The following is a 72,089-nucleotide window of genomic DNA, read 5'->3' as shown; positions in this document are numbered from 1 at the left end:
CTGAGTGTATCAATGTGGCTAGGAGAATATGACTCCAGGAAATAGGGAGAAATAATGACTGTCTCCAGGAAACTAAGTGATTAAGTGAATTTTCTAGAAGCTTCCATCATTGAACCGATGTGGAGAAAAGAACAAACAGTAACAAATCACAAACCTGGACATTGAAGGAGAGGTAGGATTTACTGGAAAAAAGAAAGTTGGTATTTACTGAGCTTTTCTCAATGTGAGGCACTGCGGTTTGCGTTTCAGATTCATTATCTAATTCAAATGTCAAAACCCTAAGAGATAGGCTTTATTGTTTTCTTTTAAAAAACAAAACAACTTTGGGAAATGAGCCGTATCTTTCCTAATTGTGAAAAGCGTCTCTACCTTTTATTATCAGCCAGTTTGTTGCATTTTAGAGGGCTGCTTAGGAGCAAGGTCTGGACTATGGAGAAGCACTTGGCCCCAGAACTGGGTGGCTGGAAGTCTCAGTGGTGGTGACATTACTGGTTTATGGAAGCTAAAGGGAACTAAGAAAGAAAATGCCAAACATAGATTCAACTGTCCCAGGATCAGTAAATGAGGAAAGCATCCACTAACTAGTTCACAGTGCCAGATGTTTTAGTAAGTTTCTTAAGTAATAGTGTGCTGGGAAAAACAAGGGCTACAATGAGATTTCATTCCTTAAACACCCCAAGCTTGCTTCCCAATCAAGATCTATGCCCCTTGTTTTTCCCTCTCTCCTGTGACGCTTTGCTGTTGTTTAGTCACTAAGTCGTGTGTGACTCATCCTCTGTCCATGGGGTTTCCCAGGCAAGAATACTAGAGTGGGTAGCCATTTCCTTCTCTATGGGATCTTCCAGACCCAGGGATTGATTCCACTCGAAGGTGGACTCCTTACCACTGAGCCAGTGATGCTATCCCCTAAATATGAACATGATGCACCTCTGAATTCCTTCATGTTTCAACTCAAATGTCACCCCTTTGTGAATCCTTTGTCGAAATCTGTTTTTCAGTTCTGAGAATCACTCTAGCACACTGCGTGCAGCACGAATGAAAGCTGATATACTGCCACCTGGTGTCCTGCTCAAACATTTTGTGAGGCTTCTCTGGCTTCCCTGCTCCCCTCCAATGATCTTGGATTAAATTGTGGGGAAGCCTACTCACAATAGCAGCTGCCAAGCCTGAACCAGTCAGTAAACTTCCCAGTGCAGAAATCAAGAGGGAGAGGATTCAGGAAAACTGGCTGTTTGTTTTTTTGTTTGTTTTTTTTTTTGCCTGCCACATGTGAAAGGGATTGATTCCAAATGACAAATACAACACATGAGATGATTATGGCTGCAGAGTTATAGGCTACCTTGGATAGAAAGTTTGGAATTGTTGCACAAGATAGATTTTTCTCTATTAAGTCAAATTGCATTTACTGCTCTGTCCTTTCTTGTAGTATAGGAATATCCAGAGAAGTGGGACAAGGGTCAATTATGAAAATGCTAATAAACAGTAGTAGCAAACACAGGTTGGTATACTTTTTCTATGTTATATTATGATACCCATTCTCTCAATAAAATACCTTATATTTAATGTAGTTAACATCAGTTAATGGGAACTTATTTCCCATTAACAGTAAGAAACATGATAGACCACTGATACTTATGATAATATATGAAATCTGCTGTGCAAACTGTTAAACAAACCTCAGAAAAATACTGAAGCTTTACCTTGTAGATAGACTCCTCTGGAATTTCATGCCATGGCTTCCTAGCCTCAAAGGTTTTGTGCATTTCCACAGCTGGTTGAGAGCCTGTGACAGAGAAGGTGCTGCACTAAGTGATTTGCATGTGTGTTCACATTTCTTACCGGAACCACTCAAAGTCGTGTCCACCCTACTTTAGGAAGACAGTGGAGCAAAGACAGTGGTCATAAGGCAGCTTAAGACCAAAGACTTAAGTTGTATTTCTAGATATAGCATTCATTGGTTGTGTGACATTGGGATTGTGACAGTAATTTTTATGCTTCCATTTCCTCATCTCTGCACTATGGTTATTGGTAGAATTTATCATGCAGGGTTCCTACAAAAAGTTAATGGAATAATGAATGTCAATGCTGAGCCCAGTGCCCAGCAGAAAGATACTGACTACTTAGAGAAATAAAATTGAACATGAGACAGTTTCAATACCTTGCCTGTTATTGCAGAGTAAGTGTCAGAGTGGAGCCCTCCCTCCATACCCTACTTAGAGGAGATGCTTTTCCTCATCCCAAGAGTAACTATCTTAATACAGTTTTGTGTGTCTTTAAAGTGCTTATCACTATTTAAAATTGTCTATTTTTTTTAAAGGAAGCTGTTTAATTTGTTTTCTTCCTACTGCACTCTAGGCCTTTTTTTTTTTTTTTTAATTCTCTTCAGTGTTGCATCCTGCATTCCTGAACAATGCATAGCACTCACAGGAGACTATTTATCTATCTGTCTATAAATAATTGAGCAGGACCTTATGGGGCAGACCACCACATCTGCCCCTGCAATGTCCTCTCTCTGCCTCTTGTGTGTAGAAAAATTTTAGCTCCTAGACTTTCCCCAAGTCCCAAAGTGTAAATTTAATCAGAGAATTGAGAAAATGCAGAAAGAAAACAATCAAGCAAGACAAAACTATAATAGTTTCAGTTCAGTTCAGTCGCACAGTCGTGTCCAACCCCTTGAGACCCTATGGACTGCAGCATGCCAGGCTTCCCCGTCCATCACCAACTCCCAGAGCTTGCTCAAACTCATGTCCATAGAGTTGGTAATGCCATGCAACCATCTCATCCTCTGTCATACCCTTCTCTTCCTGCCTTCAATCTTTCCCAGCATCAGAATCTTTTCCAATGAGTCAGTTCTTTGCATCAGGTGGCCAAAGTATTGGAGTTTCAGCTTCAGCATCAGTGCTTCCAGTGAATATTCAGGACTGATTTCCTTTAGGATTCACTGGTTTGATCTCCTTGTAGTGCAAGGGACTCTCATGAATCTTCTCCAATAGTTTGGCCATTAAACAAAGTTAAGGACCTTCAGATTCGCCCCCCCCCCCCCGCAAGGACTATATGCAACATTCTGAACCATGTTCTTCGAGCTGTTTTGTAGAATCTGAAACCCCTACCAAGTGAAAGAAGTTAACTGTATGTGCTCAGAAGCACTAGACCTCAGACTGTGTGTGTTAGTTGCTCAGTCATGTCCAACTCTTTGCGATCTCATGAACTGTAGCTGCCAGGGTCCTCTGTCCTTGGAATTCTCCAGGCAAGAATACTGGAGTGGGTTGCCATTTCCTTCTCCAGGGGATCTTCCTGAACCAGGAATCAAACCTGGGACTCTTGAATTGCAGGTGGATGCTTTACTGTCTCAGCTACTATGGAAGCACCAGACCTCAGACTGGTTGGAAACAAAAGGTTGATTTTGTTGACTCCTGATTAACTCACCAACAATGAATCAGAAGAATGTCTACAAGCTGATTATGAAACCCACAACTCCCTTCCCTCACCTTATCTTTAAAACAGTTTCCTCACAGCCATCTGGGAATTCTAGGATTTTGAGTCCTGGCTGCATGTACGACTTTCCTGGTGTCCTGTGATAAACACTGCATTTTGCTTCACTGCAACCCACATGAGCAAGTGGGCCCAGGAATGGTTCAGCAATATATATTGTTGTTTAGTCGTTAAATCATGTCTGACTTTTTTGTGACCCGGTGGACAGTAGCTTGCCAGGCTCTGCTATCCACAGGATTTCCTAGGCAAGAATACTGGAGTGGGTTGCCATTTCCTTCTCCATGGTATCTCCCTGACCCAGTAATCAAACTCGTGTCTCCTGCTTTGCAGGTGGATTCTTTACCAGTAAGCCACCTGGGAAGCTAATATATATGTATGTGTAGTGCAAAAGATAAAAGTATTTCTAGAGCTCATACTACTCAAACTCTAAAATAAAAGATGAAGTTGGACTCATTTTGATTTGTTTATCTAAAAATGTCAACAGTTTTACCTTACAAGCCACTCCAGGCAGATTTATTTAATTTATCTAGTGGTCAATTGGCTTGGCCTCTATTTCAGATAATTACAATAGCTTTAGATTTCAGGATTCGGCCATATTAGTTGCAGGAATGCTTCCTGCTGTTGGAGCCCTATACTTCCTGGTTTGGACACAGACCCTCCAACATGTGGGTAAATTTATCAAGGAATTAGTAGTCTCCTCAGAAATAAGCTCCATAGCAAATGAGTTTTCTGAATGGTGTGGTCATGTCCTCACAATCCTTCCTCAAGTGGGCTGATTGCTGTGATCTGGAGAAAAGAAAAAGGAAATCGATTTGTAGTGACTTCTGTGTGTCAGGGCTTCACAGGTGGCGCTAGTTGGTAAAGAACTCGCCTGCCAATGCAAGAGACATAAGAGATGTGGGTTCAATCCCTGGTTCTGGGTTTAGACACAGCTTTGATCCATGGAGGAGGGCATGGTAACCCACTCTGGTATTCTTGCCCGGAAAATCCCATTTACGGTAGAGCCTTCAGTCAATGGGTTGCAAAGAGTCAGACACAACTGAGCAACTAACACTACATTACACTACTGTTAGTCTCGCAGCCCCTCCCCAAACATACATTTATACTTCTAAATAGGAGACATTAATGAGACTTTTCAGATATTCCTTTATTAACCGTAACTGCATCTCTTTTCTTAGGAAGGTAAGTCAGGAGTTAGCTATTGAGACCTTCCAATCCTGTTTCTCTTTTCAGAACACGACTTAAGTTTCAGTATTCATGAGCTTCCCTGGTGGCTCAAACAATGAAGAATCTACCTGCAATGTGGGAGACCTGGCTTCGACCTCTGAGTTGGGAAGATCCCCTGGAGGAGGGCATGGCAAGCTTCTCCAGTATTCTTGCCTGCAGAATCCCCATGGACAGAGAAGCCTGGCGGGCTACAGTCCATGGGGTCAAGAGTCAGACACGACTGAGCGACTGAGCACACAGGTGGAAGGCACTGCTCTGATTTTTAGCACCTACCCCATACTATTTAGGTGAGAAGAGATGAGGTGGTTAGATAGCATCACTGAGTCAATGGACATGAATTTGAGCAAACTCCAGGGCGTAGTGGAGGACAGAGGACACTAGCGTGCCTGGGGTCACAAACAGTCGACTTAGCGACTGAACAACAACCATGCTGTTTCCTTTGCTTATTTCAGTTGTTCACTGGAAAGAAGGTTTTGCAGTCAATCTGCAGTACCAGATTCCAAGAAGTAGATTTAGATTCTGAACAGTCTTAATTAATTCTATCTTGTACTAATAAATTTTCCTGGATGCATTTTAGTTTTCCAGCTACATATTGAGCTCACAGATAACATTGCTTTTGTAATTTTCAAAGGTCCTAGGGAAATTGTGGGCCCCAAATCACTATTTAAATAAATATGTACATGTTGAGTTAAACTAACATTCTTCCTGGACTGTAACAGAACTGGAAATAGACCTGCCTTATGATCCAGCAATCCCACTGCTGGGCATACACACTTAGGAAACCAGAAGGGAAAGAGACACGAGTACCCCAATGTTCATCGCAGCACTGTTTATAATAGCCAGGACATGGAAGCAACCTAGATGTCCATCAGCAGATGAATGGATAAGAAAGCTGTGGTACATATACACAATGGAGTATTATTCAGCCATTAAAAAGAATACATTTGAAGCAGTTCTAATGAGGTGGATGAAACTGGAGCCTATTATACAGAGTGAAGTAAGCCAGAAAGAAAAACACCAATACAGTATACTAACGCATATATATGGAATTTAGAAAGATGGTAACAATAACCCTGTGTACGAGACAGCAAAAGAGACACTGATGTATAGAACAGTCTTATGGACTCTGTGGGAGAGGGAGAGAGTGGGAAGATTTGGGAGAATGGCATTGAAACATGTAAAATATCATGTATGAAATGAGTTGCCAGTCCAGGTTCGATGCACGATACTGGATGCTTGGGGCTGGTGCACTGGGACGACCCAGAGGGATGGAATGGGGAGGGAGGAGGGAGGGTTCAGGATGGGGAACACATGTATACCTGTGGCGGATTCATTTTTATATTTGGCAAAACTAATACAGTTATGTAAAGTTTAAAAATAAAATAAAATTAAAAAAAAAAAGACAGAACAAAATTCTTATTTATTTTTAAGCAACTCTATTGAGGTATAAGTGACATTCCCTAATATTCATCCATTTTGAACTTCCAGTTTAATAATTTTTAGTAAATTATCCTTCATCCCCAATTATTGTTGTTCTTTATTTCCACGCTTGGCCCCACAGCAACCACTGACCACATTTGTAACTTTATAAGTTCCTTTCATGAATATTTCACATACATGAAATCATTCAATATGTAATCTTGTGTCTGGCTATTATTCCTTAACATAATTAAAACATTATTTATTTTGTAGCATACATTAGTATTTCACTCATATTTATTGAGGAATAGCAATTCACTGGCAAATGAATTACATTTCGTTTATCCATTCACCAGATGTTGCACATTTTGGTGTTATTAGGAAGAATAACCACAAAGCAGGTTCCCAATATTTTTAGAATAAACCTTCACTAACCCTTCACATTATTGAGTATCACAAATGTAGGTGGTGTGGCAGATTCCAAACACTATAGACTACTTAGCCAGATAGATATGCGCTGTGATTCTTACTATGCCACCTACCATACGTGTGATCTCAGGTTAGTTACTTGATCTCTTTCATCTTTAGTTTCTTGTTTGTAAGTTGTAAATAATATCTCTATTGCATAACTTTTCTATTAGAATGCTGTGCATAAAAATAATTTAACACATAGCACTTGTGCACATTTATAAATTGGGATTTGAAATTTTATAAATTTTATCAAAATTTTATGTAAAAGATTCCTAACCAAAGTGTGTTTCCTTCCACATTTGCAATTCCAATCTCTCTCAAGTTGAATAACAGCAGCCCATCCTAAGGCAACCCAGTTCTGAAAGGTTTCAGCTCTCTTTGCATTATGAGTTCGTAAGAGATATCCTTAATGTTTGTGAAGTTGGTCTTGAGAAAGCAGTGTTTAATTCCTCCTTCAACCACAGGAAACTGATTCTAGGACAGAAATGGTGTATTTCTAGCACATATATATGTTATTCTCTCTGATTGGCTGGGCAACCAGATGCAGAATCCTATTACCTGAAGCAGAATGTTCCACAGATCTAGGCTGTACAGCTTTCCATGTTGAGGATACTTGATCAGGATAAATGGAGAGGAGACCTTTTCTAGCCTCATTGCTGATCCTGTGGCTTCATCTTGGTCATAAGTCCAGGGACTGCTGAAGATATTCTGAGCAGTCTGGGGTAGTGATGGGGAAGGTGGGGGATGCAGTCAGGCACCTCCAGGTTCTAATATCTGGGGATGTGAAGAAGATGAATACTCTGTAGATAAATTATTTTCTATGTCTGACCTGTCTTTCTTAATAGGAGTGAGCAGCCTCTTGACTGTGGAACAGTGTCCTCCTTTACTATGTTCAGGAAGGAGAGAGTCCCAATTTCACCTGCAGTTCCCCTTCTAGCTCTTTCTATGCTTTACACTAGTACAGATGTTCAGTTCAGTTCAGTTCAGTCGCTCAGTTGTGTCCAACTCTTTGTGACCCCATGAACCAAGCATGCCAGGCCTCCCTGTCTATCACCAACTCCTGGAGTCCACCCAAACCCATGTCCATTGAGTCGGTGATGCCATCCAATAATCTCATTCTCTGTTGTCCTCTTCTCCTCCTGCCCTCAATCTTTCCCAGCATCAGCTCTTCACATAAGGTGGCCAAAGTATCGGAGTTTCAGCTTCAACATCAGTCCTTCCAATGAATACCCAGGACTGATCTCCTTTAGGATGGACTGGTTGGATCTCCTTGCAGTCCAAGGGACTCTCAAGAGTCTTATCCAACACCACAGTTCAAGAGCATCTTCAGCACTCAGCTTTCTTCATAGTCCAACTCACACATCCATACATGACCACTGGAAAAACCTTGACTAGATGGACCTTTGTTGGCAAAGTAATGCCTCTGCTTTTTAATATGCTGTCTAGGTTGGTCATAAATTTCCTTCCAAGGAGTGAGCATCTTTTAATTTCATTGCTGCAGATGGGAACCTGCAAAAAGCCCTCAAGAACCTGTTTGTAATGAGTGTAAATGGGGATGAAAAAGAGCAAGGACAAGTGAGAGTCACTCTGAATACTAAGGAGGGCTACAGCTCCCTGTATATCAGAAGACTGAAGACTCAGCCACATACTTCTGTGCCTCCACACAGTGCCGCTAAGCCCCCTGCAGCCCATTCCCAAAGACTTGCCTGCTGCTACTCTGGGACCAGGGTTGAGGAAGAGCCATGTGTGGGTTGGAAAAGGGAAATTCAATGAACTACAGTGTTTTCAGTAATCAGGAGGAAGTGGAAACATAGATTAACAGGCATTCCAGTCACTGTAGTTCCCTCAACTAACTAGATTGTACTGCATTACCAACCTTGACTCCCACCAGTATATTGACCATATCATTGAGTCATATCTCTAGCCTCTTTTCTCATGATTTAAAGTGCACTGAATGATTACTCAAAGATATCAAACAAAATAATATGGTTCGACTAGGTCAACATTTAAACTCCACTGTTGCTACATCCTAAGGGCTAGACCTTCCATGGTGTTTCTTCACGTTCATGAAAAAGACATGAACATACATCTTCTTCTCAAACACCTGGCAAGGAAAACTGCATGTTTTATAACAGAACGGTCAATTATCCCTCATTAACTCATTGGAGAGATTTTGATTTTGGTTTAGTTCAACCTTCTCACTGAATGGGTATTTGTAATTCATTTCTTCTAATATGAGGCTATTTGTATTTTTAAAACCCACTTTTGATATCTGAAAGGAGCACTGATAGGGGAAGTTCACCACTGTCTCCTGAGAAACCTGTATGTGGGTCAAGAAGTAACAGTTGGAATGAGACATGGAACCACAGACTGGCTCAAAATTGGGAAAGGAGTATGTCAGGGCTGTATATTGTCACCCTGCTTATTTAACTCTATGCACAGTACCTCATGTAAAACCCTGGGCTGAGTGAATCACCAGCTGGAATCAAGACTGCTGGGAGAAATATCAATAAGCTCAGATATGCAGATGACACCACACTTATGGTAGAAAGCCAAGAGGAACTAAAGAAAGTTCCTCCTGATGAGGGTGAAAGAGGACAGTGAAAAAGCTGGATTAAAACTGAAAATTCAAAGAACTAAGATCATGACATCCGGTCCCATCACTTCATGGCAAATGTGGGGGAAAAGTGGAAGCAGTGGAAGATTTTATATTCTAGGTCCACAAAATCACTGCATGATGACTGCAGCCATGAAATTAATGGATGCTTGCTCCTTGGAAAAAAAGCTATTACAAACCCAAACAGCCCATTAAAAAGCAGGGACATCACTTTGCCGATAAAGATACGTATAGTCAAAGCTTTGGTTTTCCCAGTAGTGATGTACAGATGTGAGAGTTTAACCATAAATTCTGAGCTCTGAAAAACTGATGCTTTTGAGTTGTGATGCTGGAGAAGACTCTTGAGAGTCCTTGGACAGTAATGAGATCAAACCCGTCAATTCTAAAGGAAATCAACTGAATATTCTTCAGAAGACTGCTGCTGAAGCTCCAATAAATTTTGGCCATGTGAAGCAAAAAGCCAACTTATTGGAAAAGATCCTGATGCTGGGACAGATCGAGGGCAGGAGAAGATGGTGACAGAAGATGAGATAGTTGGATGGCTTCACTGACTCAATGAACATGAATTTGCACAAACTCTGGGATATAGTGAAGGACAGGGAAGCCTGGCATGCTGCAGTCCACGGGGCCTCAAAGAGTCTGACGCAACTTAGTGACTGAACAACAACTTAGTATGCAAACCCTTGAAAACACTCATCAAATTAGAATGGGAAGAGATTCAACCTTGGTAAGAACGGGGAGGAAATATGGCATAAAAGCCTCAAGATGGGATTTGTTCCAGTTGTCCTCCAGGGGGTGAGGTTGCATAAACTGGAAATGTCACCTCCAACAAAAGTTCCATTTCACTCCTATGAGCTTCTGTATCTCTCAGCTAGCTGAGCTGCACATTTGAACAGGCTCAATACCAAGAGCAGTCATTGTCAAGGAAGCATTTCATCCTGATAGTCACTATAATTTGCTTAAATAGGGATCTTTGAATCTCAGATTTCTCTGTAATAGGACTCTGGCACATTCCTTCCTGCTCCTCAGAGGAGATCTTCCATACTATGGCTCTCAGCTTTCTTTCTGCATAGTGTCATGTTCTTCACCACCTTCTCCTGTTGGGAATGCTCTTCACAGGGAATAACTAACATTATATTCCATGCGCCTGCCTCTATAGAACCAACACAATTCTGGTTGAAATCTGAATAGAGACACTGTCTCATTATAGGTAGGTCTGTCCTGGTTTCATTGATTTAGCATTAATGTTGCAGGAAGAACTGCAGGCCAGTCAGTGGCCCGCCTGACAGACACATCACTGGCTCTAAAGGGACTTCCTGAAGTGGATGTGCAACTATTCCTACCTCTAGTGGACTTCCTTATTTCCTCTTGTATGTCCAGACAATAGAATATGAAATAAAAAAAGGCTTTGTTTATCCAGTGGTCCCCTACAACAGGTATTCTAGATTAAACACATTTTTGTGGCAAAGTTCCAAGTGACCCACTCTGATTACCCCTCTCCTCTTTTACTTCTTTTTTTATTACTATTATTATTTTTTTTTAATTTTATTTTATTTTTAAACTTTACAATATTGTATTAGTTTTGCCAAATATCGAAATGAATCCGCCACAGGTATATCTGTGTTCCCCATCCTGAACCCTCCTTCCTCCTCCCTCCCCCTACCCTCCCTCTGGGTCATCCCAGTGCACCAGCCCCAAGCATCCAGTATCGTGCTTCAAACCTGGACTGGCAACTCGTTTCATGTGTCTCTTTTGCTGTCTCGTACACAGGGTTATTGTTACCATCTTTCTAAATTCCATATATATGCGTTAGTATACTGTATTGGTGTTTTTCTTTCTGGCTTACTTCACTCTGTATAATAGGTTCCAGTTTCATCCACCTCATTAGAACTGACTCAAATGTATTCTTTTTAATGGCTGAGTAATACTCCATTGTGTATATATACCACGGCTTTCTTATCCATTCATCTGCTGATGGACATCTAGGTTGCTTCCATGTCCTGGCTATTATAAACAGTGCTGCGATGAACATTGGGGTACACGTGTCTCTTTCCCTTCTGGTTTCCTCAGTGTGTATGCCCAGCAGTGGGATTGCTGGATCATAAGGCAGGTCTATTTCCAGTTTTTTAAGGAATCACCACACTGTTCTCTATAGTGGCTGTACTAGTTTGCATTCCCACCAACAGTGTAAGAGGGTTCCCTTTTCTCCACACCCTCTCCAGCATTTATTGCTTGTACACTTGGATCTCAGCCATTCTGACTGGTGTGAAATGGTACCTCATAGTGGTTTTGATTTGCATTTCTCTGATAATGAGTGATGTTGAGCATCTTTTTATGTTTGTTAGCCATCTGTATGTCTTCTTTGGAGAAATGTCTATTTAGTTCTTTGGCCCATTTTTTGATTGGGTCATTTATTTTTCTGGAGTTGAGCTATAGGAGTTGCTTGTATATTTTTGAGATTAGTTGCTTGTCAGTTGCTTCATTTGCTATTATTTTCTCCCATTCTGAAGGCTGCCTTTTCACCTTGCTAATAGTTTCCTTTGTTGTGCAGAAGCTTTTAAGTTTAATTAGGTCCCATTTGTTTATTTTTGCTTTTATTTCCAATATCCTGGGAGGTGGGTCATAGAGGATCCAGCTATGATGTATGTCGGAAAGTGTTTTGCCTATGTTCTCCTCTAGGAGTTTAATAGTTTCTGGTCTTATGTTTAGATCTTTAATCCATTTTGAGTTTTTTTTTGTGTGTGTGTATGGTGTTAGAAAGTGTTCTAGTTTCATTCTTTTACAAGTGGTTGACCAGATTTCCCAGCATCACTTGTTAAAGAGATTGTCTTTAATCCATTGTATATTCTTGCCTCCTTTGTCAAAGATAAGGTGTCCATAGGTGCGTGGATTTATCTCTGGGCTTTCTATTTTGTTCCATTGATCTCTATTTCTGTCTTTGTGCCAGTACCATACTGTCTTGATGACTGTGGCTTTGTAAGAGAGCCTGAAGTCAGGTAGGTTGATTATTCCAGTTCCATTCTTCTTTCTCAAGATAGCTTTGGCTATTCGAGTTTTTTTTTTTTTTTTTTGTATTTCCATATAAATTGTGAAATTATTTGTTCTAGCTCTGTGAAGAATACCGTTGGTAGCTTGATAGGGATTGCATTGAATCTATAAATTGCTTTGGGTAGTATACTCATTTTCACTATATTGATTCTTCCAATCCATGAACATGGTATATTTCTCCATCTATTAGTGTCCTCTTTGATTTCTTTCACCAGTGTTTTATAGTTTTCTATATATAGGTCTTTAGTTTCTTTAGGTAGATATATTCCTAAGTATTTTATTCTTTCCGTTGCAATGGTGAATGGAATTGTTTCCTTAATTTCTCTTTCTGTTTTCTTATTGTCAGTGTATAGGAATGCAAGGGATTTCTGTGTGTTGATTTTATATCCTGCAACTTTACTATAGTCATTGATTAGTTCTAGTAATTTTCTGGTGGAGTCTTTAGGGTTTTCTATGTAGAGGGTCATGTCATCTGCAAATAGTGAGAGTTTTACTTCTTCTTTTACAGTTTGGATTCCTTTTATTTCTGTTTCTGCTCTGATTGCTGTGGCCAAACTTCCAAAACTATGTTGAATAGTAAAGGTGAAAGTGGGCACCCTTGTCTTGTTCCTGACTTTGGAGGAAATGCTTTCAATTTTTCACCATTGAGGATAATGTTTGCTGTGGGTTTGTCATATATAGCTTTTATTATGTTGAGGTATGTTCCTTCTATTCCTGCTTTCTGGTGAGTTTTTATCATAAATGGATGTTGAATTTTGTCAAAGGCTTTCTCTGCATCTATTGAGATAATCATATGGTTTTTCTTTTTCAATTTGTTAATGTGGTGTATTACATTGATTGATTTGCAGATATTGAAGAATCCTTGCATCCCTGGGATAAAGCCCACTTGGTCATGGTGTATGATCTTTTTAATGTGTTGTTGGATTCTGATTGCTAGAATTTTGTTAAGGATTTTTGCATCTATGTTCATCAGTGATATTGGCCTGTAGTTTTCTTTTTTTGTGGGATCTTTGTCAGGTTTTGGTATTAGGGTGATGGTGGCCTCATAGAATGAGTTTTGAAGTTTACCTTCCTCTGCAATTTTCTGGAAGAGTTGGAGTAGGATAGGTGTTAGCTCTTCTCTAAATTTTTGGTAGAATTCAGGGCGGAAGCCGTCTGGACCTGGGCTTTTGTTTGCTGGAAGATTTTTGATTACACTTTCAATTTCCATGCTTGTGATGGGTCTGTTAAGATTTTCTATTTCTTCTTGGTCGAGTTTTGGAAAGTTGTACTTTTCTAAGAATTTGTCCATTTCTTCCACGTTGTCCACTTTATTGGCATATAATTGTTGATAGTAGTCTCTTATGATCCTTTGTATTTCTGTGTTGTCTGTTGTGATCTCTCCATTTTCATTTCTAATTTTATGGATTTGATTTTTCTCCCTTTGTTTCTTGATGAGTCTGGCTAATGATTTGTCAATTTTATTTATCCTTTCAAAGAACCAGCTTTTGGCTTTGTTGATTTTTGCTATGGTCTCTTTTGTTTCTTTTGCATTTATTTCTGCCCTAATTTTTAAGATTTCTTTCCTTCTACTAACCCTGGGGTTCTTCATTTCTTCCTTTTCTAGTTGCTTTAGGTGTTGGGTTAGGTTATTTATTTGAGTTTTTTCTTGTTTCTTGAGGTATGCCTGTATTGCTATGAACTTTCCCCTTAGGACTGCTTTTAAAGTGTCCCATAGGTTTTGGGTTGTTGTGTTTTCATTTTCATTAGTTTCTATGCAAGTTTTGATTTCTTTTTTGATTTCTTCTGTGATTTGTTGGTTATTCAGCAGCGTGTTGTTCAGCCTCCATATGTTGGAATTTTTAATATTTTTCTCCTGTAATTGAGATCTAATCTTACTGCATTGTGGTCAGAAAAGATGCTTGGAATGATTTCTATTTTTTTATATTTACCAAGGCTAGATTTATGGCCCAGGATATGATCTATCCTGGAGAAGGTTCCATGTGTGCTTGAGAAAAAGGTGAAATTCATTGTTTTGGGATGAAATGTCCTATAGATATTAATTAGGTCTAACTGGTCTATTGTATCGTTTAAAGTTTGTGTTTCCTTGTTAATTTTCTGTTTAGTTGATCTATCCATAGGTGTGAGTGGGGTATTAAAGTCTCCCACTATTATTGTGTTATTGTTAATTTCCCCTTTCATACTTGTTACCATCTGTCTTACATATTGCGGCGCTCCCGTGTTGGGTGCATATATATTTATAATTGTTATATCTTCTTCTTGGATTGATCCTTTGATCATTATGTAGTGACCATCTTTGTCTCTTTTCACAGCCTTTGTTTTAAAGTCTATTTTATCTGATATAAGTATTGCTACTCCTGCTTTATTTTCCCTATTTGCATGGAAAATCTTTTTCCAGCCCTTCACTTTCAGTCTGTATGTGTCCCCTGTTTTGAGGTGGGTCTCTTGTAGATAACATATGTAGGGGGTCTTGTTTTTGTATCCATTCAGCCAATCTTTGTCTTTTGGTTGGACATTCAACCCATTTACGTTTAAGGTAATTACTGATAAGTATGATCCCGTTGCCATTTTACTTTATGGTTTTGGGTTCGATTTTATACACCATTTTTGTGTTTCCTGTCTAGAGAATATCCTTTAGTATTTGTTGGAGAGCTGGTTTGGTGGTGCTGAATTCTCTCAGCTTTTGCTTGTCTGAAAAGCGTTTGATTTCTCCTTCATATTTGAATGAGATCCTTGCTGGGTACAATAATCTGGGCTGTAGGTTATTTTCTTTCATCACTTTAAGTATGTCTTGCCATTCCCCCCTGGCTTGAAGAGTTTCTATTGAAAGATCAGCTGTTATCCCTTTGGGAATTCCCTTGTGTGTTATTTGTTGTTTTTCCCTTGCTGCTTTTAATATTTGTTCTTTGTGTTTGATCTTTGTTAATTTGATTAATATGTGTCCTGGGGTGTTTCGCCTTGAGTTTATCCTGTTTGGGACTCTCTGGGTTTCTTGGACTTGGGTGATTATTTCCTTCCCCATTTTAGGGAAGTTTTCAACTATTATCTCCTCAAGTATTTTCTCATGGTCTTTCTTTTTGTCTTCTTCTTCTGGGACCCCTATGATTCGTATGTTGTAGCGTTTAATATTGTCCTGGAGGTCTCTGAGATTGTCCTCATTTCTTTTAATTCATTTTTCTTTTACCCTCTCTGATTCATTTATTTCTACCATTCTATCTTCTAATTCACTAATCCCCTCTTCTGCCTCTGTTATTCTACTATTTGTTGCCTCCACAGTGTTTTTAATTTCATTTATTGCATTATTCATTATATATTGACTCTCTTTTATTTCTTCTACGTCCTTGTTAAACCTTTCTTGCATCTTCTCAATGCTTGTCTCCAGGCTATTTATCTGTGATTCCATTTTGATTTCAAGATTTTGGATCATTTTCACTATCATTATTAGGAATTCTTTATCAGGTAGATTCCCTCTCTCTTCCTCTTTTGTTTGGCTTGGTGGGCATTTATCCTGTTCCTTTATCTGCTGGGTATTTCTCCGTCTCTTCATCTTGTTTAAATTGCTGAGTTTGGGTGTCCTTTCTGTATTCTGGCAGTTTGTGGAGCTCTCTTTATTGTGGCGTTTCCTTGCTCTGTGTGGGTTTGTATAGGTGGCTTGTCAAGGTTTCTTGGTTAGGGAAGCTTGTGTCGGTGTTCTGGTGGGTAGAGCTGTATTTCTTCTCTCTGGAGTGCAATGAAATGTCCAGTAATGAGTTATGGGATGTCTATGGTTTTGGGGTGACTTTGGGCGGCCTGTATCCTGGAGCTCAGGGCTGTGTTCCTTGTTGCTGGAGAATTTGCTTGGTATGTCTTGCCCTGAAACTTGTTGGCCCTTGTGTGGTGCTTCGTTTCAGTGCAGGTATGGAGGCATTTGATGAGCTCCTGTCAATTAATGTTCCTTGGAGTCAGGAGCTCCCTGGAGTCAGGGTTTGGACTTAAGCCTCCTGTTTCCAGTTATCAGTCTTATTTTTACAGTAGTTTCAAAGCTTCTCCTTCTATACAGCACCACTGACAAAACATCTACATTAAAGATGAAAAGTTTACCGTGAGGGTCACCCAGAGAGGTTCACAGCGTTACATGGAGAAGAGAAGAGGGAGGAGGGAGTTAGAGGTGACCCGAATGAGATGAGGTGGAATCAATAGAGAGAGTGGGCTAGCCAGTAATCTCTTCCTTATGTGCACTCCACAACTGACCGCTCAGAGTTGTTCATGGAGTTATACAGAGAAGAGAGGAAGGAGGAAGGTGACAGAGGTGGCCAGGAGGATAAAAGGGGGGACTGAAAAGGAGGGAGACAGATCCAGCCAGTAATCAGTTCCCTAAGTGTTCTCCACCATCTGGAACACACAGAAATTCACAGAGTTGGGTAGAGTAGAGAGGGCTTAGGGAGGAGACACAGGCGACCTGGTGGAGAAAAAGGAGAGTCCAAAGGGAGAGAGAGCAGTCAAGCCAGTAATCTCGCTCTTTAGTGAAAAATGGGTACTGAAGATTGGGTTCTTAAAGGTACAAAATTGGTAACAAATACATAAAAGCAAAAATTAAAAATCTAGAGTAGAGTTTGGAATTTCAAAAATACGATGTTAAAGAAAAGAAGAAGGAAAAGAAAGAGACAAAAAAACGAACAAATGAAAACAAACAAGGTTGTGAAATTATAAAGAAAATATAGGTACAAAATTGATAACTAATACCAAAAAGCAAAAGTTAAAAATCTAGAGTTTGGAATTTCAAAAATACAATGTTAAAAAAAGAAGAAGAAAAAGAAAGAGAGAGAAAAAACAAACAAACAAGAACAAAGTCACATAAATTATAAAGAAAATACAGGTACAAAATTGATAACAAATACCAAAAAGCATAAATTAAAAATCTAGAGTAGAGTTTGGAATTTCAGATATACAATGTTATTTAAAAGAAGAAGAGAAAGAAACAGAGAAAGAGAAAAAGAAAAAATAAAAAAGGGTCACAGAAATTATAAAAAAAAAAAAAACAAAACCAAAAAAACTATAGGTACAAAATTGATAACAAATACCAAAAAGCTAAAATTAAAAATCTAGAGTAGAGTTTGGAATTTGAAAAATATAATGTTAAAGAAAAGAAGAAAAAAAAAAAGGTCAATAAACTTATAAAAAATATATATATGAAATTTGCTTTAAAAAAAATAGGGTCTTCTTCTTTTTTTTTTTTTTTTGCAAAGTAATCAGTTATAAAAGTGAAAATTAAAGGAATAATAGAGGACTTAAAATTTTTTTTTTAAAAATTAAAAAAAAAAGAAAGAAAGAATGATTGTAAAAATAGTAAAAATATATCTAGGACTTTCTCCGGTTTTGTTGTGAGTATTGTGGGTTCAGTTCATTTTTGGCTAGTTCCTTGGTCCGACTTATATTTCTCAAGATCTATAGGCCCCTTCCTATGTAGTTGGTACTAACCACAGGGTTTTAATCTATTACCTGTAGCTTCCAAGGCGGATCCCTCTGTTATAGCTTCTTCTGTTTGCTGGTCTCTTCAGTGTCTGATTTCCGCCCTGACACAAAGGGGACAGTGGAGGACACTTTATTTTTTTTTTTAGGCTCACTTGTTCAGTTGCGCTGTGAGGAGGGAGGGAGGGATGCTGCAAACAAATAACACTGGCGTGCGCTGGCAGTGCCTCAGCCACACTGGGTCTGCTCCCCGTTCACGCACGGCGCGTGTAGCCTCCCTGCCCACGCTGCTCAGGCTCTAGGTTGCTCTGCCGGGAGCCATCTGTGGCTGGGCCTGGGCTGCCTGCACTTACCAGGTCCAAGCCGCTCAGGTTCAGACACTCGGGTAGTCCTCAGAGGCTCAGACTCTCGGTTGGGCCTGCATTTTGTGCCCTTCCCAGATCCGAGCAGCTCAGGTGATGAGGTGTTTGGCGCGCGCGATTGCTGCGACTTATCACCTCCCCGCTGCTTGTTTATCTAGGTGTGTAACCGGCACACCCTCTCAGGCTGATGTTGACCATCCAGACCCCCAAGAAGTTTTAGTTAGCAAAGAAGCCTGCTTACAGTTTTATAGATAATGTCTCTCTGGGGCTGCGATTGTCCCCTTCCGGCTCTGGCTGCCTGTCACCGGAGGGGGATGGTCTGCCGCTGGCTATCTCTGTTCAGTCCTTTGTTCCGTGTGTGGGCCTGGCGGTGTCTTAGGTTAGGGCTGGCTTTTCGTGTGGTAGATATCCCACAGTCTGGTTTGCTAGCCCAAATTATTTCGCTCAGATAGCGCTCGGGGTATTCAGGCCAGATCCTTGCGATGCAGCCCACGCTGTGCCTCCCTGCCCAGCCCCCACTTGCTAATGGCGGATGCAGGCATCTGCTCTGCTTCTCCGCTGGGGGAGTTACCGTAGGGCTAGCAATGTGCAGGTTTTAATTGATTATTTATTTTTCCTCCCTGTTATGTTGCCCTCTGTGCTTCCAAGGCTCGGCACAGATTCGGCAGTGAGAAGGTTTCCCGGTGTTTGGAAACTTCTCTCTTTTTAAGACTCCCTTCCCACGACGGAACTCCGTCCCTCCCTCTTTTGTCTCTTTTTTTTGTTTTTTTATATTTTTTTCCTACCTCCTTTCGAAGACTTGGGTTGCTTTTCTAGGTGCCTGATGTCCTCTGCCGGCATTCAGAAGTTATTTTGTGGAATTTACTTGGCATTTAAATGTTCTTTTGATGAATTTGTGGTGGAGAAAGTGTTCTCCCCGTCCTACTCCTCCACCATCTTAGCTCCTCCTCCTCTTCTACATCTTCTAATTGTATTTCTCTAATATCTACTGTGTGCCCAATAATAATAATAATAATAATGTTTCTACACTATTTCTCACAATTCCTTTAGTTAACATTTGCAACAGTCTCGAACTGTTCATCAGATCCCAGTGTCTGCACATCATTTCAGTTTTACTTCAGTGAAAATATACAAGTCCTCATTTTCTATCCCTTTTATCTCTAAATCCATATTAGGGAACCATTATTATTCATAAACTCTGAGAAAAACACAGACTTGATTTTCATATGTTTTAAAAAATTCTTAGTTCTTTTAAAATAACCTACTAGAGGTAAAAGGAGAAAGCAATGGCACCCCACTCCAGTACTCTTGCCTGGAAAATCCCATGGACAGAGGAGCCTGGTGGGCTGCAGTCCATGGGGTCGCTGAGAGTCGGATAAGACCGAGCGACTTCACTTTCACTTTTCACTTTCACGCATTGGAGAAGGAAATGGCAACCCACTCCAGTGTTCTTGCCTGGAGAATCCCAGGGACGGTGGAGCCTGATGGGAAGCCATCTATGGGGTCTCACAGAGTCGGACACGACTGAAGTGACTTAGCAGCAGAGGTAAAAAGCAGAATACAAATAACAATAATCAACAATTAAGATGTATTTAGTGTAAAACAAATAACTAGTGGGAAAGTGCGGTATAACAGATGGAGCCCATACTGGTGCTCTGTGAGAAACTAGAGGGTTGGGATGGGAAAGGGGAGGAAGTCTCAAGAGGGATGGTATATATATATATGTATATTTAACCATGACTGATTTGTGTTGTTGTATGGCAGAAGCTAACACAACAATGTAAACAATATCCTCTAATTAAAAAAATAACAAAGTAAATAAAATGATGTATTTAAACCTGAAATTTTATTTAAAATTTATTTTTAAATTGTATGTTTTAAAAAAAATAAAACGATTTGCAATTCTAATTTCAATGCCCATCTAGAGACTAAAAACAATATAACTCTTTACGTAGGTTCAGTCTAGAATAAATATATATATAATTTTAAAATAAAACTGCTTAATATTGCAAAGTGTTCCAGCCAAGACTGCTATGAATACTGTGCTGATTCATGACCACCCTTTAGAATCACAGGGGAGTACACAGGAGATGCAAAAGAAAAAAAAAAAAAAAAAGGATCCTGAGAACTCCTGAGAAATAATAATTCACCATGCAAGAATCTTCTGCATCCATGCCATCTGAGACTAAAATTATGCCAACCCACTCCAGTGTTCTTGCCTGGAGAATCCCAAGGATGGGGGAGCCTGGTGGGCTGCCATCTATGGGGTCGCATAGAGTCGGACATGACTGAAGCGACTTCGCAGCAGCAGCAGCAGCTTCCCTAAAATCCTCCACAAATTCCAAATCAGAGTCTGCCTTCTTTGCAATGTTCTTAGAAAATGCCCCTCAAGTCCAAAATAATGACCTTTATATTTCCCACTGTCCTCCACTCCTCGCCAGCCCATTCTGAATTGGTTGAGGTGGGAGGGTGGGGTGTCCTTTCACAAAGTGAGGGCCTGAGCAGGACTTGTTGGGTGAGCTGACTGGCTGCAGGAGGAGGAACATTTCCACCACAGCTTATGACACTGCCCCCCTTGGGTTTAGTGAAGTGTCTCACATTGAAAATGTCTCAGTAAGAAGAGGAAGCATCATGAAGAGGCTAGCAGGCACTGTGCTGGGGCTTTTGTTTGCCCAGGTTTGCTGTGAGTTGGGGCTGCCCCAGAGGGGCATCTGAAGGATTGAGCAGCTGCTGTATTGTTAAGGGAGGGAGAGGAGCTGACAAGTCCTGCAGACTTTCTATCCTTCTCATCATCTATGGGAGTTGTATATGTGAGGGGGGTCAGTTTCAAGGTTTTGTCAGATTTACAATGACCTTCTCCTGTGACTGTTTCTGTTTCTCATCAGGTGTGCAAGGGCTGGATGTGGAGCAGAGTCCCCCAGCCCTGAGTCTCCAGGAGGGAGCCAGCCACGTGCTGAGGTGTAATTTTTCTGCCTCTGTGAACAATGTACAGTGGTATCTTCAGAAACCCAGTGGCCGCCTTATCCACCTGTTTAACATTCCTTCAGGAACAAAGCAGAATGGAAGATTAAATGCCACAACAATCCCTAAAGAACGCCGCAGCTCACTGCACATTTCCTCTTCGCAGACCACAGACTCAGGCACTTACTTCTGTGCTGTGCAACACAGTGCTCCCCAGGCACCTGCAGCCTCTACACAAACCCTCTGTGGGCTCAGCCCCTCCTCCAGCCACAGTCACACTGTGAGGCCACCACAGGGCATTTGCAGTGCAGATTATTTCTTACCTACACCAGTACAGTTTTAATCACAGACACTTTTTGGCCCTACAGATTATGAATTTTGGTCTTTATCTTCCTTTCTCAATCTACATTTCCTTCTGCACTATAGACTTCTAACTTGAAACTAGCAGAAAAGCTGATAAGAGGACAAAAATAAAATAAATATTTAACCACCGTATGCTGAACTGAAAAATGGTAAAAAGTGAAAAGAATTCAAAGAAAAAAATATAACTCCAATAAAGTTGTTATCCTGATTAGTTAGATGACTCAAGAATGTTCAGATCTGCCTCACCAGAATGTGTCCCAACAGACACTTGCATCATCCCATCCTACAAGTGCAGCAAAGTGAACATCAACAATAAACCTTACTCAATGTTCAATATGAGCTTGGTAACTTAGAAGAAAATTATTCTGGATGCAAGAAATCTTAAATCCATTTCACTGTCTATAGTTAAGGTCTGGCAAAGTTGATTCCTTCTTGAGATCTAAGGGATAATCCATTTCCTTGCCTTTTTTAGCTTTGGAAGGCCAACTAAATTCTTAAGTTCGTGACTCCTTCTTGAATCACTAGAACTTCTCGCTCCCATCACCATAGCTCCTTCCTCTTTTGGAGTCAAATATCTTTACGTCTCTGTCTTATAAACTATAAAAAATTATTAAACAGAAAGTGAAAGTGAAATCGCTCAGTGTCTGACTCTTTGTGACCCCATGAACTGTAGCCTACCAGGCTCCTCTGTCCATGGCATTTTCCAGGCAAGAATACTGGAGTGAGTTGCCATTTCCTTCTCCAGGGGATCTTTCTGACCCAGGGATCCAACCCGGGTCTCCCTCACTGTAGGCAGATGCTTTCCCATCTGAGCCACCAAGGAAGTGTTGGGAGACAAGGGAAACTCTCATGGCTTGTGGACATAGTGGAGGGCAAAGGGAAGATGAAAGATGCCTCTTATTTCCTGTCAAGGACTCAGCCAATGAAAAGCCATGGACTCTTATTTACTATAGCCCTCTCAGCTTCCTTTTTCAATTTACATCATTTTAAATTCTTTTCATCAATGTCTTACAGTTTTCAGAGTACAGGTCTTTCACCTCATTGGTTAAATTTGTTCCTAGATACTTTTGATTTTTCAAAATTCAACTAGAAATTGGATTGTATTCTTAAATTCTCTTTCTGATAGCTACTTTTAGTGTATAGAAATGCAACAGATTTCTGTATATTAACCTTGTATCCTGAAACTTGTAATTAACTTTGTTGATTGTTTCTATTAGTTTTTTAGCATCTTTACAATTTTCTGTATGGAGTAGCATACTGTCTGTAATTAGAGACAGTTTACCTCTTTCTTTACAACTTGGATACCAATTATTTCTTTTTCCTGTCTGGTTACTGAGGCTAGGACTTCCAGTACTATGGGAAATAGAAATTGTGAGAGTTGCATCCTTGTCTTGTTACTGATCTAAGAGAAAAAGATTTAGTTTTCCACCATTTAGTATGATGTCAGCTGTAGATTTGTAACAAATTATCTTTATTTTGAGTCATGCTCTCTTTATACCAAATATTCTGACAGTTTTTTTATCATGAATGTTAAATCTTGTCAAAATCTTTGTCTGCATCTATTGACATAGTCATGTAATTTTAATCCTTTATTCTGTTAACATGGTATTTCATCTTGCTTGATTTGTGGATTGTGAACCATCCTTGCACACCTGAAATAAATCTCTCTTGATCATGATGCATGATTCTTTTCATGTTTTGTTGAATTTAGTTTGCTACTATTTTGTTAAGAATTTTTTTGTCTATATTCATCAGCAATATTGGCCTGAATTTTCTCTTTTGTAGAATCTTTGCCTGGTTTTGGTATCAGGATATTGTAGGCCTCAGTGAATGAGATTGAGAGCATTTCCTCATCTTTGATTTTTATGAATAATTTGTAAAGTGTGGGTACTAATTTTTTTTAAATATTCAGTTGAATTTCTTTTTGAAGCATATTGCCCTGGATTTCTGTTTCTCAGGAGTTTTTTGATTACTGGTTCAACTTCAATACTAGTAATTGGTCTGTTCAAATTTTCTTTCTCTTTCACATTCAGTCTTGGAAGACTGTGTGTTCAGAAATTGATCTGTTTCTTTTACAGTCATATTTTAGATTCCAGGAATTTGGACTTGAATAACTTTGGGAGTCCTTATTCAGGCCACCACATTTATTAGAGCAACTCTGTATATCCATTTTCCACCACTCTGGCACTTACTGTTGTCTGCTTGTTTATTTGCCTAGTGACTTGACTATTTCAGTTAAGTTCGTTTTTTCCCACACTGTGCAGCCTATGTATGATGTTGTTCCTCAAAGGATATAGTCTTGGGTACATTCTTAGTTTTGTTTGTAATACAGTTTCTGTAACACAGACCTGGGGGAGGTAAGAAAGGACAGCAGCCAGCCCCTCTGTAGGAGATATGATAACCCTACACTGCAAACTGGAGAGAGAAGGAGCCTTGTGTTCTTGGTTGTATCCACCTTGAGTAGAACTTCCATCATGTTGAGCTGGGGATGGGGAGTGGGTCATGGTACAATTGCCACAGATTCTTTCTGCTATCATGGAGATTTAGTACATTTTATGAATAAATGTGTCTCTGTTACCCTTTTTAGATGCTATATAACCTAAAGACTATGTCCAAAGGCTTTAGTTTCTTAAAAATAATTTTTATCTGTTTTAACTGTTTTGTTGGGGAGTGTATCCATAGATCAACTCACAAAGTCATTCTGGAAGGTACAGCCTTTTATTTATATTATTAGCACAAATAGAATAGGATTAGACAGAATATAATCAACAGGTGAGCTTTTCTTTGAGATTCATTGGCTTTCTCCATCGACAAAGAAAGCTGTCTTCTTGTCTTTAGCCTAAACCTGCCACAAATATAATTCTACCATGGATCTCCATATTAATACAATCATGTTTTCTGAGAGTATCAATATTGAAAAACAGGAATATCCTATATTTTATGAAACTCTAGTTGTACTTAGAGCTATTACCCATAGTATAAAGATTAACAGTCATATCTTCTAAGTTTTGACTCTTCAACAGAAAGCATTATTAGTGTTGGTTTTTATAATATATAATATTAGCATATCAAAGATAGCATAATTATGAGAAGTAGTGTAATTTTTCAAGAATGAAAATGATGAACAAACTATTTAAATACTCTCTGTGTTAGGTCCTCTGTCTCAGAATAAGACCTCGAGAGGAAGATCCGCCAAATTCCTCTGCCCGTGAGATTTTCCAGGCAAGAATACTGGACTGGGTTGCCCTTTCCTTCTCCATGGGGATCTTCCCGACCCAGGGATTGAACTGGAGTCTCTCAGGTCTCCTGCCTTGGCAGGTGGCTTCTTTACCACTAGCACCACCTGGGAAGCCCACTGACTAGGGAAAGGGAAAAGGCCAAACAAGAGGAAGATTTCAGAGGTTCCTGATGTTCTGTCTGCCTGATTTTGTGGGGAGCGCTAGAGCACATGTCAGACTACACTGTACCACTTAGACAGAAGAATTGGATAGTCACAGAAATCAGTTGTTATCTAAGCTGCTGGCAGCAAAACACAGAATTTGGGGACTGAGCACAGATGAAGCTTCTGAGAAAACTTGAGCAAGGTGCCAACAATGTCTAATATGGCCACTGTGACACTTATTCCTGGGAACAACAACAACAAAAAAGCAGGTTTCACTGCTTTTGCTATTATTCAAGTCAAATTCTCCAATGTTCACATTTGTCTTTGAACTTTCTTTGCCTATCCAACCAACCCTCATCTCTTTCTAGCCACGTCTACATGTCTTCCCCAGCACTATCCGCTTTAATCTTCACACTGCTCTGCTCCCTAAGCAATGAAGAACATTTTTTACTCACAAACCCATGTTTCTCTCCTGACCCTGGGTATTTCCTCCCCAACCTTTCCTTCAGACCTCTTACTCTTTGACCCTTGATATTGTATTTTCCAGAATCATCTTCACCATCCAGAAGTGGTGGGTTGTTTTATTCTCTCTCTGATAAAATATCAGCAGAAATGGTCATGTGATCTTACTGACAGCAGAAGCTGAGGAACATCTGTGATACCGATGTGTGTGAAGGAAATGACAGAGTATGCGGATGTCTTAAATCTGTACAGATTCATAATTTAAAACTCACTTTTTATACTTCAACCCTTATCAAAAGTATTCTGAGCAACCCGAATGTCAGCTTAGGATCCATCACCTTGGAAATATTCCATTTGCCTAATTTATATTTTAGGAAAAGTATAAATTGAACTTGATTGGTTTTCTACCATTTTTTAGGGTCATGTAAAATGTGGACACATCTGAAAGATTGTGGCAAAATTGAAGTTCCATCATGGCAAAAGGGCTGTATATTTTCTCTGTTTGGATCCATGACTTTATCTTGTAATGATATATATTATGCTTCTGTGTATCTTCAATAGACTTTAATTAGTATTTATAATTAAAAAAAAAGAAATATCCCTCTGCCCACTAATTTGTAACTTCATGGGTGTCTCTCTTTCCTATTGTAAAATAATGTAATCTCCATTAACATATCGTGCTGTCCTGATATATGAGTTTTTCTAGGAGGTGTTAAGAAAAGGAAGAGGTGGAGAGCAGGAGAGAAATTCTAACCTGCTCTTTACCCATGTGTAAGCAGAGTGTTTCTGATTCCCAATGAAGTTAATTGACAGCAATTCTAGTCTCAATATGGGGAATACTTTCTTTGAGAGAGATTGGTTTACGTGAAAGCACTTGTAAGAGGATGGGGTCTGTTGAAGGCATTAAAGCAGATGTGAACTTAAAGTCAGAGTTGTAGCTGGTTGAGAAGACCAGAAGAGGAACATGAGTTGTCACTGACCTTTGGTGCCAAGAACAATGGACAAGATTCTGGGAGCATCATTTATACTTCTGTGGTTTCACTTAGACTGTGGGTTGTGGTGGACGAAAACTAAGATATCTCATTAATTAAGGGGAATGAGAAAATTGGGGAATGGACAAATTCATGCAGATAGGAACTTTAAGAAGGAAATATTAATCCGTGGACCTAATGACTTTTTATCTCTTTAAACAGGGGTGGGTGGACAAGAGAAGGAAAAAAATGACCAACAGCAGGTGAAACAGAGCCCTCAATCTTTGATAGTCCAGGAAGGAGAGATTTCCATTCTGGACTGTAGGCGAGGAGAACATTTGACTACTTCTCATGGTACAGTCAATACCCTGGTAAAGGCCTTGTATTCTTGATTGTCATAGGTTCAGTTATGAATAAAAAGGAAGATGGAAGACTCACGGTTTTCCTCAGTACGAGTGCCAAACAGCTCTCACCGCACATCACAGCGTCCCAGCCTGGAGACTCAGCCACCTACTTCTGTGCAGCAAGTGCGCAGTGCTCCCCAGGCATCTGGGCCTGTACCCAGATCTGCAGCCGAGGCTCCAGACTCACCCTGCCATGTAGATAAATACACACACACACATTGGTTTGTGCATAAAAAGTCTCAATATATTTAAGAAAACTGAAATTATATAGAATTTATTCTTTGATCAAAATTAGAATTGACTTAGAAAATCAATAGCAAAAAGATATGTTTAGAAACTCCCAAATATTTGGAATTTAGGCATTAAACTTTAAGAAAACCCACTAAAGAAATAATTAGTGGGCTATAAGAAAATATTTTGAAAGAAAATATAGTGAGAACACATACATACAAATATTTATGAGATACAGTTAATATTTTACATAGGAGAGATTTATCTTTTTAAATGCTTATACTGCTGAAGAAAAAGGCTGAGAAAACAATTATGCAAGCTTTCAACAAAAAAGAAGAAAAATTACAACTAATGTAAACTGAAACAAGAACATAATAAAAAATGTCAAATTGGTAAAATAGAAAATGATAGAAATAGCTATGAGATACCAAGTTAATTTTGCTAAAATGATTAATAAAATATACATTCCTAGGTAAAATTATCATGGTGAAAAAAGAGAAAGCACAAATTATAACTATAAGGAATGAAAAGTAAGCAATAATACAGATGCTACAGTGTTAATCCAATATACTCCCTCTGGTGTACACCTGAAACTTTTACAGCATTAATTGGCTATACTCCAATATAAAAAATATATATATAATAAAAAATACAAAAAGGATAATAAAATTCATTAACAAGTATATGCTACTGAGTTATCCCAAGTGGGGATGTGGAGAAAGTTGGGAAATCTGACTTTTTGACAAAGGTGCAATGACAATTCAATGGAGGAATGATACAAGCAAATGATTTAGGCAAGTAACTGAAACTTGGCCTAAATCTCACACCTGATACAAAAATTTAAGGAGAATCTCAAAATGGACCATACTTCCATGTGTGAAATATAAAACTATGAATCCTTTTGAAAAAAAAAATAAAATCTTCAGGACCAATTGTTAGACAAGATGATTTTTGTCATGACACTGAAATCACAATCCATAAAAAATAAACTATTTCATCAAAATTAAAAAAGCTTGCTCTGTGAAAGATACTATTAAGAGAATGAAAAAGACAAACCACAGAATGGCAGGAAATATTTTCACAATGTATTTTCATCAAAGGATGGTATTCAGAATACAAGGTACTCTCTAAACTCAGCAGGAAGAAAACAAGCAATCTAACTGAAAACGAACAACAGGTTCACCCAGACACTTCATGCAAGATCTTTGTTTTAGGGAAATAACCATGTAAATAAACATGTAAACAGATGTTCAACATCATTAACCATCAGGGAAATGCAAATTAAAGCCACAGTGAGATACCAGTCCACATCTTGCTTAAAGGCTAAAATGAAAAATATTGATGATACCAAGTTCTGGCAATGATGTAGATAAAGTGGATCACTCATACACTTCTGGTGGGAAAATGGTACAGTCATTCTGGAAGACAGTTTAGGAGTTCCACATAAACTTAAATATTCACTCACCTTACAGCTCAGCAATCATACTCCTTTATGAGCATTTATACTTGAGAAATGAAAACCGTGTTCACACAAAAATCCGTACATGAATATTCATGGCAGCTGTGTTTGTGATGGCCAAAAGCTGGGAACCAGCCAAGTGTTCTTCATTGTGTGAATAGATAAATATGCTGTCGTACACCCATACAATAAAGTATTACTTATAGATCTATCTCAACTTGAAATAGGGTTAAGTCTCAATAAACCAGTTTAAGTTGAAAATATCATAAGTAGAAAATGAATATAATAAACACTGTGAATCAGAGTCTAGCCTAGCCTAACCTTAAGGTGTGGTACTGAAAGTGAAAAACAGAAGGACTGTATGAGTGCAGAATGGTTGTAGTGGATCAGTGGTTTACCCTCACGATCCCAGGGCTGACTGAGAGCTCAGCTTGCTGTTGCTGTTCAGCATCATTAGAGAATGTATACAGCATGTTACCAGCATGGGGAAAGATAAAAATTGAAAATACAAAGTATGGTTTCTAGTGAATGTATATATACCTTTCTCATAACCATAAAGTCAAAAATTCTAAGTTGGTTCATCATAAGCTGGGGACAGTCTGTAGTGATTAAAGGAAATTTCTATTGATACATGCAATAACCTAGATGGATCTCAATGGTGAGTGAAAAAAGTATCTCGGAAGACTACATGGTACATGCTTACACACTATATTATTACAATTGCATACATAATGTATGAGTTTGCTTTTCAGAATTTTCAAACGGACAAAATATAGACATCAAAAGATCAGTAGTTTCTAGGCGTTATCATGAGTTGCAGGAGTGGAGATAGTATGAAAATCGTTTTCTCTAGATATGTAACAATTCTGTATCAGGATTTTTGTAATGGTACAAAAACCTACACCTGTGATAAGATTTCATAGAGCTATGCATAAAAAAGTGCATATAAAACTGATGTATCAGATTATCATTTATATTTTAAAAATATTTTATCAATATCAATTTTCTGGTATATATAATGTATATAATTGTTATATATAAATATATATGCTACATGTACAATATCATGCTGCTGCCCAGGCTGCTGTGAGCATTCATGATCTCTTCTTTTAAGATACAAGCAAACCAAGGCATCAGCTGCCTGACAGCACTCAGAGGTGAAATGGGACAGGAGAGAAAATGTTTCAACTAAATATGCACTCTCCTCCAAGTATCAGTCATTAACGACACCACTCAAGGAACTTAAAACCAAGGAATTGACACTGTTTTAAAGACCTTGTCTGTACTTTCTTTTCTATTATCTCTATGCCTTTGATTCTTTTTATTAATTCATCCATTAAAATGATGAAACTAAATGGAAGATTGACAACTGTATTCTAAATGAACATGTCAGTTCAGTTCACTTCAGTCACTCTGTTGTTTCTGACTCTTTGCGACCCAGTGGACTGCAGCATGCCAGGTTTCCCTGTCCATCAACAACTCCCCGAGCTTACACAAACTCGCGTCCATTGAGTTGGTAATGCCATCCAACCATCTCATCCTCTGTCATCCCTGTCTCCTCCTGCATTCGATGAACATGTAACAGTTTACAAAACTTCATGCATCACCATCTATGGTGTAGATACAGCTTGTAGGTATTAAGTTTTTTGTTTGAGTGCATTATAATACTATGGCACAGAAAGATCCAGCATGCTTATCTAAACTGTATTTTGCAAGAAGAAAAAATAATAAGCAACTAACTAGTGAGACTGAACAATTTGGGCCAGTGGGATAGAAAATGCGACATGAGGACAATTCCAAGACACATGATCTAATAAGTACAATTCTGCTTATGGAGGCAATGAGACTGAATATTCTGATCCTTCTCAAAATCTAATAAATAAGACTCAATATCATGTTTCAAAAGTATAATTATTTTATTCCTGTCATAAATTCATATAAACACAATCAATAGAATAGACTCTTAAAGTCAGAAGGACTAATTTTTTTTTATCATTTGATGTCAAAGTAATTTTACATATTGAAAAAACTAAGTAGAGCCCTAAAACTCAGAAAAAAATACATTAAAAATTTTGGATAAGACTACATTTTACCAAGAAGACCAAAGATCTGTGAATTTTTAAATAAAGTACTTAGATTCTGGATGGAGCAATATAATTGTAAGCTAAATAAATGACTAGTAAATAGATTACAAGAAGGGTTTGTAGCTTATACTAAATTTTATTTTAGATCTGTTCATGTTGCACCAAATGGCATTATTTTATTCTTTTTTTATAGCTGAATGGTTTCATCATGGGTTTCCCTGGTGGCCCTGCAGTAAAGAATGCATTTGCCAAGCAGGAGACACAGGTTTGACCCCTGGGTCAGGAAGAACCCCTGGAGAAGAAAATGGTACCCCACTCCAGTATTCTTGTCTGGGAAATTCCATGGACAAAGCAGTCTGGAGGGGTACAGTCCATGGGGTTGAAAAACAGTGGGACATGACTTAGCAACTAAACAACAACGGCAACAATTTCATTACACATATGTTCCACATTTTTATCCACTCCTCTGTTGATGGATATTTCATTTTGCTGTACAGCATAAGCTAACACAACACTGTAAATCAACTATAATAAAAAGTTCAAAAACAAAAATCAAATGCTGTTTTAAAGGGGATGGCAAAATTATTGTGTTGAATAATTATCAGTGAATGTCACCTAGCTTGTTCCTCAATTCCCCTCAGCTCAAACCTTTATTACTAATTGCTTTTGTGAAGCCCCCTTTCAGGATCAGCCTAACTTAATTACCAGTGAAAGAAAAATTGAGAGTGTAAAACTTTGTGGTAAGCCAGAATTTTTTTCCCGTCTGTGCACAGACCACATGACGTATGCAAATGACAAATCCCACTTCCTGTTTGAAGGAGTCACACAGGACCTGAGGTTTATATGTATATGTGCTGCCAGGAGCACAAAGACACTCTCAGCTTGAGGCAAAACTGAGCACAATTGTGCAGGGGAATCCATGCCTCATGCCGCTCTCCAGCCTGCTCTGGGTGTTCCTGGCCTTCACCTTCTCTGGTAGGGATGCTCCCAAACCTGGGTGTGTGTGTTCAGGGTGAAAGGCCTGCACTTAGGCATGTGATGCTTCACAGGGACTTGGGGAGGAAAGGAGGAATGGAGAAAACCAAGCATCTTATGATTTCAGTTTGTTTTGTGGGGTGGGGGGAGTGGTCCTAAATGAGTCTAATTCCTACATTATTTTATTCACTGTTTCATCTCTGTTTTCTGATTTCCCCCAAAGGATCCAGTGTAGCCCAGAAAGTTATTCAAGACCAGCCAGACACATCCAGTCCAGTTGGGGAGTCAGTTACCCTGAAATGTCGGTATGAAACAAGTCAGAGCAGTTATAGCATTTTTTGGTACAAGCAGCTTCCCAGTGGAGAGATGATTTTCCTTACAAGGGATGGCCGCTACTCTATAAATGTTGAGAGATCACGTAAATCATCCAGCCTCACCATTTCAACTTTACAATTGGAAGATTCTGCAAAGTACTTCTGTGCTCTCTGGGAACTCACAGTGCTTAAAGTAATAGGAAAAGCTGAACAAAAACCCCCAAGCTTAATAAGAGAAAGCCTCTCTGCTGTAGGACCCTAGCTGAAATACACACCTGCAGATCCCAGACAATAAATGGTAGTCCTGTGGTTGCTTCATCTGTGGTCTGGATCAGAAGATTTAATTATAAATAAAAGCTCCTTCCGTGTCATATGGAAGCAGGTGTCCAGAGTAACTTTCTCCTGGTACATTCTCCTCTTGAATTTTTGACTTTAAATCAACCATACAGAACATGTGTAAAGTTGTCTAAATTTGAAAACTTGCCCCATAATAATATAAAATGACACTTTCACCTAAAGATCCTCACATCACAAATCTTGATATAGTATCTGAAATATATAGTATATATATTATCATTATATATCATCATATATAGTATATATACAGCCACAGCTAAGTCACTTTAGTCGTGTCTGATTCCGTGTGACCCCATAGGAGGTAGCCTACCAGGATCCTCCATCCCTGGGATTCTCCAGGCAAGAACACTGGAGTGGGTTGCCATTTCCTTCTTTAACACATGCATGCATGCTAACTCGCTTCAGTTGTGTCCGACTCTGTGCAACCCTATGGATAGCAGCCCACCAGGCTCCTCTGTCCACAGGATTCTCTAGGCAAGAATACTGGAGTGGGTTGCCATTTCTTTTTCCAATAGTATATATAGTAACATGAAAATCATTTCCTTAGTTCTTTCCTTTTAGGGCTTCCCAGGCAGTAGGGGTAAAGAACTCGCCTGCCAATGCAGGACACGTAAGAGACACAGATTTGATCCCTGATTTGGGAAGTTCCACTTGAGGAGGGCATGACAACCTGCTCTAGTATTCTTGCCTGAAGAATCCCTTGGACAGAGAAGCTTGGGGGGCTACAGTCCACAGGGTCACAAAGAGTAGGACATAACTGAAGTGACTTATCATACAGCCCTTTCCTCTTAGACATCGTGTCAGGGCATATTCAGGGAAGGAGAACTACCAGTGATGTAGAGTAAGAGATTAGTTATAAGGATTATTCGGCTTCTCTTGTGGCTCAGCTGGTAAAGAATCTGCCTGCAATATAGGAGACCTGGGGAGAGTCCCTTGGACTGAAAGGAGATCAAACCCATTGATCCTAAAGGAAATCAGTCCTGAATATTCACTGGAAGGACTGATGTTGAAGCTGAAACTCCAATACTTTGGCCCCCTGATGAGAAGAACTGACTCATTGGAAAAGACCCTGGTACTGGGAAAGATTGAAGACAGGAGAAGGGGATGACAGAGGATGAGATGGTTGGATGGTATCACCGACTCAATGGACATGAGTGTGAGCAAGCTCTGGGAGTTGGTGATGGACAGAAAGGCCTGGTGTACTGTAGTCCATGGAGTCACAAAGAGTCAGACACCACTGAGCCACTGAACTGATAAGGATTATTCACAGGCAGGGGCTAGAGCCAGTGGAAGAGTCTGTTCCATTTGTATTCCAACAGTAAATCCAGATTAAAAATGTTATATTTGTATATGGTGTTGTGTCTGAATTCACTGTAGGTCAACCAGAGTAACATTTGTGAAGGAAAGTTGGATGTGGACAAAAGCATGGACAGACTGTGACATGTATGGAAATAACATGAGGACAATGGAACCCACAAGGTACACCGAAACTTGTCTTTTTCTCTTACCTCCTTTAGGCTGACAGTACTGGGTGACCTTCAGGAGAAGTGGATGTCATTTGCCATCATGCTACAAGCATACTTGGTCAAAGACAAAGATAACATGAGTAAGAGATCTGGTGGAAGGTTGAGGAGTTGTGAGTCAACAATAAATTGAACTACCTGATCAGCAGCAACATTATGAGTTGCCATAGTCCCTGGAGCCCTGCACCAACCTGTGGAACATAGAAACATGGCTACTACATGACAAGTACCTTCCAAATCCTATGCAGACCTCTTTCATGGCCAACCATAAACCAGAACAATACAGATTCTGGGAAACAGATTTCCAGATAGTTAAGTTGACACAGTACAAAGCCACTGTAATAGAGCTTAACTAGTTAACTTCACTCCTTGTTAACTAAGATTCATCATTATCTCTTTGAAGAACAAAACTTTCTAATAAGGACAACAGGAAAATTATGCTTCCTCTTCAGTTCAGTTCAGTCACTCAGTCGTGTCTGACTTTTTGCAACCAAATAAACCACAGCAGGCCGGGCCTCCCTGTTACCAACTCCTGCAGTTTACCCAAACTCATGTCCATTGAGACAGTGATGCCATCTAACCATCTCATCCTCTATCATTCCCTTCTCCTCCTGCCTTCAATCTTTCCCAGCATCAGGGTCATTTCCAATGAGTCAGTTCTTCGCATCAGGTAGCCAAAATATTGGAGTTTCAGCTTCAACATCAGTCCTTCCAACAAACACCCAGGACTGATCTCCTTTAGGATGGACTGGTTGGATCTCCTCGCAGTCCAAGGGACTCTCAAGAGTCTTCTCCAATACCACAGTTCAAAAGCGTCAATTCTTAGGCACTCAGCTTTCTTTATCATCCAACTCTCACATCCATACATGACCACCGGAAAAACCATAGCCTTGACTAAATGGACCTTTGTTGGCAAAGTAATGTCTCTGCCTTTTAATATGCTGTCTAGGTTGGTCATAACTTTCCTTCCAAGGAGTAAGCGTCTTTTTATTTTATGGCTGCAGTCACCATCTGCAGTGATTTGGGAGCCCAGAAAAATAGTCAGCCACTGTTTCCACTGTTTCTCCATCTATTTGCCATGAAGTGATGGGACTGGATGCCATGATCTTAGTTTTCTGAATGTTGAGCTTTAAATCAACTTTTTCACTCTCCTCTTTCACTTTCATCAAGAGGCTTTTTAGTTCCTCTTCACTTTCTGCCATAAGGGTAGTGTCATCTGCATATCTGAGGTTATTGATATTTCTCCCAGCAATCTTGATTCCAGCTTGTACTTCATCCAGTCCAGCATTTTTCATGATATACTCTGCATATAAGTTAAATAAGCAGGGTGACAATATATACTCTTGACATACTCCTTTTCCTATTTGGAACCAGTCTGTTGTTCCATGACCAGTTCTAACTGTTGCTTCCTGACCTGCATACAGGTTTCTCAAGAGACAGGTCAGGTGGTCTGGTATTCCCATCTCTTTCAGAATTTTCCACAGTTTATTGTGATCCACACAGTCAAAGGCTTTGGCATAGTCAATAAAGCAGAAATAGATGTTTTTCTGGAACTTTCTTGCTTTTTTGATGATCCAACAAATGTTGGCAATTTGATTTCTGGTTCCTCTGCCTTTTCTAAATCCAGCTTGAATATCTGGAAGTTCATGGTTTAGGTATTACTGAAGCCTGGCTTGGAGAATTTTGAGCATTACTAGCGTGTGAGATGAGTACAGTTGTGTGGTAGTTTGAGCATTCTTTGGCATTGCATTTCTTTGGGATTGAAATGAAAACTGACGTTTTCCAATCCTGTGGCCACTGCTGAGTTTTCAAAATTTGCTGACATATTGAGTGCAGCACTTTCAGAGCATCATCTTTTAGGGTTTGAAATAGCTCCACTGGAATTCCATCACCTCCACTAGCTTTGTTCGTAGTGATGCTTCCTAAGGCCCACTTGACTTCACATTCCAGGATGTCTGGCTTTAGGTGAGTAATCACACCATCATGACTATCTGGGTCATGAAGATCTTTTTTGTACAGTTTTTCTGTGTATTCTTGTCACCTTTTCTTAATATCTTCCGCTTCTGTTAGGTCCATACCATTTTTGTCCTTTATTGAGCCCATCGTTGCATGAAATGTTCCTTTGGTATCTCTAATTTTGTTGAAGAGATCTCTAGTCTTTCCCATTCTATTGTTTTCCTCTATTTCTTTGCATTGATCGCTGAGGAAGGCTTTCTTATCTCTCCTTGCTGTTCTTTAGAACTTTGCATTCAAATGGGTATATCTTTCCTTTTCTCCTTTGCTTTTGGCTTATCTTCTTTTCACAGCTATTTTTAAGGCCTCCTCAGACAGCTATTTTGCTTTTTTGCATTTCTTTTCCATGGGGATGGTCTTGATCCCTGTCTCCTGTACAAACCTCCATCCATAGTTCATCAAGCACTCTGTCTATCAGATCTAGTCCCTTAAATCTATTTCTCACTTCCACTGAATAGTCATAAGGAATTTGATTTAGGTCATAGCTGAATGGTTTAGTGGTTTTCCCCCACTTTCTTCAATTTAAGTCTGAACATGCTTCCTGTTTATTATGATGTAATTATTCCTCATTCAACCAAAACCAGCTCTCTCCTTCAAAGAGAATACCGAGTTCATTTATCCATTTACGGGTGATGTTCTTTCCTCATCTAGCCGAATCACACTCTCCCATTGAATTCTGTATCTTAACCACTTAGATACACTGAGATGTAAGATTAAATTGTAGTGGCATGTTTTCTTTTACTACAGGCAGGCAAAGAGGAGAGAGAAGTTAAAAAATGGTTAATGTATGCATAAATATATTCTTGTAAAATGAAGATAATTTTATAACTATTATAGCTTTTGTTACTGCAAATGACCACATGATTGTAATTGGTATTTATAACTACCTCATCCGTTACCCATTCCATAACCTCTTTATCATAGTAAGAACCTCCACTCACTGTTGTACTTGACTTCCTATAAAGCAAGCTTCTTATTCAGGAGCAATGCTATGTGAAAAGTCATAAAGGTGAATAAAGTATTCTGCAAGTTCACCACTGTGGTTTTGGCAGAAGTTTGCAAGGCATTGAAGACAAATCCAAGGGTCTAATTTAGTGGAAGAAAATCTTGCTAATAGTCAGGAGAAACCAATATGCTGTGTTCTGGGAAACACCATTAAGAATGACGCCTGAGTTCTCATCACAAGCAATGGCAGTCACAAAAGAAAAGCATTCTCAAAGTTTTTAAAGAAAACAAAACTGTCAAGGAAGCGTCTTATGAGCATGAAAGTGTATTTTTAGGTTGTCTTTTGTGTTAAAAATTACTGCTAAGAAAGTGGAAAGTCAATGTGACTGGAAGGCTATATATGCAATCTATATTACTAAAATGGGAATCAAATGCAGAATATATTAAAAGCTCATAAACCAATATGAAGTGAAAATAGTTAATAATAATGGCAAAATCTTGGAGATCCAATTCAGAAATATTATCTCCAATAGTAGCTAGTAAACATGCAATATGTCCTTGATTTCACTGTTTTTAGGGAAACCCAAATCAAGCCTCACCTGATCCATCTGTGTCCTTTCAGCAACTAGCTGGCTATCACACCAAAAGGATAAGGAAAAACAGTGACTATCTCTAGGAAAGTAAGTGATTAAGTAAATGTCCTAGAAGATTCCATTACTGAACTGACGTGGGGGAAAAAGTAGGTCACAAGCCTGGCCATTGAAGGAAAGGAAGGTTTTAGTAGAATAAAGAGAGTTGATATTTATTGACCTTACTATATGTCAGGCACTGTAGGATGCATTTCCAATTCATTACCTAATTTAAATATCAAAATCCTATGGGACAGGTTTTATTGTTCCAATTATTTTTATCTTTGACAAATGAGACAAAACTTCCCTAGCTGTGAAAAGTGTCTCAAACTTTTATTGTCATCCAGAGTGTACCATTTACAGGGCTCCTTGGAGAAGATTTGGATATGAGGAAGACCTGACCCAGAACAGGATGAATGTGTGTCTCAGTGCCAGTGAAAATATGAGTTTAAACTGGAACCTAAAGAGATCTATGAAGAATGGTTCTATCAAGATCTACAAGACTTTCTAGAACTACAACCAAGAAAATATGTCTTTTTCATCATAAGGGATTGGAACGCAAGCATAGGAGGTCAAGAGATACCTGGAGCAACAGGCAAGTTTGGCCTTGGAGCACGAAATGAAGCAGGACAAAGGCTAACAGAGTTTTGCCAAGAAAACACACTGGTCATAGCAAACTCCCTCTTCCAACAACACGAGAGCCCACCCTACACATGGATATCACCAGAAGGTTAATACAGACATCAGATTGATTATATCCTTTGCAGCTGAAGATGGAGGAAATCTATATAGTCACAAAAAGAAAATCTGGAGCCGACTGTGGCTAAGATCATGAGCTCCTTATTGCAAAATTCAGGCTTTAGCTGAAGAAAGTAGGGAAAACCACTAGACCATTTTGCTGCTGCTGCTGCTAAGTCACTTCAGTCGTGTCCGACTCTGTGCGACCCCATAGACGGCAGCCCACCAGGCTCCCCCGTCCCTGGGATTCTCCAGGCCAGAACACTGGAGTGGGTTGCCATTTCCTTCTCCAATGCATGAAATTGAAAAGTGAAAGTAAAGTCGCTCAGTTGTGTCCAACTCTTAGCGACCCCATGGACTGCAGCCTACCAGGCTCCTCCATCCATGGAATTTTTCAGGCAAAAGTACTGGAGTGGGTTGCCATTGACCATTTTGGTATGACCTAAATCAAGAACCTTATGATTATAGAGTGGAGGTGACAAATAGATTCATGGATTAGATCTCATAGACGGAGTTCCTGAAGAACTGTGGTTGGAGGTTCATAACATTGTACAGAAGGCAGTGACCAAAACCATCCCAAAGAAAAAGAAATGCAAGAAGGCAAAATATTTCTCTAAGAAGGGATTACAAATAGCTGAGAAAAGAAGTAAGAGACAAAGAAGAAGGGGAAAGATATATCCAAATGAATGCAGAATTCCAGAGAATAGCAAAGAGAGATAAGAAATCTTTCTTAAGTGAACAATGCAAAGAAATAGCAGGGAACAATAGAATGGGAAAGACTAGAGACCTCTTCAAGAAAATCAGAGATACCAAGGGAACATTTCATGCAATGATGGGCACAAAAAAGGACAGAAATGACAAGAATCTAACAGAAGCAGAAGAGATTAAGAAGAGGTGGCAAGAATACACAGAAAAACTGTACAAAAAAAGGTCTCAATGACACAGATAACCACGATGGTCACTCACCTAGAGCCAGACATCCTGGAGTGTGAAGTCTAGTGGGCCTTGGGAAGCATTATTACAAACAAAGCTAGTGCAGATGATGAAATTCCAGCTGACCTTTTAACATCCTAAATGAAGATACTGTTAAAGTGCTATACTCATTCTGCCAGCAAATTTTGAAAACTCAGCAATGGTCACAGTGGTAGAAAAGGTCAGTTTTCATTCCAATACTAAAGAAAGGCAATACCAAAGAATCTTCAAACTATTGTACAATTGCACTCTTTTCATAGATTAGCAAGGTAATGTGCAAAATCCTTCAAGTAGGCTTAAGCAGTATGTGAACCAAGAAATTCCAAATGTATAAGTTGGATTTAGAAAAGGCAGAGGAACAAGAAATCAAATTGCCAACATTCACTGGATCACAGAAAAAGCAAGGGAATTCCAGAAAAGCATCTACCTCTGCTTCACTGACTACACTAAAGCCTTTGAATGTGTGGATCACAACAAACCAGAAAATTCTTAAATAGATAGGATAATAGTACACCTTACCTGCCTTGTGTGAAACCTGCATGCAGGTCAGGAAGCAACAGTTAAAACTGGACATGGAACAACAAACCAGTTCAAAATTGGGAAAGGAGTACGTCAAGGCTGTATACTGTCACTCTGCTCATTTACATTGTATGTAGAGTACATCTCACATCATGTGAAATGCTGGGTTGGATGAATCACAAGCTGGAATCAAGATTGCCAGGAGAAATACCAACAACCTCAAATATGCAGATGATACCACTCTAATGGCAGAAAGAGAAGAGGAACTAAAGAGCCTCTCGATGAGGGTGAAGAAGGACAGTGACAAATTGACTTAAAACTCAACATTCAAAAAACTAAGATCATGGCATCTGATCCCATAAATTCATGGCAAATAGATGGGGGAAAAGTGTAAGCAGTCACAGACTTTATTTTCTTGGGCTCCAAAATCACTGTGGAAGATGATTGCAGCCATGGTATTAAAAGATGCTTGCTTCTTGGAAGGAAAGCTATGACAAACCTAGACAGCATATTAAAAAGCAGAGACATCACTTAGCTAACAAAGGTCCATAGAGTCAAGGCTATGGTTTTCCAGTAGTCACGTATGGATGTGAGAGTTGGACGTTAAAGAAGGCTGAGAGCCGGAGAATTGAGGCTTTCTAACTGTGTTGCTGCAGATCTGTGAGAGTTTCTTGGACAACAAGGATATCAAACCAGTCAGTTCTAAAGGAAATCAACCCTGAATATTCATCAAAAAGACTGATGCTGAGGCTGAAGCTCCAATACTTTGACCCCCTGATATGAAGAGCCGACTCATTGAAAAGACCCTGATGCTGGGAAGAATTGAGAGCAGGAGGAGAAGGGAGTGATGGAGGACGAGATGACTGGATGGCATCATCCACACATGGACATGAGTTTGAGCAATTCTTGGGGATAGTGAAGGACCGGGAAGTCTGGTGTGCTGCAGTCCATGGGGTCATATAGAGTCAGACACGACTGAGTGACTGAACAACAATAAGACTTCCATTGAGTATTTATGAATGTTTGTTAAATGAACAAAGCTTGATTATCATAACATTTACTCCCATGTCTTCAACAGAATTTTCCTCAATCCTAGACTTGGATTTATTGTTTATTGTCCATTTTGTTCACAATTTATTGTTCATTTTGTTCACAGTAATAACCCTCTGTTTATACTATTGGAGTCGTTTGTTTGGCAGGTATTCCGTAAAACTGGAAGATTGTTTTCAGAATAATTTGAACAATTGTTCAACATAATTTTCTCATTAAATTCATGAATAATGATTTATTGGCTCATTCAGGATACAAGTAATTCTTGAGTGTCTACTGTGTACCAAGCTCTCTTATAAACATTGAATTACATGGCCTTTGAAGTAAATTTTAAATATAAGAAGGTTAGACACAAATGAAAACTTAGGTCAACAAAGGAGAGTCATATGACTGCAGTAAGGCAGTCAATATAATTAAAACACTGCTAAGGAGTGTTTAGGACCAAGAAAGTACAGATGAGTACAGAGGTATTACAAGTAAGATGTGTGTGCTGTGTGCTAAGATGCTTCATTCGTGTCTGACTCTGCGAGTCATGGACTGTAGCCCACCAGGCTCCTCTTTCCAATGAATTTTCCAGGCAGAATATTGGAGTGGGTTGCCATGGGCCCTTCTCCAGGGGATCTTCCTGATATAAGGATTGAAACTGGGTCTCTTAAGTCTCCTGTTTGGCAGGTGAGTTCTTTACCACTCATGCCATCTGCAAAGCCCATTTACCTGCAAACTTGAGGGGTTTTTCAAAAAGTTGCTTGCTGACTTTTGGTCCGGATTTAGATCTGCAGTTTTTCTCTTCAGTCACAAGAGGCGGCTGATTCATCTGAAAACTGTTTATTTCTGGGAGAAGGGAATGGAAATTTATTTTCCATTATGTGCCCCTCAAAAGGAAAAATGACATGCTTTCACTTTCTTTAGACAACTTGTGCTTTATTATCACATGTTGAATGTATGTGGTCAAGAATTCAGGTTAGCCCAATAGCCTAAGCCCTTTCCAAGTACCTTCCTAACACGCTTTCCCATTTCCCTGCTCTGATAATCCCTTCCCTTTTCTATTCCTGATACCCTTTTTTCCCTCCTTCAACTTTTTCTACCACTCACACCCACCTCCACCCCACCTCCACTTTGTTTGCCTTCATTTCTGTCTATTCCTCTGCCTTAGCATCCTTGCTGCACAACATCCACAAGCATCGGCATAGGGAACATGAGGATTAAGGACCAGTGTTTAAGGAGAAGGTGAACACCATCTATGTCAATCAGTTAGTTTATTAAGAACAAATGCATGGAAAATGTCTACCTAGTTGGCAATAGATGCATGATTCCAGGAACCCTTACAAGAGCTGCTAAAAGTTCTAGGATGTGTAGCTATTAGTCTCAATGTTATTAACTTTTCCTGTCTCCCAGAGCACATCACTGCCTACTTTTGAATCTCCAATCAATTTTCTGGAATATGGATGGAAGTTTTCATCATTTTACAACACAGAGCTCAGTACATTTTTCTGGGATTAAACACTGTGTTCCTCAAGCTTCATGGAGCATCAGCCAGTTTCTTAAGAAACAAATGAAAGACCAATGGTTGTGCATAGACACATCAATGTGATTGATGTTCCTTTTCCAGAGCCAGACATTAAACTTCATAGATGATTTCACTGTGAGCTGGGGATGTTTCACCATCTTTGGGGGACATGACTAAAACCTGGGAGGAAGACATAGATAAGGAACTGCCTGATCATTGGCTGAGAAGGTCCTGGCAACAACACAGCAGTATCTGCACTGGTTGTAAGTTTTTACTGACAGCTGTTGCCTCTGTTCTCTGGAACCTCCTCAAGCCAAGGATCAGACACAAGCCTGAGCTCTGGGCCCATGGTCCTAGCTTGTCTTTGAAGTATGAGGCTGGTGACTGGAGTAACTGTGTTTCTGACCTTGGGTAAGTGTTCTGTGTCTACAGGGGATGACTTTGAGGGCAAAGGGCCACACAGAGTCACTTACTCTCTACTCTTCTCTCTGTGCTTTATTCTGCATTATAGTGATGGAACTGAGAAATGATCTGTGGGTTTGCTAAAGAGGCCAGTCTTCTACATTATGGTTTAAATGATAGCCACGATACCAGAAGAGTTCTTAGCAGTAAGCAGGTTGTAAGAATTGTCTGGGCTTATTAAGGCAAGGACCCATGGAACAAAGCTTATGGAATCTCTGATTCTTGCCACGTATCTTTGGTATCTATAATTTTGTTGTTGTCCAGTTGCTAAGTTGTATCCAATTTTTTTTATGACCAAATGGACATCAGTATGCTAGGCTCCTCTGTCCTCTACTATCTCCTGGATTATGCTCAAATTCATGTCAATTGAGACTGTGATGCTGTTTAACCATCTCATCCTCTGATGCCCCCTTCTCCTTTTGCCTTCAGTCTTTCCCAGAATCATGGTATTTTCCAATGAATCAGCTCTTCTCAGCAAGTGGACAAAGTATTGGAGCTTCAGTTTCAGCGTCAGTCTCTCCAGTGAATATTTAGGACTCATTTCCTTTAGGATAACTGGTTTGATTTCCTTGCAATCCAATAATGAACATCCACAATATTTTTACAGGACATAAGTAGAAACACTGGAATAGGGGTTAGGGCCAGATAGTTACAGGAGGTTTATGCCTTTGATCCACAGAATTACACTGATTTGTGCTCTGGAGTTAATTTGATTTCTTAACCCCCCAGGGAACGTGTTTGATGCTAAGACCACCCAGCCCAGCTCCATGGGTTATCCTGAAGGAGAGGAGGTAACCCTGCCTTGTAACGACTCTACCATTAGTGGAAATGAGTGTATATATTGGTATTGGCAATATCCCAAGCAGAGTCCACAGTATGTCATTCATGGCTTACGAGACACAGTGAACAGCAGCATGGCCTCTCTGACCATCACTTCAGACAGAAAGTCCAGCATCTTGGTTCTGCCCCAGGTCACCCTGAGAGACACCGCTGTGTACTACTGTGTCCTGAGAGAGGCACACTGGGGCAGATGGGGCTGCACCTGTGCAGTATCTCTCTTGTGGGAAGAAGGGGGGACACAGCAGGGGGAGCAGTCACGAGAGCAAATCTAGAGTCACTCTAGAAGGAGAGTCAGAGAGCAGTAAGAGATGAGGAAAATGAAGGGAAGGAGAAGGGAAGAAGATGCATAAAGAAAAGAAAAAAAGGACAAGGAATAAGTGCTTCATTGGTTGATGTGGCTGAGACAAATTATGGGTATACTAAGAATCCTAATTACAAGATAGAAATAAAGTGAGAAGCATGAGCAATTTTTCATGGTTCTTTCTTGTGTCAATAAAATGTTAGTTCCAGTGTGTTAGTCTTAACCTAAAAGTGAGAAAAATACAAATAATTCTCATTGTTCCAAAGACTTTTTTCATGTCCAACTCTTTGCCAACTCAAGAACTGTAGCCCTCCAGCCTCCTCTGTCCATGGGATTTTCTAGGAAAGAATATTGGAGTGGGTTACCATGTCATTCTCCATAAGATCTTCCCAATCCAGGGATCAAACCTGGTCCTTTGTCTCCTGCATTGTAGGTGGATTCTTTACCACTGTGGCACCTGGGAAGTGGTCCAGTATTCTTTATAATGTCTATGTAGTACTCTGAAATATTCTATTATTAACTCCTTTTCCATTAATAAATATTTGTTTCTATTACTGTGCTATCATAAAGAGTGTTGTCTTTATATATCTTTGTAGATTGACTTTTGTATATATGGAGATATGTCTATTGTAATGGAATTTCTGAAACTGGAATGGGTGTTTGCAAAATAAGGTACATTTAAATTTTTTTTGATAAAGTGACAATTTCTATTCAAGTGGTATAAACAGTTATACTTCAACCAACAGGGAGTGAGAAGGTGCAGTTTGCATCTTCCAAAAATTGAGAATTATCAGCCTTTTTCATTTTAGCAATCCTAATATACTTTATCTATGGCATTTTACTGATCCCTAGTGCTTTTGAGCAATTTTTTTCTCTGTATACTGGCACTCTTTCATTCAACCTTGGTCATATGTTTATTCCTATCTTTTGACCATTTTTTCCATTCAGTTCAGTTCAGTCACTCAGTCGTGTCCAATTCTTTGCGACCCCATGAATCGCAGCATGCCAGGCCTCCCTGTCCATCACCAACTCCCGAAGTTTACTCAAACTCATGTCCATCGAGTCAGTGATGCCATCCAGCCATCTCATCCTCTGTTGTCTCCTTCTCCTCATGCCCCCAATCCCTCCCAGCATCAGAGTCTTTTCCAATGAGTCAACTCTTCGAATGAGGTGGCCAAAGTACTGGAGTTTCAGCTTTAGCATCATTCCTTCCAAAGAACACCCAGGACTAATCTCCTTTAGAATGGACTGATTGGATCTCCTTGCAGTCCAAGGGACTCTCAAGAGTCTTCTCCAACACCACAGTTCAAAAGCATCAATTCTTCGGCGCCCAGCTTTCTTTATAGTCCAACTCTCACATCCATACATGACCACAGGAAAAACCATAGCCTTGACTAGAAGGACCTTTGTTGGCAAAGTAATGTCTCTGCTTTTCAATATGCTATCTAGGTTGGTCATAACTTTCCTTCCAAGGAGTAAGTGGTTAGTTTTATTTTTATTTGCTAGAATTATTTTGATATCTTACTTAATATTTCAATGTTTATATTTGTTATTATGTTTTACTCTAACATACTACCATTTATTTTTTAAATGATGTTGTCTTTAGTCTTATACTGTCAAATCTATCATACATTTGTTTCTTTTTGGCTTTAACATCACTGTCTTATTAAAATGTCCTGAATGTATCTTTTAATCTTCATTACCATTTAGTGAGTTATTCTGAGACCTATGCTACCTATTAGAAAGCTAAGCCTCAAAGAGATTTTAAAAGTTGCCTATATTCAGTTACAGAGATGGCAATGGCACTCCACTCCAGTACACTTGCCTGGAAAATCCCATGGACGGAGGAGCCTGGTAGGCTGCAGTCCATGGGGTCGCTAAGAGTCGGACATGACTGAAGCTACTCAGCAGCAGCAGCATATTCAGTTAATATGTCTTAGCCCAACTGTTACATTTATTTTTAAATCTGCTAATGTCAAGCTCCAAAATCTCAGCATTTGTTTCTCAACGTGGCCTCACTGGAAGCAATAGGAAGAAGAAAGCCCCAAAATAATGAGTCAATTGGAAAGTCAGTGGAATGAATCACAATACACATCCCAGAAGGTGAAACATTTCATGGCAAAATGTCAAGTGTTAGAATAAAAAGCATATGTTGTGACTGGAGAAAAGCAATAATCCTTAATTCTGTAAAGAAACATGCTAGTCCTCTAAATATCCAAATGGCAGTAGAACGATGTGTTACTGATTGTAGCAAGATTCTGAAACATCCTTAGCTCCTTATTAGCCACACATTTTCCCCAGGAGAAAAGATTTAGAGGAAATTAGAGCACAAGACAGGAAAATAATAGAGAGGTATTCCAGTCCTTGATGTGAGCAGCATCACTAACATAATATTCTTGGATCATCAAAAAGACAGAGATCTATCCTCCTGAGTAGAATGTGTTCAGTTCAATTCAGTTCAGTTCAGTCCCTCAGTCGTGTCCAACTCTTTGTGACCCCATGAATCACAGCACGCCAGGCCTCCCTGTCCATCACCAACTCCCGGAGTTCACTCAAACTCATGTCCATCGAGTCGGTGATGCCATCCAGCCTTCTCATCCTCTGTCGTCCCCTTCTCCTCCTGTCCCCAATCCTTCCCAGCATCAGAGTCTTTTCAAATGAGTCAACTCTTCACATGAGGTGGCCAAAGTACTGGAGTTTCAGCTTTAGCATAGCTAAATGTAAATTGCTGTGTTTACCATGCTTTGGAAATTGCTTTGATTCATGAGTCAGAGATGAAGGAACAGATACTTGTACTGAGGTCTTGGAAAGTGCAATGAGAGGTGCTGTAGCACTTTCCAAACACCAGCATATCCCTCCAGTCACTTTTTCACTCATTTCTTCCTCTTCACAGACTTTGAGCTCACTTTCCTTTTCCTCACTTCATTATTCCTGAAACATATATTTTCATTCCTTTTGCTTATTGAAGTGTTCTCAGTCATCAGCCCAGTCCCCAACATATAGTAGGTGTTCAATAAATATTTATTGAGTAAAGAAATATTCATGACTGATGTTACTAATAATTGCTAGGGATGCAATAAAACATTGAAAGGGTGGGTTAGATATTCTATAAAAATAGAAGAGAGAGTCAACCTCACACAGATTTCATAATGAAGACAGGGTTATATTTGAAAATATTTATTCATTCATAAATTCATTAATCATTTCCTTCAATTTCCGTTTCTTTTCCTTCCTCCTTCCCTCTCTCTTTTCCTTCTTTCCTCTCTTTACTCCTTTTCCTGTCATTATTAGTGAAATAGGTCATGTGAAACTTTAGTTTATTCCAATACAAAATTATTTCTTCCATTAAAATTCCCAGTACATTGTGTTTCTCATAAAGTGGTTGACACCATATATTTTGAAAGATTAAAATTATGTTTAACTAGAGTCCCCTGCAAAGAAGCAGGGAATTCTCCTGATTTTAGAAAAATGGATACAAAAAATATTTATTTAATATCAACTGGTATTCTCATTCAGTTCATCTTCCATAACTATAAGCCAACAAATGTGTTAAAAGTCCATATGGTATTTCAGTAAACCCATGCCCATAGTAAATTCATGTCCAGTTACAACTGGACATATTAGAACTGGACATGGAACAACAGACTGGTTCCAAATGGGAAAAGGAGTACATCAAGGCTGTATATTGTCACCCTGCTTATTTAACTTCTATGCAGAGTACACCATGAGAAATGCTGGGCTGGAAGAAGCACAAGCTGGAATCAAGATTGTTGGGAGAAATATCAATAACCTCAGATATGCAGATGACACCACCCTTATGGCAGAAAGTGAAGAGGAACTAAGAAGCCTCTTGATGAAAGTGAAAGTGGAGAGTGAAAAAGTTGGCTTAAAGCTCAACATTCAGAAAACGAAGATCATGGCATCTGGTCCCATCACTTCATGGGAAATAGATGGGGAAACAGTGGAAACAGAGTCAGACTTTATTTTTTGGGGGCTCCAAAATCGCTGCAGATGGTGGCTGCAGCCATGAAATTAAAAGATGCTTACTCCTTGGAAGGAAAGTTATGACCAACCTAGATAGCATATTAAAAAGCAGAGACATTACTTTGCCAACAAAGGTCCTTCTAGTCAAGGCTATGGTTTTTCCTGTGGTCATGTATGGATGTGAGAGTTGGACTGTGAAGAAGGCTGAGTGACGAAGAATTGATGCCTTTGAACTGTGGTGTTGGAGAAGACTCTTGAGAGTCCCTTGGACTGCAAGGAGATCCAACCAGTTCATTTTGAAGGAGATCAGCCCTGGGATTTCTTTGGAAGGAGTGATGCTAAAACTGAAACTCCAGTACTTTGGCCACCTCATGCGAAGAGTTGACTCATTGGAAAAGACTCTGATGCTGGGAGGGATTGGGGGCAAGAGGAGAAGGGGACGACAGAGGATGAGATGGCTGGATGGCATCACTGACTTGATGGACGTGAGTCCCAGTGAACTCCGGGAGTTGGTGATAGACAGGGAGGCCTGGCGTGCTGCAATTCATGGGGTCACAAAGAGTCGGACACGACTGAGCGACTGAACTGAACTGAACTGAATGTGTACATAAACATATTCATGTAAAATGTAAATAACTTCATAACTATTATAGTTTCTGTTACTGCAAATGACCACATGATTGTAAATGGCATTTATAACTAACTCGTCCATTATCTGGGCTTCCCTGATAGCTCAGTTGCTAAAAAAATATCTGCCTACAGTGCAGGAAAGCCCAGTTTGATTCCTGGGTTGGGAAGAGCCACTGGAGAAGGGAGAAGCTACCCAATCCACTATTCTCAGGCTTCCATCGTGGCTCAGCTGGTAAAGAATCCACCTGCAATGTGGGAGACTTGGGTTCAGTCTCTGGGTTGGGAAGATCCCCTGGAGAAAGGAACGGCTACCTACACCAGTATTCTGCCCTGGAGAATTACATGGTCCCACTCCATAATCTCTTGGGTCATAGCAGGAACCTTCACTCACTGTTGTACTTGACTTTCTATAAAACAAGCTCTTTATTCAGGAGCAATGTTCTGTGGAAAGTCATAAAGATAAATAAGGAATTCTGCAAGTCCACCACTGCAGTTTTGGCAGAAGTTTGCAGAGGTTTAAAGACAAATCCAATGGTCTATTTTAGTGGAAAAAAAATCTTGCTAATACTGAGGGAAATTGATATGTTGTATTCTGCAAAACGTCATTAAGAATGATACCTGATGTCTCATTACAAGCAATAGCAGTCACAAAAGGTAAGCATTTCTAAAGTTTCTAAAGAAAACAAGTAAGTTTCAAGGGAGCTCCTTATGAGCATGAAAGTATATTCTTAAATTGCTTTTGTTTGTTAGAAATCACTGCTAAGAAAGTGGAAAGTCAGTGCCCACTGGAAGGCTATATATGCAATACACAGTCCTGAGTAAGGACCCAAATGCAGGACATATTAAAAGCTCATAAATCAATAAGGAGAGAAAATAGTTAATAAGTATGGGAATATCTTAGAGATCCAAATCTGAAATATTATAGCCAACAGCTAGTAAACATGCAATATGTCCTTGATTTCCCTATTTTTCAGTTCAGTTCAGTTGCTCAGTCTTGTCCGAGTCTTTGCGACCCCATGAATCGTAGCATGCCAGGCCTCCCTGTCCATCACCAATTCCTGGAGTTCACCCAGACTCATGTCCATCGAGTCGGTGATGCCATCCAGCCATCTCATCCTCTGTCAGCCCCTTCTCCTCCTGCTCCCAAATCCCTCCCAGCATCAGAGTCTTTTCCAATGAGTCAACTCTTCACATGAGGTGGCCAAAGTACTGGAGTTTCATCATTCCTTCCAAAGAACACCCAGGACTGATCTCCTTTAGAATCGACTGGTTGGATCTCCTTGCAGTCCAAGGGACTCTCAAGAGTCTTCTCCAACACCACAGTTCAAAAGCATCAATTCTTCGGCACTCAGCTTTCTTCACAGTCCAAATCTCACATCCATACATGACCACTGGAAAAACCATAGCCTTGACTAGACGGACTTTTGTTGGCAAAGTAATGTCTCTGCTTTTGAATATGCTATTTTTAGGGAAACCAAAATCAAACCATCTGTGTCCTTTAAGCACCCTGAGTGTATCAATGTAGATAGTTGGATATAGCACCAAAAGGATAAGGAAAAATAATGACTATCTCCAGGAAAGCAAGTGATTAAGTAAATGTCCTAGAATTCATCACTAAATTGATGTGTGTGGAGGGCGGGGGTGAAGCAGGTCACAGACCTGGACCATGAAGGAAAGGCAGGAGTTAGTAAAATAAACAAAGTTGATATTTATTGAACTTACTATATATCAGGTACTGTAGGATGCATTTCTGATCCATTCAGTTGAGTTCAGTTCAGTCGCTCAGTCGTGTCCGACTCTTTGTGACCCCATGAATCACAGCACGCCAGGCCTCCCTGTCCATCACCAACTCCCAGAGTTCACTCAAACTTCCATCCATCGAGTCAGTGATGCCATCCAGCCATCGCATCCTCTGTCGTCCCCTTTTCCTCCTGCCCCCAATCCCTCCCAGCCATTATCTAAGTATAAAAACCGTAAGAGACAGGTTTTACTATTTCAATTTTTTTTAATCTTTGAGAAATGAGACATAATTTTCCTCTGAGAAGTGTCTCAAACTTCTATTGTCTTCCAGAGTGTACCATTTACAGGACTTCTTAAGAGAAAGATTTGGGTATGGAGAAGCACTTGGATCTAAGACAAGTGGCTGGATGTCTCAGTGATGGCGACATTACAAGTCTAAACTGGAACCTAAAGGCAACTAGGAAAGAAGATGCCAAATCTAAGTACAAATTGCCCCAGGATCAGTAGATGAGGAAATCTTCCACTAGCCAGTTAATAGTGCTATACTTTAGCAAGTTTGTTAGTTGTAGTGTGCCTGGAAAAACAAGAGGCTACAGGAAAAGATGAGATATTACTCCTTTAACACTCCAAGCATATTGTATATCAAGACCTGTGCCCCTTGCCTGTGCCTTCTCTGCCGTGATGCTATCCCTCACAACATTTACATGGTGCACCTCTGAAAACTCAAATGTCACACCTTTGTGAATGCTTTATCTTAATGTTACTATTTGCATTCCCAGAGAATCAGGCTCCAGCGACTGCGTAGCAAGAATGAAAGCGGAAGCACTGCCAGCTGGTGTCCTGCTCAATATTTTGAGACACTTACCCTGGGCTCCTTGCCGCCCTCTAGTGATCATGGATTAAATTGCGGGGAAGTCTAGTCACGTGCATTATGCGCCTGTAGAATCCCACGGACTGAGGACCCCGGCTGGCTACAGTCCAAAGGGTTTCAAAGATTGAGCAAGTAAGCATGTACGCATGCATGCTAGTCACAACTGGGGCTGCCATTGTTGAACCAAAGTCAGTAAACGTCTCAATGCAGAAATCAAAGGAGAGAGAAGATTCGGGAGAACTGCCTGGTTTTTAATCTTTGCCAAGCAGAGGTGAGGCTTCCCTGGTAGCTCAGAGGTTAAAGCGTCTGCCTGCAATGCAGGAGACCAGGGTTCGATTCCTGAGTTGGTAAGATCCCCTGGAGAAGGAAATGGCAACCCACTCCAGTACTCTTGCCTAGAACATCCCATGGATGGAGGAGCCTGGTAGGCTACAGTCCATGGGGTCACAAAGAGTCAGACACGACTGAACGACTTCACTTCACTTTACCAGATGTGAAAATAATTGAGTTCAAATGCCAAATATTGGGTTGGCTAAAAAGTATCTTCATGTTTTCTAGTAACATCTTGCATGTGATGATTTTGACTGGCAAGTAATAGGCTACCTTGGAAAGGAAGCTCAGAATTATTGCATAAAGGGCTGTTTTCTTTTTCCCTTCTTCTGGTAAGTGAAATTGTTTCTACTGCTCTGTCCTTTCTTGTAGTATAGTATAGAAATATTCTGAGAATGGGAGCAAGACTCAATAATGGGGAAAAAACTAAACAATCATAGTAAACACTGCTTGGTATATTCATTCCAACAACAACATCTCAATCTCTCAATATAACACCCTAATGAACCGATTTTCCCTGAACAGTAAGAACATGATAGACCATGGAAACTTATGAAAATACATGAAATCTACCATTTAAACTGCCAAATATACCTCAAAAATATTAAGCTCTATCTTGTGGATAGACTCCTTTGCAATTTGAGAGTCTGGCCCTCAGTCCTCAGCGTTCCATGCGTTGCCTGTAGCTGACTGAGAGCCCAAGCTGTGGCAGTGCTGTGCAAGGCGGTTTTCAGGGGTGCTCTCACTCAGCTCCTATCCTAACCTTCAAGTTGGGTCCACACTATTTTAGGGAGGCAGTGTAACAGTGCCTGAGATGGAAGACTTGGCTTATGTTTCCAGACCTATCACTCATTAGTTGAGTGATCTTGGCAGTATCACTTAATTATTTTTATGCTTCAGTTTCCTCACATCTGCAATGTGGATATTGATAGAATCTAGCATGCAGGGTTCTTAGAAGTCAATGAGATGATGAATGCCACTGTGAACCCAGTGCCCAGCAGAAGGATACTGACTATTCACAGAAATGGAAATTGAACATCAGAGAGGTTCAATACCTTGCCTGGTGTTGCAGTGTAAGTGTCAGAGTGGAGCCCTCCCTCCATACCTTATTTAGAGAACAGGCCTTTCCTTATCCCAAGAGTAACTCTCGATCTTAATACAGTATTGTATTGTCTTTAAAGTGCTTATCCAATGAGTGGGTGCTGTGCTGGTTTGATACTTGCTCAGGGAGCTAAGATCCCATATCCCTTGTCCCCAAAAAACAAAAATATTAAAAAAAAAACAGAAGTAATATAATAAATTCAATAAAGATATTAAAAATGATTGACATCAATAAATTTTTTTAAAAAAGAAAGAAAATCAATAAGCAGATTCCTGTTATTTTTAAAATATGTTATTCTGACATTTAAAATATTTACAGAATGTCACAAACATAGGGGCATGACAGATTCCAAACACCATAGACTCCATACCAGATAGATAAGCATTCTAGTTCTTACTATGCCAATTACCTGATATTTCACATTGAGTTAATCACCCAAACTCTTTGAGCTTCAGTTTTTGTTACTTGTAAATTAGAAATAATACTAACTCTTTTGTGTGACTTTCATATTAGAATAATGTACATGAAGCAAAAGAAAATTCAGCACATTGTGTGGGTGAACATTTCTATTTGGGGAATCTGAAAGTTTTAAAAATTTTGCTTAAAATACAAAGCGGGATTCATGTCACATATTACCATCCCACTCTCTCAAGGTGAATAGTAGCAGTCCATGATTAAGCAGCCCACTTCTGAAAGGTTGTCAGTTCTCTTTGTGTAGTGAGCTCATCTCAATGTTTGTGAAGTTGGTCTCAAGAAAGCAGTGTTTGATCCCTCATTTTGAACCACAAGAAACTGATTCTAGGGCAGAAATGGTTGGTGTGTTTCTAGCACATGTATGTGGTCTTGTCTCTGATTGGTTGGGCAACCAGGTACAGAAAACTATTTTCTGAAGCAGCATGTTTCACAGATCTAGGCTGCAGAACGTTCCTCTGCTGAGGATACTTGATCAGGATAAATGGAGAGGAACACTTTGCCAGCCTCATGGCTGATCCTGTGGCTTCATCTTGGCCGTAAGTCCTGGGGATGCTGAAGACATTCTGAACAGTCTGGGTGGTGATGGTGTAGGAGGTGGATGCAGTCAGACACCTCAAGTTTCTATTTGGGAATGTGTGAAGGCAATGAGCACTGTAGAGAAATCAGTTTCTATGTGTGACCTTGTCTTTCTGAACAGGAGTGAGCAGCCTCTTGACTGTGGAACAGCGTCCTCCCTTGCTGTGGGTTCAGGAATGAGAGAGCACCAATTTCACCTGCAGTTTCCCTTCCAGCTCTTTCTATGCTTTACACTGGTACAGATGGGAACCTGTAAAGAGCCCCAAGAACTTGTTTGTAATAAGTGTAAATGGGGATGAAAATAAGCAAGGATGAGTGAGAGTCACTCTGAATACTAAGGAGGGCTACAGCTCCACGTACGTCAGAGGATCCCAGCCTGAAGACTCAGCCACCTACCTCTGTGCCTCCACACAGTGCCCCTCAGCCCTCTGCAGCCCATACCCAAACCCATGCCTGCTGCTCCTCTGGGACCAGCATTGACGAAGAGCCATTGTCTGGAGGAAAAGGGAAATTCAATGAATGACTGTTTTTGGTAATCAGGGGGAAATGCAGACATAAATAAACAGGCATTCCAGTCACTGTAGCTTCCTCAACTAACTGGACAGTTCCTAAACATCACTAATATCCACTACCACCAGTATATTGGCCATATCATTAATTCTAATTCCTAGCCTCCTCTTTTCCCATGATCCCAAGTGAACTAGATAGTACTCAAACCTCTCTAAAATAATGTGGTTATACCTGGATATTATTTACCCTTCACTGTTGCTACATCCTAAGAGCTAGTCTTTATGGTATTTCCTTATGTGCATGAATGTAATATTGGGATATGCTGTCTCACACATCTGGCATGGAAGTCTGCATGTTTTATACCAGAACAGTCAATTCTGTCTCATTTAACTCATTGGAGATTTTGGTTTTGCTTTAGTTCAAACTTCCCACTACATGGACATCTATATGTCATTTCTTTACTATGTGGCTGTTTTGCATTTTAAAAAATCACTTTGATATCTTGAAGAAGTATCGATAGGTGAAATTTCCTACCAAACTTGGTTTTTCCCCTAGTTTATATTGTAACTGTGATAATGAATAAGTAACTGAACTCCAGAATCTGAGTTTCTTGCTTAGTAATTTACAGGTATATGAAGCTGGTCAATTTTCTGGTCCTATGCTCATTTTGCACATTTCCAAATAACCCACCAGTTTAATATCATATTGGGCTTCTCTGATGGCGCAGATGATAAAGAATCTTCCCACAATGCAGGAGAGCTGTGTTCGATTCCTGGGTCAGGAAGATGCCCTGGAGAAGGGAATGGCTACCCATTCCAGTATTCTTGCCTGGCAGAGGAACCTGGTGGGCTATAGTCCATGGGATCACAAAGAGTTGGACATGACTGAGTGACTAGTGTGCAACTTTGGCCACTAGTTTCCACATGAGCTGATAGAGTAAACATGTTCCAAATGGCAAACTGGCACCAGAGTGCTAATGAAGCACATAGACCTTAATAATCATTAAGGTCATGTCAGTTTACTTCTCAAATAGCACCCACACCCACTTCCTCATCTCTATACTCCTTGCAGCTCCCCTCATCAAAGAATTTAGCACCTCTCACTTGGATAACTGCAAGGGCCTCTTAAATCTCTTCCTGCCTTTACTCTTAACTCTTTGAATCTGACTTCTACATGACCAAATATATATATATATATATATATATATATATATATATATATATATTATATGTATGTCTGTATGTATTGTAGAAGAAATGGCAACCCACTCTGGTATTCTTGCCTGGGAAATCCCATGGACAGAGGAGCCTGGCATGCTGTAGTTCATGGGTCATAAAGAATTGGACAGTACTTAGCGACTGAACAACAATAACATATATATGTATATATATACATATAATTAGTTTGCTTCCTGCTCATCTTTGGATAATGAGGAACCATCAGAAATTGTAAAGATCAAATGTTATATTAAGAATTACAAGGCAATGTACAATGTTTCCCTGAGTTACTTCTAGTTTTCTCATTCACCCTTTTCTGCCACATACTGTAGATGTACATCAGCCACTTTAAAATAAAACCATTTATGCTGGTATTATGCTCTTTCCTTAATCTGAACCTTTGCAGATGCTGTCCTCTTTGGTCAGAATGGTTTTTCCCAAGTACTTGTTTAAAACACATATATGTAGTGAACCTTTACAGCCCAGTTCAAGCAACATTACTTCTTATGTGAAATCTCAGAGGATAATATTGCTAATATTTAATTATAAGTATTCTTGGATCTGGTCCCCTCTTAAGATGATTTGACAGGAATATTTGCTACTGAGGGCCATCTTATATTTATATTCATTCAAACTGTTTCCTACAAGGCATGAAGAGATTCCTTTTAGTCCATAAACCAAAGCACGGTCAGGTTCTCTTCTTTTCATTTAGCAAATATCTCCTTCACAGCACAAGACTTGGAGATAGACTATAGCAAATACAATGGTGTGAGTTGGGAAAGGGCAACCTTCTCCAGTGGGTGACTATTCTGTCTTGGTTTACATCCTTCTGTGTAAACTGCGGCAGGGCTCCTGATCTGCATGAAGACCAGGGAACTTTTAAAACATCCCAAGTGCTGCTCCAGACCCCTTGCTCTTTTAGGGTGGGAGTGGAGCCTTCACCAGCACAGCATTCCTAGATTTGTCTTCATTTGGAGTTCAAATCCAACATGCCTGAAAAGGAAAAGTTATCCCAATGATGTGCATTTCAAAGAGCTTTGTTAACTTATGGGATTTTCCTTTACCATTACATCCTAAACCTGCTTCTCTTTCTGTTTCTATATATAAAGTAATTCAGATTCAAATTTACTTTTGACTTTAAAGTTTTGAGATTTCTACTGTTTGTATAATTACGTGGCAACACTTCAAAGATATTAAGGACCCTATAGAGGGTTGGAGCGCCAGCCCTGAAAGATACATTCACATCCTAACCCATGGAAACTGTGAATGTGAACTCAAATTTAACAAAGAACCTTTTCAAATATAATTAAGCAAAGGATATCAAAATCCAACCATACTGGATTGTCTTGGTGGGGCCTCAATCCAGTGACAAGTGTCCTTTTAAGAAACACACAGGTGAGAAGCATGTCCTTCCTCACCAGGAAGTCCTTGTGAGGTCTTCTCGATGGAGGAGGAGGTCGGAGGTACACAGTCACAAGCAAAGGACCACATGGAGCCACCAGAAGCCGGAAGAGGCAAGGAAGCAGTCTCTCCTAGAACATTTGGAAGGAGTATGTTCCTGCTGACACCTTGTTGTCAGACTTCTGCCCTCCGGGTTGAAGGGAACCGATTCTTGTTTTTTGGAGCCATCAAATTTGTGATAATTTGTTATGGGAGAACTAGGGTTACTGGGGCTCACACAGTTTTCCAAAGGTAACATTTCTAAATAGCTACAAGCAACTCCTGACTGTTTACATTCATGGAAGGGCACTTTTAAATTGCTCTTTGGGACATTTGCATTCAAATTCTCACATATGCAAACATACATATTTCTTTATCATTCAACAAATGTTTGAGTAACCACTATTTACCAGGTATTAAATAGAGATACTAAGGAACATTTCATGCAAAGATGGCCTGGATAAAGGACAGAAATGGTATGGACCTCACAGAAGCAGAAGATATTAAGAAGAGGTGGCAAGAATACACAGAAGAACTGTACAAAAAAGATCTTCATGACCCAGATAATCAAGATGGTATGATCACTGACCTAGAGCCAGACATCCTGGAATGTGAAGTCAAGTGGGCCTTAGAAAGCACCACTACGAACAAAGCTAGTGGAGGTGATGGAATTCCAGTTGAGCTATTTCAAATCCTGAAAGATGATGCTGTGAAAGTGCTGCACTCAATATGCCAGCAAATTTGGAAAACTCAGCAGTGGCCACAGGACTTGAAAACGTCAGTTTTCATTCCAATCCCAAAGAAAGGCAATGCCAAAGATGCTCAAACTACCACACAATTGCACTCATCTCACACGCTAGTAAAGTAATGCTCAAAATTCTCCAAGCCAGGCTTCAGCAGTACGTGAACTATGAACTTCCAGATGTTCAAGTGGTTTTAGAAAAGGCAGAGGAACCAGAGATCAAATTGCCAACATCTGCTGGATCATGGAAAAAGTAAGAGTTCCAGAAAAACATCTATTTCTGCTTTATTGACTATGCCAAAGCCTTTGACTGTGTGGATCACAATAAACTGTGGAACATTCTGAAAGAGATGGGAATACCAGACCACCTGATCTGCCTCTTGAGAAATCTGTATGCAGGTCAAGAAGCAACAGTTAGAACTGAACATGGAACAACAGACGGGTTCCAAATAGGAAAAGGAGTATGTCAGGGCTATATATTGTCACCCTGCTTATTTAACTTCTCTGCAGAGTACATCATGAGAAACGCTGGACTGGAAGAAACACAAGCTGGAATCAAGATTGCTGGGAGAAATATCAATAACCTCAGATATGCAGATGACACCACTCTTATGGCAGAAAGTGAAGAGGAACTAAAAAGCCTCTTGATGAAAGTGAAAGTGGAGAGTTAAAAAGTTGGCTTACAGCTCAACATTCAGAAAATGAAGATCATGGCATCCGGTCCCATCACTTCATGGGAAATGGATGGGAAAACAGTGGAAACAGTATCAGAATTTATTTCTTTGGGCTCCAAAATCACTGCAGATGGTGACTGAAGCCATGAAATTAAAAGACGCTTACTCCTTGGAAGGAAAGTTATGACCAACCTAGATAGCATATTAAAAAGCAGAGGCATTACTTTGCCAACAAAGGTCCGTCTAGTCAAGGCTATGGTTTTTCCAGTGGTCATGTATGGATGTGAGAGTTGGATTGCGAAGAAGGCTGAGCAAAGAAGAATTGATGCCTTTGAACTGTGGTGTTGGAGAAGACTCTTGAGAGTCCCTTGGACTGCAAGGAGATCCAACCAGTCCATTCTGAAGGAGATCAGCCCTGGGATTTCTTTGGAAGGAATGATGCTGAAGCTGAAGCTCCAGTACTTTGGCCACCTCATGCGAAGAGTTGACTCACTGGGAAAGACTCTGATGCTGGGAGGGATTGGGGGCAGGAGGAGAAGGGGACAACAGAGGATGAGATGGCTGGATGGCATCACTGACTCGATGGACATGAGTCTGAGTGAACTCCGGGAGTTGGTGATGGACAGGGAGGCCTGGCATGCTGCGATTCACGGGGTCACAAAGAGTCGGACACGAACTGAACTGAACTGAAATGAACTGACGGATCAGCAATTTTTGATCCAGTCACAGAGGGGCAGCATCTGCAAACATAAACACTCCCTGGGGAAGATGGGCCGGTAATAAGGTAGTAAGTCTGATTCGCTGTCTCAAATTGTAGTCACTCCTTTCTATTTTCTTTCCAAAAGGCAGTATAGGCTACATTTCTATAGGTCTGGAAGAAGCTGATACAAAGGAAACCCTTTTAGGAGCAGGCCGATTCAGCAACTCTTTCTGAAGAGGAAGAAAAGGGAGATGCTACTGTTAGCACCAGTGTTGATCTTATGGATACAAATATCACGTGAGTTTGGGGTTTCCCTGATTGCTCCCAGAAAATTCAGCACAGAGGAATCTTATCTGCAGGCAACTGTAGGAGTGGGATTTTATGACTGAGAGCAGGATATTGAGAAAAACATAGAAACTAAAATGTGGGAGATAGAGGGAGTTGGGGAAGGAGACATGGAAAGAAGGAGAAAATACACAAGAAGAATGAAAGAGACCATTATAGCTGAGACAATAAACATCTAATCAGACTTTCTCTGTTACTTCTCATTGCTTTTCTGAACAGAAATGAATGGGCAACAGATAAAGCATTTTCCTGAATTCTCGCTTCTGCAAGAAGGAGAGAACTTCACCACATACTGCAATTCCTCAAGCATTTTAAGCAGCTTACAGTGGTATAAGCAGAGGCCTGGGGGCAGTCCTGTCCTCTTGATGATATTAGCTAAGGGTAGAGAAGTGAAGACACAGCACAGACTGACAGGTCGGTTTGGAGAGTCCAGACAGCACAGCTCCCTGAACCTCACGGCTGCCCAGCTCTCAGATGCAGGAACCTACTTCTGTGCAGAGGCACAGTGCTCTGGAGGCACCTGCTGTCTGTCCCCAAACCTCATTGTGGGCTCCAGGGGTTGCTCCTCCTCCTCTCTCCTCAGAGCAGGGGCCAGAGAAAGCTGAAGTCATGATGTCTATGATTAAAAAAAAAATCCTCGACTCAGTGTCACTGAAGAATTCTGTCAAACATTGAATTATATACAGTTTCTTGCAGAAAATAGAAAGAAAAGAATTCTTCACTCATTTTATGAGGCTAATATTAGCCTGATAGCCAAATCAGACAAAGACCATAAAGAATCAAAAACTACAGGGAAATATCTTTTATCTTGAAGATAGATACAAATTTCTGAAAATATTTTAGCAAGTAAAATTCATTGATATATAAAATGAATAATATACCAAGCACAAATGTAATTTCTTTCAAGGGTGCAAGACACTTTAATATTGAAAATCTATGGATGGAATTCACCATATTAACAGGGTAGAAAAGAAAAATCATATCATCATATTAATCTAGTCAGAAAAAAAGGATTTGCAAAAATTCAGTAGTCAGATATGGTGAAAACTCTGAGCAACACAAGAAGAGTAGGGAATCTCCTCAATAGCTAATGGTATTCTTACTAGTAAAAGACTATGATTTTCTTTAATAAAGAGAACAAAACCAGAGTGTCCGTTCTTGTCACTCCTTCCGTACAGGGCTAGATGTTGGAGCCAGTGCAATAAAGAAAGTAGATGTAACAACCTAATAGAGTGGAAAGAAAAAGTAAAACTGCCACCATTTGCTGGTAACATGATTATCTATGTAGAAAATCCAAAGACTATACCACTAAAATTATATTAGGGAAAACCAAATTAAAATTACAAACAGAAACCACTTTACATCTATCATAAGGGCTAAAATGAAAATTACTGACAATACCAAGTTCTGGCAAGGAAGCAGAGAAATTGTATCACTCATGCATTGCTGGTGGGGGAACGGCCCAGTCATTCTAGAAAACGATCCAAGAGTTTCACATAAACTTAAATATTCACTTACTGAACAACCCAGCAATCACACTCCTGGGTATTTATGCTTGAGAAAGTAAAACTTTATGTTCACACAAAAATATGTACATTAGTACTAGAAATTAACCAGTGATCTTCACTGAATGAACAGGTAAATATCCTGCAGTACATTTACACAATGAGATACTATTTATACATCTTTCTCAACTTCAGTAGGGTTATTTTGTAATAAATCATTTTAAGTTGAAACAATGGTAAGTCAAAAGTTCATTTAATATGGGAAGGAAATCTAAAAAAGAGTGGAGATAAATGTATACATGTATAACAGATTTTCTTTGCTGCATTGCAGAAACTAACATTGTAAAGAAACTATACTTCAATAAAAATAAATTAAAAATTTAAAAATGATAACCCATCTAATATATTTAACCTAGCTTCCCTTGAAAGTGAAAGTCGCTCAGTCGTGTCTGACTCTTTGCGACCCTATGGACCCTCTATGGAATTCTCCAGGCCAGGCTAATGGAGTGGGTAGTCTTTCCCTTCTCCAGGGCATCTTCCTAATCCAGGGATCGAACATAGGTCTCCTGCATTGCAAGTTGATTCTTAACCAGGTGAGCCACAAGGGAAACCCAAGAATACTGGAATGGGTAGCCTATCCCTTCTCCAGAGGAACTTTCTAACCCAGGAATCAAACCAGGGTCTCCTGCTTTGCAGCAAATTCTTTACCAACTCAGCTATCAGGGAAGCGTTAGCTTCCCTTAAATGTGGCCAATACTTACATTAGCCTACAGTTGGGAAAAAATTGTCTCACACAGTCTATTTTATACTAAAGTGATGAAAATCTTATGAATGTCTTGAGTACTGTACTGAAAGTGAAAATCAGAATGGTTATATGGGTATGAAATGGCTGTAAATGTGTTAGTTGTTTACACTCATAATTTTGAGGCTGGCCAGGACCTCAGCTCACTGCTGCTGCCCAGAATCACCAGGAAATATCATACTGCATGTTGCTACTCCAGGAAAAGATAAAACTTCAATATTCCAAGTATGGTTTCTACTGAAAGCATACCAGTTTCTCACAACTGTAAAGTCAAAAATCTTAAATTGAATTATCATAAGTTGGGGACAGTCTGTAGTGATTAAAAAGAAAAGATTATTGATATATGCAATAGTCTAGATGGATCTCAGGATGTTACGCTGAGTAAAAAAAAATTAATCTCAGAGGCTACATGGTGTATGATTACACTTACTGGATTATTATGATTGTATACATAGTGTGATTCTACTTATACAACATTCTCAACAGGACAAAATACAGAGATGAAAGGAGATCAGTAATGACCTGGATTGTAAAGAACTGCAGGCCTCGGGAGGGTGTGCAAAGAGGGTTTCTTTAGAGAGATGGAATAAGTCTATGTCATGATTTTAATGGTAGTAAAAAGAGCCTATCAGAGAAGGCAATGGCACCCCATTCCACTACTCTTGCCTGGAAAATCCCATGGACAGAAGAGCCTGGTGGGCTGCAGTCCATGGGGTCGCTAAGAGTCGGACACGACTGAGCGACTTCACTTTCAATTTTCACTTTCATGCATTGGAGAAGGAAATGGAAACCCACTCCGGTGTTCTTGCCTAGAGAATCCCAGGGACAGGGGAGCCTGGTGGGCTGCCATCTATGGGGTCACACAGAGTCGGACACGACTAAAGTGACTTAGCAGCAGCAGCAGCAGCATGAGCCTATATGTGTGATAAAGTTTCACAGATCTATGCATCAAAACCAGAGTGCGTATAAAACTGAGGTATCAGATCATGATCTGTATTTTAATAAAATTTTAGCAATATCAATTTTCTGATATGTATCTGTAATTATTATATTAGCATATATATTTTAGAATATCAAGCTGCTCCCCAGGCTGTTGTGGGCCTTTGTGGTCTCTTCTGCCTAGTTACAAATAATTGGAAACCAAGGCATCAGCAGTTTTCAAGGGTTGCAGAGGTGGGGATGGTTGGCAAAGCAAGTTCTTTAGGGTGATGGAATGGTTCTGTATCTTAATTTTAGTGGTGGTAATAAGAATTTACAAATGTGATCAATTTCACAACTATTCATAAAAAGGTGGATATAAAAACATGTGATAAATATAATATACTGATACATATAATATATGTATTATCTTGCTGTTCCCCAGACTGCTCTGGGCATTTGTAGTCTCCCCTGCTTCCTTGTAAAAATTAGAAACCAGGACATCAGCTGCCTGTCACTCATAGTTCAAATGGGACAGAAGAATAGATGGTTCAACCTCATATAAACTCTCCTCCCTGCATCATTCATTAATGTGTTCTTTTGACCTTAAATTCTAAGAACTGGTACTGTTTTGGAGACTGTGTCTGTACTTCCTTTTCTACTTGTTTGTTTGCTTTTGGTTCTTTTAAATGAATTCAAGTGGAAGATTGAGAGATACATACTTCATGATTCATGTACAGTATACAAAACTTCAATCATCAAGTTCTGTGGTATTGACATATACTGTGCTTGAACAGGACTGGAAAAGGTCAGTTTTCATTCCAGTCCCAAGAAGGGCAATACCAAAGATTGTTCAAATTATTATGCAATTGTGCTCATTTCACATGCTAGTAAGATTATGCTTAAAATCCTTGAGCTAGGCTTCAGCAGTACATGAACCAAGAAATTCCAGATGTACAAACTGGGTTTCAAGGAGGCAGAGGAACCAGAGATCACATTGCCAACATTCATGGGATCATGGAGAAAGCAAAGGAATTCCAGGACATCTACTTCTGTTTCATTGACTACAGTAAAAACTTTGTGTGGATAACAACAAACTGGAAAGTTCTTAAGGAGATGGAAATCCCAACCCACCTTACTTGTCTCCTGAGAAACCTGTATGCAGGTCAAGAAGTAACAGTTAGAACCAGACATGGAACAACAGCCTGGTTCCAAATTGGGAAAGGAGTATGGCATGGCTGTATTGCCAGTCCTCTTATTTAACTTATATGCAGAGTATAGCATGCGAAATGCCGGGCTGGATGAATCACAAGCTTGAATCAAGATTGCTGGGAGAAATATCAAAAACCTCAGATATGCAGATGATACCACTGTAATGGGAGAAAGTGAAGAGGAACTAAAGGGCCTCTTGATGAGTGTGAAAGAGGAGAGTGAAAAAACTGGCTTGAAACTCAACATTCAGAAATCTAAGATCATGGCATCTGGTCCCATCACTTTATGGCAAATAGAAGGGGAAAAAGTACAAGTAGTGACAGATTTTATTTTCTTGGGCTCCAGAATCCCTATGGATGGTGACTGAAGCCATGAAATTAAAAGATGCTTGCTCCTTGGAAGAAGATATGACAAACAAGCAGGTGGGCTAAATCACTTCAGTATTGTGTCCGGCTCTGCATCCCTATGAACCGTAGCCCTCCAGGCTCCTCTGTTCATGAGATTTCCCAGGCAAGAATACTGGAATGGGTTGCCATGCCCTCCTCCAGGCGAACTTCCTGACTCAGGGATCGAACCCACATCTCTTATGTCTCCTACATTTACAGGTGGGTTCTTAAACACTTGTGCCCCCTGGGAAGCTTAAGATGGCATATTAAAAAGCAGACACATCACTTTGCCTACAAAGGTCTGTATAGTCAAAGCTATGGTTTTTCCAATTGTCATGTGCGGTGTGAGAGTTGGGCCATAAATAAGGCTGAATGCTGAAGAATTGATGCTTTTGAACTGTGGTGCTGCTTGTGAGTCCCTTGGGCTGCAAAGAGGACAAACCAGTCAGTCCCAATAGAATCAACCATGAATATTCACTGGAAGGACTGATGCTGAAGCTGAAGCTCCAATACTTTGGCCACCTGATGCAAAGAGCCAACTCATTGGAAAAACTCTGATGCTGTGAAAGATTGAGGGCAGGAGGAGAAAGGAGCAGCAGAGGATGAGGTGGTTACATAGCATCATTGACTCAATGGACATGAATTAGAGTAACTATGGGAGATATTGAAGTATAGTGTAGCCTGGGGTCCTGCAGTCCATGGGGTCACAAAGTTTGGACATGACATAGTGACAAAACAACAATTAAAACCTGTAGATACCAAATTTGTAGGAGAACATTGCAGCATTATGTCACAGAAAGATCTTGCATACTTATCTTGAATTTATTTTACAAAGAGAAAAATAATGAGCCACTAGCAAGTGAGACTGAACACTGTGGACCAATGACATAGAAAATGTGACATCAGGACAATTCCAGGACACATGGTCTAATAAACACAATTCTACTTGTGGAGGGGACAGGATTGAGTATACTGATCTTCCTCAAAGTCTAATAAATAAGACTCAATTTGAAATTTCAAAAAGAATATTTTATTCCTGTATAATTTCATTCAAAATTTAAAACTGAATAGACTCTGAAAGTCAGATGAACTGATTTTATTTTTGTCATTTCATGATGAAGTAATTTTATTTATTGAGAAACCTAAATAGAGTCACAAAACTCAGTACAAAGACAGAGATATGTTAATGATTTTGAATAAAATTTCCATTCACCAAGAAGCCTAAGATCTGTAAGTTTTTTAAAAGACTCATTACATTCTGGATGGATAAAATTAAGAATAGACTAAATGAACGACCTGTTAGTAGATTACAGAAAGTTTCATTGGCTATAGTAAATTATATCTTAAATAGGATGGCAAAACTATTTTGCTGAATAATTATCAATGTACGTCAACTTGTCTAATATTCAGTTCTCCTCTGCTCAAATTTTAATACTGATTGCTTTTTTCATGCCTTCTTTCAGGATCTGCCTAATTTAATGACCAGGGAAAGACAAGCAAACAAAGTAAAGGTTTGTGGTGAGCCAGACTTTTTTCCATGTGTGCACAGACCACGTGGTCTATGAACATGACAGCCCCCACTTCCTGTTTTGGGGAGTCACACAGGTTCGGGGTAGTATGTATTTGTGCTGCCAGGCACTCAAAGACACTGAACTCTCAGCTTGAGGCAGAACTGAGCACATTTGTGAAGGGAAATCCACGCCTCATGCCGCTCTCCAGTCTGCTCTGGGTGTTCCTGGTCATCACCTTCTCTGGTAGGGAGGCTTCCAAACGTGGGTGCGAGTGTTCAGGGTGAAAGGCCTGCACACAGACACGTGGAGCTTCACAGGGACTTGAGGAGGAAAGGAGGACTGGATAAAAGCAGGCATCTTATGATTTCAATTTTTTGCCTTTGGATCCTAAATAACTCCTACACTATTTTATTCATTGCCTCATCTTTGTTTTCTGATTTTTTTCCCACAGGATCTGGTGTGGCCCAGAAAGTTACTCAAGACCAGTCAGATGTATCCAGCCACGTGGGGCAGTCAGTCACCCTGAATTGTCGGTATGAAACAAGTTGGAGCTATTACGACCTTTACTGGTACAAGCAACTTCCCAGTGGACAGATGACTTACATTATTCGTCAGGGTTCAGAAGTGACAAATGCAAGGAAAGACCGCTACTCTGTAAACTTTAAGAAAGCAGATAAATCCATCAGCCTCACCATTTCAGCCTTAAAACTGGAAGACTCTGCAAAGTACTTCTGTGCTCTCCGTGACTCACAGTGCTTGAAGTAATAGGAAAAGCTGTACAAAAACCCCGGAGCTTAGCAAGAGAAAGCCCCTCTGCTGTAAGACCCCACCTGAAATGCACACCCACAGACCCCAGACAAGAAATGATAGTCCTGTGGTTATTTAAGTTGTGGTCTGGATCAGAAGATTTAGTTCTAGTTAAAGGCACCTTCTACGTTATTTGGAAACAGGTGTCCAGAGTAATTTTCTACTAATATATTCTCCACTTGAATTTTTGACTTAAAATCAACTGTATAGAACATGTGTAAAGTTGTCTAAATTTGAAAATGTGCCCCATTATATTTTAAACTGGCAGTTTTATTTCATCACAAAACTGGGTCTAGTTGTGTGCAATCACCATCAAAACTATTTCCTTAATTGTTTTCTCTTAGACTTTGTGTCAGGGCACAATCAGAAAAGCAGAACCATGGGTGATGTAGAATAAGAGATTAGTTCTAGGGATTAGAACTCAGGCAATGGCTAGAGCTGGTGGACAAGTCTGTACAAAGTTGTTATCTTCATATCTGGTGTTGAGCCTGAATTCACTTTAAGTCAGCTTAGAGTAACACCGATGCTTTTAAACTATGAAGTTGGATAAGACTCTTGAGAGTCCCTTGGATTGCAAGGAGATTCAACCAGCTCATCCTAAAGGAAATCAGTCCTGAATATTCATTAGAAGGACTGATGCTGAAGCTGAAATTCCAATACTTTGGCCACAAGGTGCGAAGAACTGACTCATTGGAAAAGACCCTGAAACTGGGAAGGATTGAAGGTGGAAGGAGAAGGGGACAAAAGAGGATGAGATGGTTGGATGGCATCACTGACTCAATGGACATGAGTTTGAGTAAGCTCTGTGAGTTGGTGGTGGACAGGGAAGCCTTCCGTGCTGCAGTCCATGGGGTCACGAAGAGTCGGACACAACTGAGCAACTGAACTGAACAAAGCTGAACTGAGGGTAACATTTGTAAAGGAAAGTCTGATGGGGACAAAAGTGTGGACAAACCGTGACAGACAAAGTCACACTTGAACTATGAGGACAACTGGAACCCACAGACTTGTCTGTCCCTCACCTCCTTCAGTCTCACAATACTGGGTGACCTTGAAGAGAAGTGGGTATCATTTGCTATCATGCTACACACATACTTGGCCCAAGACAAAGAAGATGAGGAGGACATCTAACCGGAAGTGGAGGAGTTATGAGTCAACCATAAGATGAGCTAGTTCGGCAGCAGCAATTTGTAGAAAAAGCATTTGCCAAAATCCAATAGTCAACCATAGTGGAAACTCTAAGAAACACAGGAATAATGGAGAAGTTCCTCAACAGCTCTTAGCATGTTTACTGGTAAAAGACTATACTTTTCCCTAAGGAAGGGAACAAAGGGAGAATATCCACTTTAATCACTCTCCTTCAGCAAGTGCTGGATGTTGTAGCCAGTGCAGCAAAGCAAATAAATATATAAACAATCTTTTAAGCCAGAAAGGCAGTCAAATCACCACTATTTTCTATCTATGTAGAAAATCCCAAAGAATATGCCCTCCAAAACTCCTACAACTATTAAGTGGGTTCCTAAGGTCTCAGGATATATAAGGTAAACACATAAAATAAAATGCATTTTTATATACTATCAGTAAGCATGTGGATACCTAAATTAAAAATATAATACTATTTACAATGGCTCAAGAAAGACCCTAAATCCTTAGGCATAAATCTAAGAAAACATGTACAGAGCTTATACACAGAAAGCTACAAAACACTGCTACTTCCAAAAAATAAAAATAGCCAATTATTCTAGCTATTATCCTAGAAAGACCAACTTTCCCCGGTGGAGTAGATAGGCACTTTTAGAGAAAAAAAAAATTGATGGCACATGTATTATGACCTCTTTTTGGACTTGATTCTGTTTATTGACTTCTTTATTTTATCCTCATATCAACAGACAATTCTATCTTAATTACTGGGGCTTCATACACACTTTGAAATCTGGAAATGCAAGTCATGTTTTCTTTGTCTTATTCAAGGCTTATTCTAGGTCTTTGCACTTCCACGTAAGTTATAGAATAGCTTCTACCAGAAGAGATTGAGGTAATTTGGGATTGTGTTGAATTTATAAATTCATTTAGGACAATTGACATCTTAACATATGGAGTCTTTAGATCCATAACCTCTTTATTTAGGTCCTCTCTAATTTCTTTCATTAATTTAGGTCCTCTCTAATTTCTTTTGTTAATGTTATGATTTTTGTAGAGGACTTGCATTGTTGCTGTTGTTTAGTCTCTGTCATGTCCAACTCTTCACGACCCCATGGACTGTAGCCTGCCAGGCTCCTCTGTCCAAGGGATTTCCCAGGCAAGAACACTGGAGTCAGTTGCCCCTCCCTTCTCTAGGGGATCTTCCCAATGCAGGGGTATTTTCTACATATACAAATGTATGATGTGTAAATAAAAATAGCCCACCTGGTTGGCAGGCAGACTCTCTACCACTGAGCCACCTGGGAAGCAGGGCTACTTATAACAATTTTATCTTTTATTTCATATAGCTTTTTTAACTTAATTGACCTAAATGCCCAGCATCAAATCCAGAGCTAGGACTAATTGGGTTAAGAAAAATGTGGATACAGGGAATTAATTATGCCCTGAAATAGCCAGAACAGAGCTAGGATACCTGTCAATATGAGAACAGATTTAGTTCAACAGCCAAACAGACGGTACCAATCTCTTGTTTGGGGTTTTGAAAACACTATTTCATTGATCAGCCTTAGGAAATGGTCTTTCCTGACATTAGTGTCTGTAGGTGGCGAGGACTGGTCACCACTGAGTACTGGGCCATGATTTATGTTAGTTACCCCAGACCTCAGAAGTGAGGACATTTCTCATCTCCCTAAAATGATCTGTGATTTTTTTCTCCCAAATCAAAACTATTCTAGAGTTACTGAAGAGGAATCAAGAAGAGGACTTGGATACCTTATATTAAATTAGTTCTGAAGCACTTGATAAATGACATTTTAATTGCATTTTCTAATGCTCTTGCTAGAATCTAGAAATAAAATTGATTTTTGTGTTTGGTGACTGTATCAATGCACTAATAGGTTCTAGTTCTTACAGTTTGTTTAGAGGTACTTTATATTTTCTACATGTATAAACTTATGATCTGTAAATTATAATAGTTTTAATTTGCTTCTCCTTTTCAAACGTAATACATCTTATTTCCTTTCCTTGTTTGATCCCATGCCCTCCATTAGGACAGTGAATAGAAGTAGATAGTCTACCTGTCTTGTTTGTAATCCTATAGGAAATAATATTGACTTTGATATTTTCAATGATACCCTTTATTAGATTTGGGAATTTCTCTTTTATTTTTGGATTGTTGGGAGTATTCATCATACTTACTCCCATAACTCCCATCATAAATACATACAAAAGAGACATTAGCCTTTCAGCAAATTCTCTTGATTATTTGAAAGTACATTAAGTACATGATTTTGGTTTTCATCAAGCAAAGGAAGATAACCTCACCTCATATGGTCAAGATATAATCTTCTAAAATTAAAAATTCTGAAAAGAAGCAATAGGCTAGAAAACTTATTTTTAGATTCTCCATATATTTTTGGTTTTCAATATTATTTAAAATGACACTTTATAGTGTTTTGTACACTCTTCTAAAAAATAAAGTCAAAGAAACCAACAAACAAAATGTTCATGCTAGTTTTCTTCTGCCTTCGGTAATATAATAAAATAATATATTCTTACATAGCTTAAATGAATTCACTTTCATTTGTTCCTATATTTTCAGTAATAGTGGGTGTTGACTTGTGTGTGCATGTGATCCGCCAGAGAGAGACTCCCAAAGAATATTTGTGATTATTTGTTAAATGAATGAAGCGAGATTACCATGATATTTATTTCCATATCATTAGTTTAATTTTCCTCCATCCTAGAGTTGGGATGTTTGTTACCTGTTCTTGAATTTTGTCCTCTATTCATCCTGTTGGAGTCTTTTGTTTAACTTGACTTCCATAGGATTGAAAGATTGCTTTTAGAATAATTTCAAGAGTTGCTCAGCATAACTTCTTTCACTGCTACTGCTAAGTCACTTCAGTCGTGTCTGACTGTGTGTGACCCCAGAGATGGCAGCCCACCAGGTTCCCCCATCCCTGGGATTCTCCAAGCAAGAACACTGGAGTGGGTTGCCATTTCCTTCTCCAATGCATGAAAGTGAAAAGTGAAAATGAAGTCTCTCAGTTGTGTCCAACTCTTCGCGACCCCATGGACTGCAGCCTACGAGGCTCCTTCTCCCATGGGATTTTCCAGGCAAGAGTACTGGAGTGGGGTGCCATTGCCTTCTCCGACTTCTTTCACTAAGTTCATGAATAACAACTCATCTACTCATTCAGAAAACAGATAACTCTTGAGTGCTTTATATGTAGCAACTTCTCTTTATAAACATTGAATAACCTTAAAATATGGGAAGGTTAAAGACAAAAGGAAAACTACAAAGAAGCCAATAACTGAGGATCATAATGGGGGTATGACAAAATAAAGGAGCCAAAAATAATTAAAATCTTTTGTGGAGCGGTATAGAACTAAGAAAGCACAGCTGAGTACAGAGGTGGTACAACTACGATGTGTGTGTTCTCAGTCATGTCCAGCTCTTGGGACACCATGGACTGTAGCCCACAGGCTCCTCTGTCCATGGATTTACCCAGGCAAGAATACTGGAGTGGGCAGCCATTTCCTTTGCTGCTGCTGCTGCTAAGTCGCTTCAGTTGTGTCCGACTCTGCGACCCCAGAGACTGCAGCCCACCAGGCTCCTCAATCCATGGGATTTTCCAGGCAAGAGTACTGGAATGGGGTGCCATTGCCTTCTCCGGCCATTTCCTTTACCAGAGGGTATTCCTGATCTAGGGATCAAACCCCCATTGCTTACATTGCAGGTGGATTCTTTACCGGCTGAGCCACCAGAGATATTTACCTATCAAATGAGGAACTTTTCAAAAGGTTGACTTCTGGTGGGAGTTTAGCTCTGAAGTTGAAGCTCCAGTACTTTGGCCACCTGATGCAAAGAACTGACTCATTTGAAAAGACCCTGATGCTGGGAAAGATTGAAGGTAGGAGGAGAAGGAAATGACAGAGGATGAGATGCTTGGATGGCATCACTAACTGAATGGACATGAGTTTGAGCAAGCTCCGGAAGTTGGTGATGGACAGGGAAGCCTGGCCTGCTGCGGTCCATGGGGTTGCAAAGAGTCAGACATGACTGAGCCACTGAACTGAATTGAACCCCAGGTGGTGCAGTGGTAAAGAATCTGCCTGCCAATGCAGGAGGCACAACAGAGGCAGGTTCAATTCCTGGGTCAGGAAGATCCCCTGGAGTAGGAAATGGCAACCCATTCCAGTATCCTTGCCTGAGAAATTCCATGGACAGAAGAGCCTGAGTGGCTACAGTCTAGTGGGTCGCAAAGAATTGGACACAATTGAACACACATGCACATATCTTTGCACATCACTTTATGCAACTGCATACACATTTAAACACATACATACATATGTACACACAAACAGATCAAACGATTTGCCATTAAATTGAATTTATTTAGATTTTTTCCATTGTGCCTTTTAATTTTTATTTAATAATGTCCTGGAGCTCTTTCTACAGTTGAAACAAAGTGGAGTGGTCCACTACATTCTTTCTGATGCTTGGTTAGTACTTTAAAACATTTTATCATTAAATGAATTAATAATTAATTAATTTTTAACTCATTAATGAATACTTGTTTCTTGTCCTTTGCTATCATAAAGAATGTTGTCTTAAATATCTTTGTAGAATCGCTTCGGCATGTACATGAAAATTTTAATTAGATATATGAATTAGATGCTAGAAAATTTGATTAGATGTTCAATAAAGGGTACATTTAAAATTTTTGGAGAAGTAACATCTTGCCCTCTATATGCTGTAAACAGTCATACTTCAACAGAGTGAGAAGACATATCTTGCATCCTCCACAAATAGGAAATTACCTGTATTTTTTACTTTAACAATCCAAATATACTTTATCTGTACACAATGTGCATGTATGCTAAGTCATTTCAGTCATGTCCAACTCTTTGTGACCCTCTG

The 72,089-nt window shown here is 39.7% G+C and overlaps 1 pseudogene and 3 gene segments (V, D, J or C); all 4 read left to right on the top strand.

Moving 5' to 3' along the window:
* The first annotated feature begins 20,706 nt into the window (after positions 1 to 20,706).
* On the top strand, positions 20,707 to 21,388 carry LOC129621946 (T cell receptor alpha variable 22-like). The segment is given in 2 exon segments: positions 20,707 to 20,767; positions 20,970 to 21,388. Coding segments are annotated over 2 exon segments (471 nt in total).
* A 4,861-nt stretch (positions 21,389 to 26,249) lies between these two features.
* Positions 26,250 to 26,826, top strand: LOC129620447 (T cell receptor alpha variable 23/delta variable 6-like; annotated as a pseudogene).
* Positions 26,827 to 31,327: 4,501 nt separating this feature from the next.
* On the top strand, positions 31,328 to 31,952 carry LOC129621945 (T cell receptor delta variable 1-like). The segment is given in 2 exon segments: positions 31,328 to 31,376; positions 31,600 to 31,952. Coding segments are annotated over 2 exon segments (402 nt in total).
* Positions 31,953 to 42,314: 10,362 nt separating this feature from the next.
* Positions 42,315 to 43,517, top strand: LOC129621944 (T cell receptor alpha variable 26-1-like). The segment is given in 2 exon segments: positions 42,315 to 42,354; positions 43,135 to 43,517. Coding segments are annotated over 2 exon segments (423 nt in total).
* Positions 43,518 to 72,089: the final 28,572 nt, after the last annotated feature.

This window comes from Bubalus kerabau, chromosome 10, assembly GCF_029407905.1.
Source record: "Bubalus kerabau isolate K-KA32 ecotype Philippines breed swamp buffalo chromosome 10, PCC_UOA_SB_1v2, whole genome shotgun sequence".
NCBI classification, from domain to species: Eukaryota; Metazoa; Chordata; class Mammalia; order Artiodactyla; family Bovidae; genus Bubalus; species Bubalus kerabau.
This window is presented reverse-complemented; position numbering and strand designations above follow the sequence as displayed.